General features: G+C 44.0%; 1 protein-coding gene across 2 annotated transcripts; it reads right to left on the bottom strand.

Annotated features, from left to right (window-relative positions):
* Positions 1 to 1,115: 1,115 nt before the first annotated feature.
* LOC147889142 (D111/G-patch domain-containing protein) lies at positions 1,116 to 57,615 on the bottom strand. Of its 2 annotated transcripts, none has more exons than XM_087391650.1 (8): positions 57,094 to 57,615; positions 56,720 to 56,876; positions 55,159 to 56,485; positions 47,859 to 47,950; positions 24,223 to 24,297; positions 24,047 to 24,108; positions 2,182 to 2,251; positions 1,116 to 2,094 (listed from the first exon to the last, which is right to left on the bottom strand). In XM_087391650.1, exons 1-8 carry the CDS (start codon positions 57,315 to 57,317, stop codon positions 1,498 to 1,500), a joined length of 2,604 nt encoding a protein of 867 aa, XP_087247776.1. In that variant the 5' UTR covers positions 57,318 to 57,615; the 3' UTR covers positions 1,116 to 1,497. The 2 variants fall into 2 exon arrangements, with proteins under 2 accessions (XP_087247776.1, XP_087247777.1); XM_087391651.1 differs by having other exon boundaries at positions 55,159 to 56,393; positions 56,721 to 56,876.
* Between the last annotated feature and the right edge of the window lie 3,333 nt (positions 57,616 to 60,948).

Below are 60,948 nucleotides of genomic sequence, written 5' to 3'. Positions count from 1 at the left end.
CCCAAGAGGAACCCTTGAGGGGTGTTGAGGAGTTAATCTACACTATTTATTCAATCCATTCACAAACCCGCAATTGCATATGGGACTATTTAGTCCCCCTTGCCACATATCCTTGAAGCCAAAGGGCCCCTACTTGCATTATTTATTAATGGAGAATAATATATTTCCAACAACTTAGCATAGAGATCTCATCAAATTTAGCACGTACTCCAAACTTTTGTAACCCATTTAAACCTACATAGCCCTACAAAAAGTCACTTATGAGCCAAACCATTATGTATTGAGTATGTATTCCCAACCTAGAGCATATGGGTGAGATTCTTGCATAGATCTCCTTTTGCACAAGTTCTCCAAGTGCCATAATTACATCAACTTTGGCAAGACAAAAAACATTATGTTCCTTTGGTTAGATCTTTGCATTTCCTTGATTACAACTTGCAAATTCCATACACAAAATATACTCTTCCAACATTTGAGGTAGTAGCTCATCATAGTTGTACTATAAGATGGTCCTTATTCCACATATATTTACTTTGGCCTTAATTTGATAAGTGAACGCCCTCATTAACAACGCATGTCTTCAATAAGATCCATGTTTTGTACAATCATCATTTGGCATTAACTTCAATAGAAAATAATTATGACTTATTGCAAGGCATGATGATAGAAATGGTACTTACCAAAAAGAAGTCAACTAGATCAATCATGGTTGGAGCAATAAGAAAAGGCTCCATCATGAGAGATCATTTGTCAATTATCCGTTCAATAAAATAGACCTTCAAATTTATTGTTCTCATGCATGCCAAAACACACCCAAAAAATACGCATGTAAGCACACTTAAGCTTAGACATAGCATTTTCCCTTTCATGCTTACACAGTTAACCTCGTCATTAGTATTTTCTTAGATTCATTGGTACTTTTGACCACTCTGCATTGTTTTCCACTCTTACCAGTTTTGAAATTCAAGCACAACCTAGGAGCTTAAATCTCTACTTAGCATTCAAAAGGGAGGGGGAAAAAGTGACAAGAAACAAGAACCAAGAAAAAACTGCAACATATAAACACTTTTTGCATCCGCACCACCAAATTTGGCAGATCAGGTTTAGGCAATACAAATAGGCTAAAAACATACTGGGTCAACATTAGACACAAAAAAAGCTGAGCAAGTTTGAAAATATTGTGTCCAAATGCAGAAAGAAAATCTGTTTATACCTGCAACACCAGAATTGAATGGTTCCAACCCAAGTATTAAAAGAAACGAGGCAAAACAGCTCAAACCTCTACTGCTCCCCAAACAGACATATTGATTTTTATTTTGAATCTCACAAACAACTTACAGATGTAGAGTGTGCACTGAGTGGCCCAAGAAATACTTTTGCCATGGCATATATAAGAACTGGGAGTATTTTCATGAACGGATTTCCCAAAAAATGAACACATCGTCCTGCTCCAGGTACAGCTATATACAAAGCATACATGATTGGCAGGCATCATACTCAAGCCCCCAATCCCAGTGATTTGGGCCTTTTGATGGCTTCAAGCGGCTGAACAATGCCTTGACTATCTTTACCCAACCCACATCCTTCTACAAACCCCATCTTTGCCAACATTCGCGAACCAAAACCTTTTGTGTGAGCTTCAAATTCTCCAACCAGAGAACTACCTCTTGAAGACTTTTTTCCTGACATATTTCCAACCAACAATCCAGGACTCCCTGACTCGACTGTAGTACCACCTGAATACATCATGGGAACAGAAGTAACACCTTCCATTACATCAGTATCGCTTTTAGAATCTAAAATGCCACTAGATACAAACGACAAAGGTTGGTTTGCAAAGCTTGCAACTCTCTTGCTGCTTTTTCCTGCAGATTTCTTGCTCGAGGAAGATGCTTTCAAACCATTAGCCTCCACACCAAATTTTTTCTTCAAATTATTATCCTTCTCTGCACTAGATTTTGTCTTCATAGTGTGCAGTGCCTGCCAGGCTGCCCGCTTATACTTGGCTACCATGCGCCTGTGTTCTCCTGATCCCTTTGGAGTACTACCTTTCACTGGGATATCCAGAACATTATCATCATACTGCCCCAGCATCTGCAAGAGGCATAAAAACATCACTCCTGGCAGCTTTTCCAGGCACAACTTCCAAATACAAATAAATCAGAGTACATGAGGACGAACATCAAGTAGGCGCCTTCTGTCAGGACCAGATGGCATGGAAGTATGGATTGTGCGGGCCACAATAACGAACCTGCAAGAGATTCAAAAGCGATAATGTTTAGAAAAATACAGATCAGAGTTACTTCAGTGTTGATGACCAGATTCATAGATAGACATGAAATACATATCCAAGACAGTTATCCAACAATATGCCAATGTTAATTTGTGAAAGAGCCATAAAACGAACATTCACTTTTATAAAAAGGACAACCAATCCTTTCTGCACCTGTATCTTTCTACAAAGCTCACCACTTGACTGCACAAAAACGTATCCAATCAACGTAGTATCCCATATATGTCTAATCCAAAAGAAATCCATTGGAAGGCAGCCAAGAGAATTTCTCAGGTATGGCAAGCCTCAAGGGGACCCTAACTAAAGGGACTGAATAAAAAAGAAGCAATGACCTCAAATTGTCAGGGTTTGCTGCTCGTGATTGTAGGCCATTCTATGGGCTATCCATAGGTGCCACTTGTTCCTTGGTATGTGTCTTGTAGGACTAGTTACAGTCAGTTAGGACTGTTGGTACAGTAAGTTCATGTACCACCTAGTTCAACTAAAGCATTTAGCCCTAGGGTTTTGTCGTATTGGCTCCTTCTTGAGCCTCCATTTATTGTTGCAGCATTTTCAATACAGCAGCTCGTTTTTGGCTTTCTCCCACTCATTTCTGAGCTTCCATTGCTTGCCATAGCCAACAGTGGTATCAGAGCAAGTCAGGGACCTTCCCCACAACCATTGGCAGCCTCCCCGAGCTCTAGTACTCGCCTTTGGAGCTGTTTTGGCAGCCTGTTCAGCCTGTACGGAAGGGGGTGACCACACGTGTGAGCATTTATGAACTCTCCAAGCAGTTTTGTCCCAGGAAATCGACTTCCTGGTGTTGCTGCTGCATCGGCACGTGCATTTCAGTGTTTCTTTGAGCTTGCAGCTGCCGTACGGTCTGTTTTGAGCTGTTTAGGCATCTGCTGTAGCCACCATTTCACACGTGTGAATTTTAGTGGCCTCTGGAGCTCCTGTTGCAGCCTACTTTGGCTTTTGCAGCTTGTAGCTGCATTTTGAACCACATATAACAGCCGACCTTGGCTGTTGGCATCTCCTACAGCACCTACAGCAACCGACTTAGGGTTTTGGAGAATTGTATCTGCATTTCATGGTATCTACTACACCGACTTTGTACCTGGAAGCCTGCTACAGCATTTTGCAGAGAATTATAGCACCGAATTTCCATTTGGGAGCCTGCTACAGCATCTTCATTCACCGCCTTTGCTGTTTGGGACCTGCAATTCGATTCTGAAGCACATTCAGTCACCGAATTTTGCTTTTAGAGCTTGTTTGAAGCCATCTTCTCACACCTTTCTGCTGCTGCAATCATTTTGAGGTCTATATCTGCTAGTCCAGCCTCTCACAGACCTCTTATTTGCTATTTCCTCTTCCTTTCATATCTCCTAATAGGGTGACAGCTTGTGCTTGCATTTGGAGCTTTTTCTCTGCTGCATTTTTTGGGCTACATCATTTGCAGGTGCACCTTGTAGCAGCCACACATTTGCAGTGAAAAGCTTTGAAGCTTGTGCAGAAATTTGCTTTTGGTTTTGGGAAAGAGCCCTTCTCTCATTTGATTTGTTAGATTGGTGCCTTTGCCTTGCATTTTTGGCACTATGGCTAGCAGCAAAGATTATCTTTTTGGGCTGCTTGGGGCTGATGACAAGCTTGATGGCACCAATTACCCCATGTGGTCATACACGATGGGGCATGTTTTGGTTGCCAAGAATCTATGGCACATTGTCTCAGGTTCTGAGGCCAGACCTACACGTAATTCAGCTGCTAGTGCTCCACCTTCAGCCTTTGGTACTACTTCAGGTGATGGGTCTTCCAGTGATGGTTCTAATGCTACTTCTAGAGCAGTTGCATCTACTTCTACAGGTTCTTTGCCTCCTATACAGAAGCAGATTCAGTGGGATGGTCATGATGCCAAAGCACATGCCCTCATTGCTCTTTCAATCAAAAGGGTTATTATCCCTCATATCCGGTCTTGCAAGACAGCTAAGCAAGCATGGGATCAGCTTGCATCCTTATATCAGGTACGGAATGAGGCAAGGGTTGCCTATCTCCACAAGTAGTTGAAGGACTTGAAGCTTTAAGAGGGTGGTAACATGGATGCCTATCTTACTAATGTGAAGGATTTGAAAGAGCAATCGGCCAATATTGATGAGATTATGCCTGATTCTCAGCTTGTTTCTAATACCCTTGATGGGTTGCCTGATTCTTATTAGGGCTTTGCTACTACATTGAGGTTGGTTGCAGGTGGCAATGCCAACCATTATTCTTTTGATCAGCTGGTTGCTCTTCTCCTTCAGGAGGAGCAAAGTCGTGGTAATCGCAATGCTTCTATGGCCACTGATCAAGCATTTGCTGCCCAACATAAAAACAAAGGCAAAGGCAAGGTTTCCGCTGGAAAACCCCCTCATTCACATGCTGATTATTCTCATGGAGCCTCTTCTTCGCGGGATTACAAAAAGAAGAAGAGATGTAACTATTGCAGGAAACCTGGGCATGATATTTCTGAATTCAGGAAGCGGATTGCATCTGAAAAAGAGTCTGGTCTTGCAGTATCTGGTTCTCCTAGTGCAGAAGATCGACATGAGTCAGCTAATTTTGCACAAGACCAACATTGGGATTTCTTGGTTACACGTCAGTATAATCCTGAAGTTCATGATGTTCATGATGCTTGTATGACAGTTTCTGATGTTCATGATGCCTGGTACTTTAATAGTAGCAACCGCATCACTTCCTACAAGAAGTTATTCAACTCACTAGAGCATACATCTAAGGGGGGGAGTGTCACATGTGCCAATAATGCATCATATACCGTGAAAGGTATTGGTCAAGTTCCTCTTACTTCTGTTTCTGGTGGTCTTGTCACCTAGAGAATGTGCTTTACGTTCCAAGCATTCGCAAGAACCTCATTTCTATTTCAGCCATCGCTACATGTGGCTATCTAGTATCAGGTTCTTTTTTATGGTGTTCGATGTGCAGTGTATGATGCTACACATGCCTTTACCATGGTCTTCACTGGCACATTGACTAGAGGTCTTTATAGACTTGATGCTTATAGCAGATGTTTGGATGATGCTGCACTTGTCCACGCTTGCCTCCTAGCTCCCTACTCTACCCTCCTTTGCTAAGCCCCTTGCTATCCTAGCCTATACCTCTACTTCTAAACTATACCTCTCAAACTTCTCCTCTATCCTAGCCTCTCCTCTATCCTTTATCCTCTCTCCTCTCTACACTATACCTCTCCCTTGCTAATCCCCTTGCTAACCTAGCCTCTCCTCTATCCTCGTAGGTCTTTGCAGGACCCATTTTCTCGATGACCCACGTCGCCAGGGCACGACTCACACAAGGCCGAAGCGCTATGGCCCAACTAGAGAGACAGTGCTTCCAGGCACACATTCAGGATCCTCCAACAAAAAGTTGGCTCTTCGACACTCTAGTATGACCGATCGCCATGTATGCAATGCCCTTCTGGGCGAGTGACATTCCAGCATTAGATTGGATAAAGTTTGAGAGGCTATAGATCTCAATGGGATCCAGGATGATACGGAGTAAGCCCTCAGTTCCACATGAGATCATACAGGCAGAGTTTGCCATGACGCCACTATATGTCGATGCTATCTTCCAAACAGTGACTTTCATTCACAGGGTATGGGCTTTGCCTCATTGGAGACTACCAAGGGTAGCTTTGGAATCATCCTGACGCCGAGCAGGTGAGGAAGCAACCACCTAGTATGCACGCACAGACACATGGCTAACTAGCCATGGCATTCAGATGGACAGACTACCCCCATTTCAGTATAGCATGGATGCCCCTCCTGAGCGACTTTCACGCGATGAGATTAACCATATCATACGGTTAGACCTCCTCCAGCTCACCACATCCCAGACTTGGTTGAGGGACCAGCTGCTCCCCACCAAGATGCAGTTCTATCGTGATCACTTCCTCAGAGTCTCTAATGACGGTTTCATTATCCGACCACCTTATCTAGAGGACAGAGGAGTCTCACATGCACTCCGGATCGCCATTGGCCAGATGCGAGTTTCCTCCCATCAGCTTAGGATTGAGGCGGGCCGAGCTACAGGTCTACCCAGAGAACACAGGATCTGCACACTATGCGACATGGATACCATTGAGACTTAGGAGCACTTCCTATGTAGCTGCCCGGTTTAATATTGAGATACGAGGGCGATATCGTTGCCTTTATCAGGAGGGAACTAGCTTCGGCCCGCTCTCTCGGTTGATACACTTCCAGGACCAGGTCTGTGTATGGTTGTACTTGATGGAGATGCGCCGACACCAAGAGGAACTACTGAGACATGCCAGAGCACTATCAACGCCGGACAGACTACAGGATACAGAGCCAGACCCAGCTCAGAGACAGGTTACAGACTTCTATGCCTTCGAGACAACTCCTAGACACAGTGGAGTTGAGGATGAGGAGATTGTCGACATGAGAGCAGCCTGGATCAGCAGTCGATCACACCAGACTCTTCGGAATACTAAAGCGCACACCATTGAGGTTCGTCCCATCACAGCACTACTTGTAGGGGACCGCCAGAGCCAAAGACGAGGGATCACAATCGACGTAGCCCGACGGGTACTGAGATCGAGGCGACCGCGGCCATAACCTAGACGCTCGACAGCTCGACAGTTACAGATACGCGACATCTTCATGGCCCAGCGGAGAGACCTGACCTGACTTGATCTAGACACTTGAACACAACACTCCTGACTCTTGATTCAGATTCTAATTTTGTCTCTATTCTATTCTATTTAGATACTAGATTAGTACTTGGCAGGGGCTTTAGCTCACCCCTTGCCCCAGCCCACAGAGGCCTGTATGAGATCTTTTTTGATGTTGTATCACTCTGTCCCATTGAGCCACGAGGTCTTCCGAGGACGTTAATATATCTTTCTTTCTTTCTTTCTATCCTCTCCAACCTCTACTTGCCTCTACAACCTCGCTCCTCTCCAACCTCTACTTGCCTCTCCCGCTAGCCCCTGCGCTCAGCCTCTCTGCCTTAGCCTCCCTCACCCGCTCAACCTCTCTCTCTCTCTCTCTCTCTCTCTCTCTCTCTCTCTCTCTCTCTCAGCGTCGCCTAGCTCCTGCAACAGGTCTCGCAACAGCAGGGGGGTCATCGCTGAGCTGAGCCCTTGGCTCAGTCCGGGTTGTTAGCTTCAACAAAGGATTGCACGGGTCTTTTCCAGCATGGAGTTTCCCAAGACGAAGCTCTTTCCGTCGACCTCAACTAACAAGAAGCCATCCTACGCTGCCATGGCATCGACACCTTCTCCTTATGCCTTGACTTTTCACAGATTTCAAAGCAAACTTGATCCACATGAGCGGATCTACTTCTTACAACAAGAACTCAGAGATGCAAAGCTCCGCATTGCTTCCCTCGAGAAGACAGTTTCAAAAATGAAGAATGAAGGCAAACAGGAGGTAATCCAAGAAGTCCTACAGCTATGCAATACTGCAACTCCTACACCACAGCTTGTAGCCAAGGTTCAAGAAATGGTCACACTCAGCTCAAATCCATAGGACAAGAAATTACAGCAACAATACATAACAAGATCGACAAATGTGATGTTAAGAGAGCAGCAAGCCATAGCAATTAACAATAAGATTTTACGTATTGGGGAATTGCAAGATAGTTGCCTTAGCTATTTTGAAATGGAAGAGGAAGAGGAATGTATTGATGAGGAAAAGATTCTCCGACCCAAGAAGGCAGTGCCACAAATCGGCTGGGATGAAAATGACATAAGTCTTATAAGTCACTTGAAAAGGAAACCAAGCGCAGATTTATTTCAAAGAAAGGATTCTAAGAACCAAGATCCTTAGACAAACCAACAAGCTCAAGGGTACAAGGATTTGGATATCTGAAGAGCTCACTCCAACCCAACTCAAACAAAGGGCAAATGAACTTATCAAAGTGAAAGAAGCAAGGAAAGAAGGTATATGGGCGGTTTATCGAGACGGGCAAGCACTCATTAGAGATTTCAAACCTAAACCCAAAAACTCTCAGTCTTAAACTGATGTTATTTAGACCACCTTTAATATAGTACTTGAATGTAGTTATGCTATAATAATTTGGGGCTGAGCTGCTATACTCCCCCATAGACTCTCAGTCTCTAACTAATGTTGATGATTTTGGTGTGCATTTTGTCCCATAGACCCGTGAGGTCTCCTGTGGGTGCTAATATTCCTTTCTTTCTTTCTTTCTCCTCTCAAACCTCTCCTCTATCCTCTTAGCTCTATCCTCTCCAAGTTCCAACCTCTCGAGTCTCTTGTCTCTCCTCTCTATCCCATGGCCTTGAAACGTGCCGCTGCAAGCACAAGGCGGGATGTGTGGCAAGATACCATTTTTATTAAGAGATATGGCACATCTAGCACAAGGAGGTCAGTGTGCAAGTTTTGTGGTGACACATTGACAAGATCTGTCCCTCAAGTTCGACGCATTTCTTATGGGAGGGAAGCCAGGATAAGGATCCGTGTCATGCCATTCCACAGGGGATCTTCTTGGCATATGGAGGTACCTTTACCAAATTTGTTGAGATTCGACACCTCCATCCTGTGGGTCACAGATCAGATTCTTCAAGCGAAGGTGTCGATTGAGCAGCAAAAGTTGGGCCTTGAGGCAACCGCCACATCATCCCAATCATATGCCGGGGATATGGAGGGTTCGGGTATGTCTCTCTATCTCATAGGAGGGTTCAACAGGAGAGAGGCCCATCTACATCGACATCACATGCACATGGGAGTGTCTCTGCTGAGGCTCTACATGGCATCACTCCATCGACATCTATGTCAGTTGGGCTGTCCACTATGACATCAGCTCCTCCACGCTAAGAGGACACATGGTCCAGCAGCAACCACTCCGAGAGATACTCCTATACAAGCTGTGCTTGGACACCACGCCTGAAGGAGGAGGCTGAAATTGCAGAGGTTCGGTTCTTCTATGCTTGCAATATTCCCTTCCATGTTGCAAGGACTCCTGCCTACAAGAAGTTTTACCATGCACTAGTAGCCACTTGTAGAGCAAGAGCATCATCCCTTACACCCGCTACTTATGAGACTCTCCGCACCACACGTTTGAAGAAGCAAGTGGGATTAATTCAGAAAGACATGGAGGGACTCAAGGTAGCCTGGAGTCAGTATGGATGCACCATTGTCTCTGACGGATGGAGTGACACAAAGAGGAGACACATGATTAATATTTTGGTCACTTCTTGTGTGGGCAGCATCTTCTTGAGGGTGGTTGATGCTTCACATGCCGGCCTGCACATCACCGGAGAGTGGATATGGGGTCACACTGAGGTAGCCATCAAGGAGGTTGGTGAAGATAATGTGGTGCAAGTCATCACCCACAATGGCTCCAACTGCAGGAGAATGGGAAGTCTCCTTGCAATGAGAAAAATCATTTCTGGAATCTTGTGGATTTGCCACCAAGCAAGAATGCCATAGGTAACAAATGGGTTTTCAAACTAAAAAGGCTGTGCTCAGAAGAAGGGCATTGATTATGAGGACACATTTGCTCCTACTTCCAGGATGACCACTATCAGATCATTTACTGATATGGCTCCACATTTTGATTGGAATGTTCATCAGTAGGATATAAACACAGCTTTTCTTAATGGAGACTTGTTGGAAGAGGTTTACCTGGTCCCCCATCGTCCTTCTAGGCCTCACCACTCCCCGCCCCCCCACCTCTTGAGCCCACCTCGCAAGCTCAGGTTCCTTCAACATCCCCCTCCCTCTCCTGCCCAAGCTTCTTCGAGCTTGTGTCGACCAAATCCAAGCCCAGTGCCCTCCCCAGACTCGGTCCCACTACTTAAACTTACACGATAGCCACTCCCATGTGAGTTCTCGCACCTAGGGCCTCGAAACTACAAAGAGATACGGGAGGATTACACTATGGCTGTCCTGGAGATCTTAGTACTGATCTTGCAGCCCGTAAAGGGGGCGATCGTTGGAGCAGTGGGGAGCTCCGCCCGAATATTCTAGGGTTTCAACTTTATGGTCACAGGAGATGAGTAGTGGATTCTAGTTGTCTTTGACCTCAAGTCAAGGTCCGGATGGTGGAGATGATGGACAGGTCCGGAATTGTGGTAGCCATGGTCATAGCGCCACCTTTTAGGTTACTTTCTTCAGTGAGAAATGTGGTTGTAACTACATGATCCATTTAGAGAAGAGCAAGGAGCTCAGCTGGGTGTCGCATTGGCCATTGAACCAGTGTGCAAATACATAGTCAAATAACCTCCTGGCTTTGAAATTTCGGGTAATGCACATAAAGTTTGCAAGCTGAATAAAGCTTTGTATGGGCTGAAACAAGCCCCACGTGCATGGTACTCCAAGATTGATGCCTTTCTGACCAGCAAGGGGCTTCATAACAGCCCCCAAATGAAAGTACCCTCTACATCAAGAAGGATGGGGGGGATATTTTGGTCATCATTCTTTATGTAGATGGCATGCTACTCACAGGGTCACAAGAAGAAAAAATTGCAGATTTGGGGATCCAGTTTATACAAGAGAGACGTGGCATTATTATGTCTCATCAATCCAAGTATGTGCAAAAACTCTTGGATCGGTTCAAAATGCAAGATTGCAAGCCTACAGCCACTCCCATGGAGCTAGGGCTGAAGCTTACTTTGTATGATGCTAGGGAATCAGTACATGCCACACTCTACAGCCAGCTGTTGGATGCCTCATTTACTTATACAATACACGGCCTGATATTCAGTTTACAGTATCTCAGGTGAGTAGGTATATGCACAGCCCAAAGACAGCACATTGGCAAGCTGTAAAACGCATCTTCCGTTACTCGCAAGGTACAAAGTCTTATGGCTTGATGTTTCCTAGGGGGGGTGACTTGCAGATGCATGCTTACAGTGACTCAGATTGGGCTTGAGATTATGACACTAGGCAGTCCACAAGTGGTAATTGTTTCTTTTTGGGACATGCTTGCATTTCTTGGCTCTGGAAGAAAGAATCTACTGTGGCTACTTCCTCATGGAAGCTGAGTACAGGGCAGCTTTATTGTGTGTCATTGCGCCGCTTATTGCTGATCTTCACCTATCATTGGAGGGTCCTTCTCCAATTCTCACTAATAGTCAAAGTGCTATAGCAGTTGCAAAGAATCATGTGTTCCATGCTCGCACGAAGCACATTGAGGTTCATTATCAATATGTCAGAGAGAAGTTGCATGCAAGGGAGATCAGAATGATCTATGTCTCCACACATGACAATGTTGCGAACATCTTCACCAAAGCTCTTCCACGTGAGAAGTTTGAGGCATTTCGCAATGCCCTGAACTTATCTCCTTTTGGTGATTGATCTTTTCCTTGTACATCATCACATTGGCACTGCAGAGGGGTGTTGGAATTATTGCCATAATTCCTTTGTGTAGTCAATAAGTGAGTTAGGGACGAGCACTTTTCCCTTTCTTAGAGGTTTTTCCCCCTAGCTACGGTTAGTGGATAGGTTTAGGTTTTGTCACTTGGACAAAACCTTCACCTCTTGTATGTTTTGCAATCTCTTCTATCAATACGTTTATGGTTTGCTCTCCATCTCTCTTTTTGTTCAAACTTGGTACTTCATGTGTTTCTTGGTTCAGCAAGAAGCAGAGTACAATTGCTACTTCTAGCTGTGAAGCAAAGTACATAGCAGCTTTTTACAGCTACAGTGAGTGTGTTTGGCTTCGGAAGTTACTTGCAGATCTCAAACTGCTCCTACTGTCATCTTCACTGATAGTCAGAGTGCTTTGGCTGTTGCAAAGAATTTTGTTTTCAATGCTCGCACAAAGCATATTGAGGCTCACTATCACTATGTCAGAGAGAGATTATCAACAGGAGATATTCAGTTGTCTTGTGTTCCTACTGAAGACAACTTGGCAGATCTTTTTACGAAGGCTCTACCTCGACCTAAGATTGAGGATTTTCGGCAAGCTTTAAACTTAGTTCCTTTTGTGACTTGATCTGTTGTACTCTGTACAGTCATAGGTTGCTATATCCCAACAGGATGAACATGTGCAACCATGACATTAGATATCCAGGTATCCTGAGCCATGTCCAAGGTGCTTCAGCCCATACCATGGAGGGGGGTTTGTAGGCCATTCTATGGGCTATCCATAGGTGCCACTTGTTCCTTGGTATGTGCCTTGTAGGACTAGTTACAGTCAGTTAGGACTATTGGTACAGTTAGTTCAAGTACCACCTAGTTCAGTTAGGGCATTTAGCCCTAGGATTTTGTCATATTAGCTCCCTCTCGAGCCTCCATTTATTGTTGCAGCATTTTCAATACAGCAGCTCGTTTTTTGCTTTCTCCCCCTCATTTCTTAGCTTCCATTGCTTGCCATAGCCAACAATGATTGGATAGGATGCTCATATGACAGAAGATCTACTTTTGATATTGCTTCACATTAGACCTGCGAGCGAAATACTATTGTTATATCCTCCACGGAAGCGAATATAGAGCATCCACTAATACAACCTGTGAGGCTATTTGGTTGAGAAGGATCTTAAATGATATTATACATATTCAAAAAGATCCAACTTTGTTATTTGATAGATGATCAAAGTTATTGGGTAAGAATCATGTATTTCATGCTTGGACAAAGCAGATTGAGATCTCACCTCGTCCCTTACTTAGCTAGGCCTTGTTATGTATAAGATTCATTGTGTGTTTGCACAAAATTGCCGCACTTTCAATTGCATGTTTTCATTCTAGGCAGTGTTGTTGGTATGTCCATTGCAGCAATTCATGCAAGTGTCCTATCCTAAATAGGTTTGTGTGTGGAGGGCACTTCAATGTAGAGGGCCTGCACCACAATTTTCTGTCAATTGCGACTGAAGAGAAGGTTAGGGTGTGAGAAAATGATGCTCAAATGAAGACATGAAGAAGGCTTTCATTCATTCATCAAGCATATAATGACAAGTGAAGTACAAGGCTTTATACAGGCTACTCACACACACTCTAGCACCTAGTGCATATGGGATAAGTCCCATGATGACACGTGGCACTCACACAAGACTCAATCACATAGACTAGTACTAGATCACACCTAGTACTACACACTAACACATCACATCACCACACTCTTTGACTATGATATCTCCAACACCCCCCTTCAGAGCAAAGAGATGTGAAACCCAACACGCAAAAGTAGACCGATCCCCCCTCCACCGCAATACTGCAAAGAGCAAGTCCAACTATCCAACACCTCCCGTGTGATAGTGACTTCTCAGTCAGCTTGTGACCAGCAAGGGAAAACCATCACTCGTCATCCCCCCTTACTCTGAACTGGGTGGTCGATACCATCAACCAAAGTAAAAGACAATACATTCATTTTTGGGGGACAACCCAAGGCAGAGGACCTCTTATTGACTCCAAAGACATTCAATTGAGACGGACAACTCAAGGCTGAGAACCTTTATTTGACTCAACACAAACACACATAACATCACTGATCATCATCTACCACCTCAAAGAGGGATAATATAGCAGATAGAGCTTGTTCCTTAGGTCCAGTAGATGTGGCGTATATATTCTCGAGCTTGTCCAGTGTCTCCTTGGCTGAAGTAGTGAGGTCAAGATGATGAAGAAGTTTGTTAGCCAGCCTCAAATCAATACGCGCTAGTGCCTTCTCGTTCTTGTCATCCCAAGCTGATTGGTCTTCACCATGAGGATGAGGCTCCATGTGGGCAAACTGAGGTAAGAAATTTGCAGCACCAGATGAAGAACCAGAAAGTATAATGGATGGTCTAGGACTCCCAAAATGCAATAGTAGACTCCACGTGTGCAAGTGGGCAGCTATAGGTGGCTGTAGGTGCTCCAAATACAAACCCTAATCAAAACACAGCAAGAAAATGCTCCGAAATGCAGAACTGAACCAGAAATGGAGCCCTTGTGGTCAAGACAACAGCTCCAAATGCTGCAGTAGGTCTGAAATGAGCAAGACGGCTCCGTAGGACAGTCCGAAATGATGTAGCACTGTTTGAAGTGCTGCAGCAGGTGTGTAGGTGTTCCAAAGCACAACAGCAGGTCCAAAATGTATAAGGCAGGTCCAAAATGTATAACAGCTCCAAATGCTTCAAAACAGCTCTGTTGAAGGCGGCTATGCAGCAGCAGGGCAGAAGCGGGTCGAAATTGCCTTCAAAGGCCTCGAAATGCTGCCAAAAATATTCTCAGGTGTTCGACTCTGCTGCAGCAGCCTAGGAACCCTAGGTTGAGCGATGAAGAGCTTCAAAACGTCTTAAAAGGTCCGCACGTGCAGGCATGCCTTGAACAGTGTGCCAACCAGCAAGCTAGGAGGCCGCCAAGGGAGGTAGAGCACTCAAGGACAGCTCCAAGAGATCCGAATGGTGGCGGCAGGCTGTGAAGACTCTAAGCTGATGCAAACGGGTGCGAGGAGGAGGTGAATAGAGGCAGAAATGGAGCAGGGCTGACGCGGCTGCAGGCTGCAAGAAGAAGGGCTGAAGCAGAATTACGGTTAGGACTAGGGTAACGTAACAGCTATGGAAGGTGGCTCTGATACCATGTTAGAAACATGGTGAAGGGGGAGAGAGAGAGAGAGAGAGAGAGAGAGTTAGGGTGTGAGGAAATGATGCTCAAATGAAGACATGAAGAAGGCTTTCATTCATTCATCAAGTATATAATGACAAGTGAAGTACAGGCCTTTGTATAGGCTACTCACACACACTCTAGCACCTAGTGCATATGGGATAAGTCCCATGATGACACGTGGCACTCACACAAGACTCACTCACATAGACTAGTACTAGATCACCTAGTACTACACACTAACAAATCACATCACCACACTCTTTTTGACTATGATATCTCCAACACTTAATATCTTCATAAGGCGGCTAGAATGCATCCAATCGTACAAATTGAATTTTTGAAAACTCAACAAAAATCAATAAGAGAGAAAGAAAGGTGTATTAACGCCTTCAGGAGACCTCGTGGGTCTATGAGATAGATACAAGATATATGTAACCCATACAAGCCACTGTGGGCTGAAGCAAAGGGCTCACTAAGGCCCTTGCTGAGTGCTAACTGCTAAGAATGCAAAAAGCTAGTACAAAATATAGTAGGAAAAAAAGAGCAATCAAGTACTGCTCAAAACCAGAGCTCCGACATGTGAAGGCTCTATATAACCCGGCTCCCTGATGGCCCTCTGATGTGATGCAAAGAGCTCACGTATCGGTCTTTGTTGATCTGTCTCCCACGGTGGCGGGGGGACGCGCTCTCTTGGATCTCAGTATCCGATGGGCTACATCGAGAGTAATGCCTCGTCTTTGGCGGTCCCCTCTGAGGAGAGCTGAGATAGGTCAAACCTCAATCGTGCATGCTCTGGTCGACCCACGTGTCGTGTGGTCTCCACGTCTCTCATCCAACCACATCCTGGTGATGGGTCTCACTGCTGATCCATAGTGCTCTCGTCCCAGTGTGGAGTGTTGTCTCCGGAAGCCTGCCTACCCAAGAGCCCGCTGTCCATGGTCCTCTGTATAACTACTGATCGCCTTCTCCAGTATCGATCCATAAATCTTACCCAGAGTGTGGCCAATCATGAGAGTGCGGTAGTTCCCAGTATCCATGGGGTCCCTTGCCTTTTGTATCGGTACAATGGTGGTAGTGCTCCAAGTAGGTGGGAATCTGTGACATACAACATGGTTGAACAGCTGCGCTAGAACCGGGACCAAGACCTCCTGACCATGTGCGAAGTGCTCTATACGTAGCCCCTCATGGTCTGGTGCTCTCAGATTGTGCAGACGAAGGAGGGCATTCCTCACGTTCTACGCAATGAACAACTGACAAGTAGTGGATCTGAGCATAGATGACATATCTGGTGGCATCTGACCTGGGATGTTGTATAAGGAGCCTGCATATCTATGCCAAATCTCTGGGTCCGTGATGGGAATGGGCCATTTTCCCTCTGATAGGAGTCCCCAGCCAATAGTCGGGTCTCCCCCTCGAAAGAATCCGACCAACCTCATCAATCTTGCAAGTGAGAAAAGTCCGCTTCTTACGTCGTGTTATCCGACGTGAGATGTGATGCACCTCAGATGAGGTCAAGTGTCCCAGGTCCTGCTCGCGTGTGAGGTGAGCTCTCATCTCCTTACACTCGTCATCGTACCAGGGGTTCTAAGGCATCTTTCCAGCCGGGGCATGTGTGGATCAAGTTGTAGGGAAAGATATGATGGCAGCCTCATGTACCATTGATGCCAAAGTGGCTGAAACCTGAGCAAGATTTACCTCTGCTCCATGTAGGGTTGGAAGCACTCCAGCTAAGTGACTCACGTAAACTGGATCGAGAGTCCGATCAAAGTGAACCTGGATCCGAGTGGGCGCATGGAGGACTCTCTCTGTGACTGACCTGGTAGTGGAAATACAAAATGTCAATTATGAGTGATAAGCACCAAGTGGGAGAGGGGGTCGTGAATCTGAGATGCGAAGGCAAGGGAGCCCATCAGGTAGTCCACTGTGCTTGTCCCCCCTCTATGTGGGAAACAAGTGAGTCCACTAGATGATGGCCATTGTATATGATCATATCATATACTGCTCCCATCACAAGTAGGTGCCACCCATACCATGTCACGTGTGAAGCATCTGCTGAGTGTCTCACTATCTCGAGCTCAGCTACATCTAACTCTGGTACTATGAGGGAATCGGATGCAAATGTCCCCTGCGCGTGCATGAAGTCACCAAGGAGGAGGGTGTCACCCTATCTAGAGAACTCTGTGATATCATGTATACTCTCATACGGGCTGTTCCATTCTGTGGCTGAGAGGGGGAAGAGTAGAGGAAGGGAGCAAGAGAGTGAGAGTGAGAGAGACACACTAGTGCGGGTGTGAAGTGATAGTGAGCCACACCACAAACTCACTTATGTTTTATTAGGATTAGGTTTACCCTATGACTGTCTTAAGACAGTCATAGGTGTCCTATCTTTAATTCTTTCATTAAGGGTAGGCAATGTGCCTTTACCCCAACAACCTCCCACCGAAAGGCCAATGTGCCTAAAGGGGAGAAAAGAATAAAAATACAGCAATATACAGTTACTGTATACAAGACCATAAAGTAAGAATGGTCTCATCCTAATCCCATGATGTGGCGGCAATGTGCAAACCGCTCTGTAGGCAAGCTCTTAGTGAGCAAATCTGCAGGATTATCATCAGTATGTACTTTCACAAGCTCAAGACGCTTGTCTTCCAGTACCTCCCTGATGAAATGATATTTCACTTCTATGTGCTTGGTCTTCTGATGAAAGACCGGATTCTTTGCCAACATGATAGCACTCTGACTATCACAATGCAAAACTGGCATATCTCCTGTAATGCCCAAATCTCCCACCAGCCGAGTAAGCCATATTGCTTCCTTGCAAGCCTCAGTGGCTGCAACATATTCAGCTTCTGTGGTTGACAGTGCAACGCATTTCTGCAACCGAGACACCCATGATATAGCACCTCCTGCAAATGTGAAAATATAACCGGTAGTAGACTTCCGGTTATCTGCATTCCCTGCATAGTCTGAATCTGTAAAACCATGCACCAATGCATCCTGCCTACCATAGCATATGCACAAGTCTTTGGTACCTTTGAGGTACCTCAAGACACCTTTCATTGCTTCCCAATGCCGCTTGCCTGGATTTGCCATATACCTGCTGATGACTCCCACCGCAAAAGCAATATCCGGACGAGTGGCAACCATGGCATACATCAAAGATCCAACTGCAGATGCATACGGAACCTTGGCCATTTCAGCCTTATCATCATCTGATCTGGGGCTGTCCTTACTGCTGAGTTTTAAATGTGGAGGCAACGGGGTACTAATGGACTTCCCCCCCTCCATTTTAAACCTCTGCAGTACTTTGTCAATATACTCTTTCTGTGACAGAAACAAAAGTCCCTTGGACCTGTCACGAGTAATACGCATGCCAAGAATATGATTTGCATCACCCAAGTCTTTCATGTCAAAAGACTTATGCAGTTGTTTCTTCAAAGCACTAATCTCATGCTGAGATTTACTGGCAATAAGCATGTCATCCACATATAGAATGAGTAGCATCAAACTGCCATCCTTTGCCCGTTTGGTGTATAAGCAATGATCGGTCTCACACCGATGATACCCTTGGGACTGCATGAAGGCATCAAACTTTTTGTACCATTCCCTTGGCGCCTGCTTGAGTCCATACAAGCTCCTCTTGAGCTTACACACAAGCTGTTCTTTCCCTTTAACAGCATATCCCTCTGGCTGACTCATATAGATCTCATCATGAAGATCTCCGTGAAGAAAAGCTGTCTTCACATCCATCTGACATAAATCCATGTCATCATGAGCAACAAGAGCTAACACTGCTCTCAAAGTACAGGTGAAAAAATCTCATCAAAGTCAATGCCCTTCTCCTGCTTAAATCCCTTGGCAACCAATCTGGCCTTATACCGAGGTAAAGCATTTGAATCCACTTTGACTTTGTAAACCCACTTGCATGGCAAAACCTTTCTGCCTGCAGATAACTGCACCAAGTCCCATGTATCATTCTGAAGTAGGGAGTCCATTTCTGACTGCATGGCTTTCTCCCACTTCTTTTTCTCTGTTCTTCCCATAGCTTCCTTGAAGCTGGAAGGCTCACCACAATCTGTCAGCATGATAAAATCAGCCACATTATTGGTTCCTGGAACAAACCTGGCAGGAGGCCGTTGTGCACGGGTGCTCCTCCTCACAAAATGTTCCGGATTAGGCTGCTGTCCAGCCTGTTCTTCATGCATGACGGGTGGCTGTACCACCATATCTGGCTGTTCTACAGCCCCATCTGTTGGCACATCTAGTGGTGCATCATTGGCAAAATTATCTGGCTGATTTTCAGCCTGTATACCCTCTTGAACAGGGTGATCTGCAGCAGGCTGCTGCTGCATATAAATGGGCATTCTTTGCTGTCCAACATCATCATAAATAACCCTCCTGTATTCCACAGGTTGCACGGGTTCCTTGTGTACACTATCTTCTTTAAAGATGACATCATTGCTGCGTATAATCTTCCGTTTAACGGGATCCCATAACCTGTACCCCATTTCACCTTCGTCACCATATCCCATAAAGATGCATCTGATAGACTTTGGATCCAGTTTGGTGCGTAGATCTTTGCGTACATGAGCAAAGCACTCGCAGCCAAATACCCGTAAGTGCTTATATGAGAGTGGCTTGCCAGACCACACCTCCTCTGGCACTTTCAACTCCAAAGCCTTATTTGGTGACCTGTTAATAATGTGAACTGCTGTTTGCACGGCTTCTGCCCAAAAGCCATGGGGTAATGCAGCATAAGACAACATACATCGAACCTTCTCCTGAATAGTTCGATTCATCCGCTCACTTGCACCATTTTGAGATGCATTATGAGGGGCTGTGAGTTCCTGTTTGATGCCCTTAGCTTGGCAAAACTGCACAAAAGCATGTGACACATACTCACCCCCATTATCGGATCTGAGGCATTTCAGCCTACGACCTGTTCGATTCTCAACCTGAGCGACAAACCTCTTGAAAGCATCTAGGGCATCTCCCTTATGCTTCAAGAAATAGACCCACACCTTACGTGTGGCATCATCAATGAAAGTAATAAAATATTTGGCACCCCCTAGTGATAACTGTGGCATCTCACACAAATCAGTGTGCACTAGATCAAGTGGTGCTCTATTCTGGGGAGATCTCCTCTTATGAGGAGTCACAGAATGCTTGCCAAAAATACAATGATCACAAGTAGGCAAATCTGAAAAAGAGAGAGGCGGCAGATAACCCAAACGTGACAGTTCTTGCATTCCTTTAACAGACATGTGTCCCAACCGGCTATGCCACAATGAAACCTTTGGCAGCTCGGTTATGGCAACAACATGATTACCCACACTGGAAACATAAAGAGGGTACAAGGTGTCACTCTTAAAACCCTCAGCCACTACTGTCTGGCCATCAGTAATCACCCATTTGGAATCCCCAAATGTGGTGTGGTAACCACTGTCATCTAATAAGCCAGTGCTAATCAGATTTTTCTTGATTTGCGGCACATGGCGAACACCATCAAGCATAAATGACTGTCCATCAGGAAATACTATCTGTATACTGCCAATCCCTGCAATCTGACATGCATAGTTGTTCCCAAGATGAACAACTCCATGAGTACCTGTGTAGGAAGTAAACCACTCCCTATGAGGTGTAACATGAAAAGAGGCACCTGAATCCAAGAGCCAGGTGTGCATGTCATGGCCATCAATAACCAAAGCATGTGCTATTACAGCAGAAGAGCATAAAACATCATGTATGTCACTGTCACTGTCCTCCGCTGCAACATTCACTGCATCCAAGTCATCTGCCTTGGCCTTGCCTTTGCCTTTGCTTGCATTTCTTGCATCATTTGTTTCAGCCTTCTTGGCTTTCTGATCCCGTATGAACTTGAAGCACTTCGACTTCACATGTCCCTTCTTGCCACAATAAAAGCATTCAATGTCCTTTTTGCCACGGGACTGACTACGGGATTTGGACTTACTAGCAGATCTCCCCTTCTGCTGAGTCCTGCCTCTGTCCTGTACCTGCAAAGCACTTGAAGACTTGCTGCCCGCATTATTCTTCCTGCTCATCTCCTCCATAAGGAGAGAGCTCTCTACATCAGCATAAATAAGAGTGGCATTTGAGTTTGACAGGGTGGTCTTGAAAGTGTCCCAACTCTCAGGGAGGATACACAGCAAGAAAGTAGCCTTGAACTCCTCATCAAGGTTCAACCCCTGTGCAATCAGCTGTGTAAAGATAGCATTGAACTCACTCAAGTGTGAGGTCATAGCTGTACCTTCCTTCATGCGAAGATCAACCAGCTTCTTCAGCCAATAAACCTTACTGGCTGAGCTCTTTTGGGCATATAATTCTTCTAGTCTTTGCCATAGACCATAAGAGGTCTTTTCAGCCTGTACATTGAACACAAGAGTGTCTGAAATAGTGAGCATGATAGCTGCCCTCGCGGACAAATCAAGCTCTTCCCAGTCATCAGCTGCCATATCAGATGGCTTGACACCCTTTACCCTTATGGGCTTAGCAATCTTCTTTAACAGAAGTACATTCAAGCACTGTTCTGCCCATAATGCATAGTTATGTGCTCCTTCCAGTTTCTTTATGTTCAGAATTGAAGAATCACCTCCTCCTGATGCCATATCAGATGAGGAAAAGTACCTGACTCCCTGGAAGTAAAAAGACTGAATAAAAGTTCTGATTTCTCAGAAAAGCCTGCTCTATTCAAGAGCCAGAAGCACTCTCAATGGTGCTGTTTTTACTGTCAGTAAAATCTGCAGCAAAACAGTAAATGTCCCTGCAAATACTGTACCTTCTGACAAACTGTTCTGAGCTCAAAAAAGGCATAAAAACAGTGATTTCAGACTGCTGTTGCTGCTCAACAAGTGCTTAACAGTGCACAATCATCTGACAAAACCACCAACACTGCTGTAAACACTGCTGTACTGACTGTACTGATCACTTCTCCCACCTCAGATGAGGTATGGCATTGAGTTAAATTGCAGAAACCACTTGACAAACACCCCAAAAACAGTAAATGACCCTTCAGCCTGTCACAAAACCTGCAACAGTAAATGGGATAAATCCCAAGCAATCACCCTTAGACCAAGGGGAGAAAATGCATCTGAAGATCTCTGTCGGTAACCCAAGTGCTATCAAACAAAGTCTGGGCAAAAGCCCCTTGATCTGACACCTGAATCAAGTGGAGAACACCTCAACACTGAGGTAGCATGCAATATGAAATCTCTCTGACACTTGTACCTGACAATGTGTAATGCATAGGCTGCCCCTGTGTACTCAGTAACAACACAACTCACAACGTACAGACACCAAGAAGAAAATCTTTTGAGCACTGTCAACGATGGGCAGTTAGGGACCGAGTAAACTCGATGCGCCCTGACCAAGCGTGGCTCAACTGAGATTTTCAAAGTGCGTACAAAGAATGTGACCTGCAACAAATGTCACCAAATGCACTGCGGAAATAAAGCAAATGTGTGCTCCCTGGCTACACACTGCCTCAAGGCATATACTGCAAACACATCCAGGCAAAAGCCCTTTGATAAGATCACCCAAAACTGAGAATTTCACTCAGTAAATGCATAGAAGCTCCTGCTGTACTTCTGTCCTTGCAGCAGCACGCTTCCCCCCAAAAAAAAAGTTGAGACTTTGCAGCAAAAAACAACCAAGTCCTGCTGTTTCTGTACCCTGCTGTTTCGACGCCAACCCAGTGTACCTGCAGATGGACTGTCGTCCGTACCCTGCTGTGAAGGACTGTCGTCCGTACCTTTGTACGGCTGTCGGTACGACTGTACGGACAGTCCGTACAGATGATGTCGAATAACTGCCCTGCGCCCTCAAAAGGCCTAGCAGCTAGTAGCAGCTGCTGGCTGCTTGCTGGATGCGGTGCCTCGAGCTGCAGCTAGCAGCTCTTGTGCACGGATACCCTCGACCAGCGACCAGCTCCGCCCGTGACGAAAAGCCTGCAGATCTGCCGTACGAATGCGATACACCTAGAGGTGACCCGCGAAAATGCACCGCGCAGAAGTCCTGCAGCCCGCGACCGTCGCGGTGCCTCGAGCTGCAGCTAGCAGCTCTTGTGCACGGATACCCTCGACCAGCGACCAGCTCTGATACCAGTTGAGAGGGGGAAGAGTAGAGGAAGGGAGCAAGAGAGTGAGAGTGAGAGAGACACACTAGTGCGGGTGTGAAGTGATAGTGAGCCACACCACAAACTCACTTATGTTTTATTAGGATTAGGTTTACCCTATGACTGTCTTAAGACAGTCATAGGTGTCCTATCTTTAATTCTTTCATTAAGGGTAGGCAATGTGCCTTTATCCCAACAGTGGCAACCTCACGTGCATAAGATGATGTATCCGGAGGAAAGTAGCACACCGCAATGAAGATCGATCGTGCCTCTGGTATCTGAACTCGAATCCACATGTGCTGTGCATGTTCCTCTTTCCTAACCACTGAAAGGATTGGCCTAAGAGCTGATTTGAAGAGGACAGCCACACCCCCAGAGCCTCGTACTCCACTATGCCTCCTCAGTTCCCTCCATGGGCAGACTCCCATGTGTATCTTGTCGCGGTGGGCAGCCCTCTCTCCAGGCTCTCATGTGTCTCAGTATAGAAACTATGTCCCTGTCAGTGTATGTCTCCAAAAAACCTCTTGGGTCGGACCAAAGAGTGCCATTGCAGTTCCAAACCGCCATTTTCAAGCCCCTTGTGCCCTCTTCCCCTGGGTCTGACACCGTCATGTGATGTCTATTTATCCTTCTTCTCTTCCTTCCTTTTCTCCCCTGTCTGCTCTCTTTGTGATAATCACTTTTACATCCCTGTAGGCAGCCCATTTACCTATGCCTCTTGCTGCCATAACTTGAACCATTCCCTCTCTCCGATGTTCCTGCTGCAGCAGTGTGAGGTCATCATCTAAGTATATTCTGGTCCCCTTCAAGGTTGCCCTCATGCTCATGAGGGTAGACCTGTCCACAGTTGAGGGAAAGAAGAGACAAAGAGAAGATGGACTTTAAAAGAGGCATAAACAGTCCAAACCCATTTCATAGTGCCAAACTATCCTCAAACCAGTGCAAAGCTAGCCAAAGCTAGTTTCCCTGTTAATACATATTACAACCAAGCTTTATAAATACCAACTAATACCATGGCAACTCACAACTTAAGTAGTCGTGAGCCCTCGGTCATCAAAGGCACATTTGGTTCAAAGGCCATACCTTCTTTTACCAGATCCTTGAATAGTACTTTTCAAGCGATAAATAGAAGCCAATTTTTGGACCTATACACACAAGGAGACAAACTTGCTCATAAAAATGATTGAAAGACTGAAGAGAACACAATTCCTAAAAATTAATGTTCTCAACTAGTATAACAAAGCAGTAGTAATATTTACCTGCAAACAATCTTTGTTGGCCATGGGTTCGAAGGCAAACAAATCCACGTCTTTGAGCACAATGTCTTCTAGCATCTGTTAAGATCCATCTTAACAATTTGAGTTGCCTTTCCATCCAAACGTATGTTTTATTTCTACATCATGCTTGATTAATCTCAGATCCATTATGCAAGACTTCAATTTAGTAGTCCCAAGACAATTGACTGTGGACTTCTAAACCAAACCCAATTTTCATAATAAAACCCTTCAGCAACAAGCAAAAAACATAACATATACAAACAACAAATAGCAATTAGCCAAATCCATAACGTACGCAAATATTGAGCCATCAAACATGGCATCTCTCTTGTTCTTGCATAATTATTCTCTAAAAGTTTTTTGAAATGAAACCGGCCTGAAGGCCAACAAGAGGGCAGCATTAGACAACTAACCAGCCATCACTTTCACATTAAAATATTCAGCAAATCACTCAAACACAAATTGGGAGCTAGAGTGCTCCCTCTGCTCAATAAATGGCCCCAAAACCTTGGCGCCCCTTTCGGTATTTATTTAATATTTAGAAGACCTGAAAAATCAGATTACACAATGGAATCAACTACTCCTGCCTCTAGAGCTTTCCACAGCCCATTATGTTTCATTGTCCAAGGCATAACCTTTGCAAGAATGGCAAATAGGCACTCATTTCTATCCCACATGGCTTGCACTAAACCTGGAATTGTTCCTAGCAACCCATAGTGGATCACACAATTTGCCTCAAGTGCCCTCTTAACCACTTATCTGCTCAGAGAGAAGAAAGAAGCATAAACTTCCAGCTAGCATCCTTGAAAGCTTGGGCAAATAGAAGGGCTACCCACAGAGTGTTCTCTTGTACAACAACAGCATTCAATTGATTGGACAGCTCTTCTGAAAACAGTCCACAAACAGGCCAAGATACCTTGTGTGTCCACTAACTCTTCAGAGTAACTCACAGTTTACTTTGTGTGACTTGACCAGCTACCAGAGCTAATTCACTCCAACGTGAGCAGGCCCTTGTGCATTTGCAGCCCATTCTATGGCTGTACACAACCTGTAAACAGCCCATACAACAGCCAATCTCAGCCTGACAGCATCTGTGAGGGATCCTTGTAGCAGCTGTAGGAAGTCCATATAAGATCCATACCCAGCAGCGATGTCTTCCGTACCTAAGCAAGGAGCACTCTGTACAAATGGCCGTACATGATCTGTCCATACATATGTGCACCAGCGGAATGCGCAGCTATGTGAATAGTCCATACGAGGGCTGTATTCAGCCTATAGCAATCCGTACAGCCGTATTAACCCACACAGCCCTTGTGCAAGAGCCCGTACACGTCCGATATCCGTACACACAGGCCCAGGTCGTTTCGTCGTAAGGAATCCTTCATCTCTCACTCTTCCGTCGGCACCTTTTTTCCCAGGTGCTTCTAGCAGCCCGTAACCATGCACGTAAGCTTGGTAATTCCATTGAGGCATGGAGATGCCACATGGCATCTCACTCTTCATTTCCCCCCTATTGCCCCCTTGTGGGGAAATTTTAAGACCAAGCCAATGAATTTGCCTCATCTTTGGACCTATTCACTAGTTCACCCCCAAGGCACCAATACCTAGGAAGAATTTTGCGCACCCACATCCCATAGCCCTGCCTACTTAGTCTTGTGCACATGCAAGTACAAAATTCTTGCCTTCGTGACATACCCCTCTCTTGAAACATGGCAAGCAACCTCGATTGCATCTTGATGTTACAAGGATATGCAATAACTGAAATACATGTGAATATACCATCATAGAAGCATGTATTACAAACTAACATAGCATTTATGATTGTTCAGAGCCTAGGATAGCAATCCATATACACTGTGAAAACTATCTCATAGTGACTAGTACACTGATCATAGAAGTCCAAGGCAGATATACTATCAGTAAGCAGTACCTTGGGTGAACATACAATGTCACCAAGCGACCTCTGGATATCTAAGCCTGTTTGTATAAAAAGCAACAGAGGTATTACTCCTCTCTTAAGCGTCGGGCAACAGGGATACTACCCCTCTCTTTACCATCAAGCAATGCTCCATACCTACACGTACTCTGCTGAGCTTGAAGAAGCCACAGCCGAAGTTGGCTCAAGCTGAAACGCTTCCAGGTAGAGCTGTAACAAGTGAGGTATCTGCCAGATCCTCCTCTTCCAGCCACTTTGTGTAGAAAAGGGGGTAGGGAAATTAGAGGAAGAGAAGAGGAGAGCAGAAGGGAGGAAGAATGAGGGAGAGACGGAAGGAGAAGAAACATACTTTTGGTTTCCCCAAGAGGTAGGCCACATGCGGACAATGGATTTCGACAAAGAGCACATGTTGGTACAACCTCGCTACTGATTAGGCAAGGGTCAGGAATCCATGCTTGAGATGGAAAATGCCCCTGGAACCCAAAGAGGGATAGTGTAGGTGTGACTGTCATCGTGTTTGTTGTCTTGTGATGCAAATTCTCCTTTGGAAAAAACAGGTTGATGTATCAAGATGATGCTGCCCATAGATGAGAGACTATTGGTAGTGGCAGTCCTTAACAGTGGAGAACGCTCCTGTATGCTTTCTTTTTCAGCTTTGAGCAAATAGGTGGCTAACCCGGCACTAGTGGCAGCTATGGGGAACTGTGTGGCCAAGTGTGGTTACTAGTAACAGGTCCGTGCTGTGTGAAAGCTTTCTGGATTAGGAATGGAGGCCAATCGCTAGAATTGGTGAGAGCATTGGACAACAGAGGTTGTGCAAGGATCGATAATGACTAATAGGATGTGGAAAGCCCTAGATGCAAGAAGGAATGTATCCTTTATGTAGCCTAGAATTCAGGGCCTCTCATTTAATTAAAGAAATACCAAAAGCGGCGCCAAGGGTAAAATTCAACTAAACATGAAATTATCCGCCCGAGAGTATCGGGATATTTGCTTGCCGGTGACCGAAGCTTCTGCAGAGGGAAAAGCGGGAAAAGCTCGCCGGTTCGGTTCTTCAGCGGTTCAACTGACGCTGTTTTTGTATACCACATTTTACGGTCCGGGCGCCAAACAATATATGAGAGTTTAGAACAGGTTTGGGGCCAATTTTGTGTCTCTATCTTGGTGTAGGGGCATTCTAGCTCCCAATCTGCCAGTTGTATATTTGTTGAATTGTTGATATAATAGTGTTGGCTGGTTATTTGTAGTCTACTGCCCTTTAATTTATTTCAGGCCGGTTTCATGGTTCCGTTGCCGGGACTTGAACCCAGGTCGCACGGGTGAGAGCCGAGTAGAATGTTGCAGGACACTGAAAGAAATTTAGTATAGGAGAAAGAGTTGCTGACTATGGCTCAGGCTCTTTCTTCATGGGAGCATTACTTGCTAGGGGCTGATTTCACGGTGCAGACAGATCACCAGACCTTGAGATATTTCCCTCACTCATACTAGGTTGTCATATGCGTTGAGTCCTGAGTTGGATGCAATGAAGGACTAGTATGCAGAGGATGGGGATTCTGCAAGGCTCTATGATCAGTTGTCTGATGGACAGCAACATTTGAACCATACTTTCATGGATGCATTCCTTAAGATGCATGGTCTTCTTTGGTGTTACAAGTAGTTTAGGCCTAGTGTGCAGAGCAGTGATGTAATGATGCTCTAGTGAAAGCAGTTGAGACTTTCTTTGGCCAGCTTTGTGAGAAGAGATGGATGCTTTTGTAAGGGATTTGTAACGTATGCTAGCAGATCAGAGATAAAGCTTACTAATTGAAGCTACCAGATCTTTGGACGATCCATAATGCTTGAAATGTGAGTCTTCTTAAACCTTTCCAGGTAGATGTGCCACAAAATATGCCTTTTGTGTGTAGCCAGAGGCTGAGGAACTTGATGAGATCTTAGTTCCAGAGCAGGTATTGACACATAAGGGAAGGAAAGTTAAACGTAAAGTTTCCCGTCGCTCTCTAGTAAAAGCTTCGGAGTCATTCACCATTGTATGTGAAGTGGCTAGAAGAGGGTGATCTGGTAGATACACGTCAGTTGTTGTAGCTTTACCTGGAAGTTTTTTTAAGATTGAGCCAACTTTGGTTGTGGCTCCTTCAGATTCAGCAGAGCGTAAGTCTGGAGCATTTCCTAATGCTCAAGAGAGGGGTAGTACCTCTGTCTCTTTGTTACAGACAGGCTCTGATATCTAGAGGTAGCTTGGTGACAATGTATGTTTCACCCGTGGTACTGCTTGCTGACAATCTATATGCCTTGGGACTTCAGTTCTAGGCTCATTGCAAGCTTTTTAGGACAGATTTGGATGCCTATTGTTTGCAATGATGAAAGCAGGGCACAGTAGGGCTGATGCATGGGTTAATGATGCCAAAGCTTTTAGCAGGTCTCTTGTTTCATGTAGAAACATACTTTTGGTTTCCCCAAGAGCTAGGTCACATGCAAATAGTGGCTTTTGGCGGAGAGCACATGTTTGGTACAGCCTCACTGCTGATTAGGCAAGGGTCAAGAATCCATGCTTGAGATAGAAAATGCCCCGTAACTCATAGGGGTGAGAGACTATTGGTAGTAGCAGTCCTCAATAGTGGAGAAAGCTCCTATATGCTTTCTTTGACAGATAGGTGGCTAATTGGGCACTAGTGGCAGCTATGGGGAACTGTGTCGCCAAGTGTGGTTACTATTAACAATTCCAGGCTATGTGTAAGCTTTCTGGATTAGAAATGGAGGACTATTGCCAGGATTGATGAGAGCAGAGAATAACAGAGGTTATGCAATGATCGATAATGCCTATTGGGATGTGGAATGCCCCAGATGTAAGAAGGAATGTATCCTTTATGTAGCCTGGAATTCAAGGCCTCTCACTTAATTAAAGAAATACCAAAAGGGGCTACCAAGGTTTGGGGCTAATTTTGTGTCTTTATCTTGGTATAGAGGCATGCTAGCTCCCAATCTGCGAGTTGTATATCTGCTGAATTGTTGATATAACAGTGTTGGCTGGTTATTTGTAGTCTAGCGCCCTTTCATTTATTGAAGGCCAGTTTCAGCAAACCTTACAATTTAGGTTTAATTAATCTCTTGGTTAGTGTAATTGGGGTTACGTTTGTTTAGGTGAGTGGGGTTAGGTTAGCAGGCCCACCTTAGGCTTAGAGTTGGTCTAGTTAGGTTAGTTGGGTTGGTTAGGTCCAGCTAACCCGGGTTTGGAGTTAGTCATGTTTAGGTTAGAATAACCACCAATCCTAACTGTCCTAGAGTTCTTAGGTTAGGATTGTCCTAGGCGACTTAGGATTCAAAGAACTCATGGTCGCTACCTTCGTATCCTCACTCATATTTTTTTTCCAAAGAATATCCTCGCTCACATTAGAGCAGGACTTGGGTGAATTCTATGCCTTATCACAGACCAGAATGGTCCAAGAGTATGTGCATCGTTTTTGGTGGCTCTCTTTGTTTGTGCAGGACATGGGCAAATTGCTGAGTTTAATGCACGGACTGCACCGTCCTTTGGTTGCAGATGTGACGGCACACAACCCTCAGACCATTGAGCAAGCTGCCCAACTCGCAGAGGTCCTTGAGCCTAAGTATGCAAGCAGATATAAGGATGCAATGGGAAACACTCATGGGACTGCATATGATTCTGAAAAGAAGCCTAAATGGGCTGATTGGCATGATGAGAAATTTGCAGCAGCGTATTTCCTACAGTATCAAGTGGCAAGATGCCATATGCCAAGCTCTACAGATATCTTGATGCCAAGCCAGGAGGCAATGCAAATGCAAGGAATGGAAAATCAGAGATCTCAAACAACATACAAGGGAAATTATGGACAACAGGTGTGGTGAGAAGTGGACCCCTAAGCATCGAGATGTTTGCAAGATGTGCAACACTGATGCAACCAAACTCAGCATGACCATTGAGCTATCTGACGATGAGGAATTGGTAGATGCTACAGACTCCCTAGATGCCTCTCATGATGACATGGAGGGAGCACATGAGCTAAAAGAAGTTCTAGACACTGGAGCCACAAAGCATGCAGAATTTTCATAAATCCTGGTGGTGCTACTGAGTCTAGCATGCTAGTGACACATTTGACATGTGCTCCTAGATCAAAAGAAAATCCACTGAAAGATCAACCATTGCCCTCGGTAGCTCCTATCGAAGTATCAAGTACTGCGGCTACTAATGTACACAATTGTGAAGCCCATGCACATTCCAACTCACTAAAGTCCAGCTCATAGAGAAGAGGCCTGAGAAAACATGGCTCTCTTATGAGTACGAGCCTGCACTACCATATCTAACCTTTGGGACTTCGAAGGGGGCTTGGAGGGGGAGTAGAGCATGACAGGTTCCACGCCTTTCTTGAGGCCCACTGCATAATGAATGAAATGTCGACTCCCAAATTGGTTGCACACTAGAGAAGAGTGTCACCAGGGCATGAGTTTTGCACTTACATGTGGGCAGACCCTGGAGAACTAAGGGGCAGGGCCTTGGGATGTGGGTGTGTAAGATGTCCCCCTAGGGATGAATGACTTGGGGGTGAATTGGTGATTAGGTCCAAAGAGGGGGCGAAATACCCTTAGGACTTAAGTTGCCGATTGGTTTGGTCCCACTAGAAGGGGCAAGGGGCAAATGAGCTTTTAAGTTGGTCACTGGCTTGACCCCATAGCACCTAGGGGCAAATTAAAGGCCTTGGGGGCAATCCAAAACGTGGGCTGCCACATGGGATGCCCATGCAAACCAAAAAGGAAATGAAAACCTTGGAAGAACGGGGGCTGGCCAACGGGCATAGGAGAAGGTGTGAGCTTGGAGAGTTTGGGGAAAGGATTACGTGCAGAAGCTAAGGCGTGGTCTGGCCATAACGCGGGTGGAAGGAAGAGCTCGTTGGATGTAATTACGTACGGACGATCCTGAGCAAGCATTTGCTGAAGTACGGCCTATGTAAGGGCAGCGTAAAACCAACTGTACGATGTACAGGTACGTTTAGGCGCGTGTGTAGTCTCCTCACCAAGGACCGAGTGTACAAATCTGTACGGAACAGCAACGTACGGAGAGCTGTACGGTCGCCTTGAGCTTGCGAACGTACGGCCTGCTACACGGATTTTGTACAGATGATGCAGAAGAATCTGTACGGGCTGACTACATTTACCTTGGGCTGAGTGCACAGCCATTTAAGCTAAGGATGCTTGGACAGCTAACTGTGTGGCGGTGTGTATAGGAAGCTCTCCGGGTGATGTGCATTGGCTGTAGACACCATCTACATCCTCACCCTCAAATGGTAACATTACCCATAGAAAGTAATGTTGTTGAGCCCATATGATTATAGAGTGTGGGCTCTATATTAAACATATCACCAACCTTGAGCTGTTGGAGTAATGCCTTTATAAACATACATTGTCTCTCTGCATCTACAACTGTGGTCATAGCAGCTTCATATCTTTCCTCCATTGGCATATTAAATATAAGAAATTATCAGAGAGAAGGAACAAATAAAGAAAGAAAATCCAGAAAAGTGCTAATGAGACCTACATAGTTCTTTAAAGTGTTTTCAAAGTGGGGTGAATCACTTTCAAAAAGTACTTTGTAGCACATTAAGTACTTTGCAGCACATTGAATAAGTACTCTAAATTGAGTCTAAAGCACTTTCATGTACTTTGAAGTTCTTTAAAGTACTTTAAAGCACTTTCAATTAATTTGAGGTGCATGAAAGCACCTCGAAAGCACTTTCAAGTACTTTGAAGTGCATTAATGTGATTTCCAACACATTGAAAAGGTAAAGAATATTGAAATGTCTAGAATTAGGGAAAATCATTTCAGACAATGAAAGAGTTTCTCATGACGATGCTAGTTTCAATGAGGGATGCAGACATGCGCGTGATGAGCTTGAGTCAAGCTCCGAGCTGGTAAAGAGTTCACTAATGCTTTTTAGTGATGCCATTGGGCAGTGAGCTGTGTCTTTGGAGAGACTTACGAGGCAGGGTGATACACAGTGAATGCTTGCAAAATAAGTTCATGCTTTTAGAGATCCTGGGCAGGTTGACTATGCTTTTACTCATTGCTTGGGTACTCCAGTGAGATAGTGGACACTTGTGGCAGTTTGGAGAGTTGTGTGATCCCGTATGGGCTGCCAGCAACAGCTCCCAAGTTTTATGTAGGTGTTTGCACTGAAATGGATACCTATTGTCTTTGGGGAGTGAGAGCAGAGCCCAGCAGGGCTAATGTTCGGGATATTGATGCCTACTCAGAGTAGGAAGAGCATTGAATGCAAGTGGGATTGAACTCGTTGTGTAAATTTTTTGCTGGAATTTTTTGTTGGACTCTCCAATTAATAAAGAAATACTGAAAGGGGCGCCAAGGCTTTGGGGCCAGTTTGTGTCCTTGTATTTGAGCAGAGCACTCTAGCTCCCCCAATCTATGTTTGAAGTTTTTGCTGAATATTTTAGTGTGAAGGCTTTTGGCTGGTTAGTTGTTTTACCACCCTCTTGTTGGCTTTGAAGCTGGTTTCAAAGAGACCAATGCGTAACCTGTGAGTGGTGAATCTCTGATCCCAAGCGAGTAACTCCCATCACAAAACCTATGCTCGCTCTCTCTGAGGAAAAACCAAGCTGAAAAGTAGCAGAATCACCATGGTTGAGCCAAATGTCGATTCCCTGAGGGCCTATCCACTCCTCCATCATGTGATATATCTAGTCCTTCATCATCCAATCAATCCGAGTGGGGTCCACTCCTCCTTCCAAGAGAAGGCTAAGTTGAACCCCCAAAAGGGGCGAGTGAGAGAGGCTGCCACTCCAATCGAGCCCCCTTTGCGGGGCTGCGAAATCATAATTGTCATCTCCAGGGCAAGGGGATGTAGGCTATCTCATGGGCTATCCATAGATGCCACTCATACCTTGGTATGAGCCTTGTAGGCCTAGTTATAGTCAGTTAGGATTATTGGTACAGTTAGTTTATGTACCATCTAGGTCAGATAGGACACTTAGTCTAGTTAGGGCAGTTAGCCCTAGGGTTTTGTTATATTGGCTCTCCCTTGAGCCTCCACACTTCAGTTTTGCAGCAATCCATTACAGCATCTCGTTTTTCTCCATTGTGCTTCCATTTTTGAGCTTCCATTGCTTCCAACACCCAACAGTGGTATCAGAGCAGGTCGGGAATCCATTCCCTCAGCCATTGACAGCTTTCCCAAGCTGTTTGGCAGCCTCTGGAACCTTCATTCTTCCTGGTCTTGCTAGTTTTCACACTCCCACGAGTGTTTGAGACCTTTCCAAGCACTTCTATCGCGAAAGATCTCATTCTGACACGAGAAGATCGCATTTTGAAGCAGCTACCGCGAAGGAGACGCATTTTGGAGCAAATTGGAGCACTTTTTTGCAGCAAACCTAACTGTACGGAACTATACGGACACCGCAGGCTGCATTTATTGCTGGTCAGTTCACACGTGTGGTCCGTACACACTGTACCGACCTGCTGCGCCACTGTACGGACCTGCTGTGCTGCTGTACGGACCTGTTGCATCGATTCTCGGGCCAGCTGGAGACTGTACGGACTGTTTCCTGTGCATTTATTGTTGTATGGGTTCCTTACAGTGCATTTAAAGCTGTACGGACCTGCTGCATCTGCATTTATTGCAGTACAAACTGCGTCAGCCTGCATTTATTGCAGTACGGAGCTGCCTCAGGGTACGTGCCAGCTACATTGAAGGTTTCTCAGCATTTCGGAGCTACCTCGAGCTGCGTGCCAGCTTTCGGAGCTACCTCGAGCTGCGTGCCAGCATTTTGGAGCTGCCTCGAGCTGCATGCCGATGTTTGGAGCCATTTGGAGCTGCTGAATTGATCCGGAGACTTCTCTTTGAGCCCGTCCCTCCTCATTTGGCATCCCTCTGCCTCGGGCTTCGAGTTTCCCTCCATTGGATCTCTTTCTCTCCATTGCTACATGCTCTCCTCCTCTTAATACATGATGGGACATGTTTTGGTTGCCAAGAATCTATGGCATATTGTTTCAGGTTCTGAGGCCAAGCCTACACGCATTGTTACTGGTGCTACACCTACAGCCTCTGCTTCTTCAGGTGATGGTTCTAATGCTAGAGCTAGGACTCCTGCACCTCTTGCTCCAGGTCCTTTGCCTCCTTCACAGGAGCAAATATAGTGGGATGGTCGTGATGCCAAAGCACATGCCTTGATTGCTCTTTCAGTGAAACGGGTTATTATCCCTCATATTTGATCTTGCAAGACAGTTAAGCAAGCATGGGATCAGCTTGCATCTTTGTATCAGGTGCGGAATGAGGCGAGCGTTGCCTATCTCCGCAAGCAGTTCAAAGATTTGAAGCTTGATGAGGGTGGTAACATGGATGCCTATCTCACTAATGTGAAGGATTTGAAAGAGCAGTTGGCCAACATTGATGAGATTATGCCTGATTCTCAGCTGGTTTCTAATACCCTTGATGGGTTGCCTGATTCATATCAAGGCTTTGCTACTACATTGAGGTTGGTTGCAAGGGGTGATGCCAATCATTTCTCATTTGACCAGCTGGTTGCTCTTCTTCTTCTTCAGGAGGAGTAAAGTCGTGTGATGTGAAGAAACAGCCTTCTCAAGAATGCAAATGTGTGCAATGCATGCAGAATTTGAATGCAAATTGGCCCTCCAATGGGGAAGAGTGCCCTCGTGAGAGTACTTGGTTCTATTTCGACCTACATGCAAGGTGAGAGAGAGATGGCAGATGAATGCAATGTGAATGAAAAATGCTACGTGAGATTCACAATGAAAGGGTGATACCCTTTCATTAATGTCCCTTGAGATCACTCAAGTTCCATCTTTCCATTTACACCTACCCTTAGCCTATGACCCATGCATCTACCATTCAATGCACCTTAATGCACCCTTCCCTTCCTATTGCCCCTAGGACCTAGACACGTGTGTGCACATTTTTATTTAGAGAATAAGTATCACAAGTCCAAATTTGATGCCGTTTGAAGCAGTGGCTCCAACTCGACTAGTCCTATCTACCCAGATGATCCACCGCCATAACAAATCGGCCAATGTCCATCAAAAATACAAATACATGTTACACCATTGGCGTATAATATATAATAATATTTTCAATGTCTACTAATCACGGATTAGTGATTTCTCTTGTCACGACACTCCCTCCTACTGGAATGGGCAGAAGTCCTCTTCTCAATCCTCTCTTATCTCTTTCTCTTGTGTACGCTTCTCTTTTACTTCTACATTTGCATCTCCTCTTCATGATCTGCAAATATTCTTCTCTTGGCAGTACACGATCTCTTCTGAATCAGAACTTAAATCCCATCTTCAAGTTCTGGTTCCTCTTGATGCTGAATATTCAAGATGCAGAAGTACCACTGCAGTGCCTCTTCAATATCTCTTCATACTCAGAATTCTCTTCTGAATACCAAGCTGCTGAAATCTCTTTATAGTAACCTGTTCAATAAGCTGAAACGTATTCTCAACACACTGGTCAGTATTCAAAAAAAAGTTCTCACACCCAAATGTGTTATTGAACTAGGTAGACCTTGGCTATAGATGATTTTGCGATGGAGAGCTACTGAGTCTATAGAAACTATAAACCTTCAATCTCTTTTTCCAACTCTTCTATTTCAGCCCTCTTCATCCTATAAGACGCTCTACACGGAGGAGAAAAATATTTATTCTCTATCCATACTCTATAATGAATATACCTACTCTCTATTCAGTTCACACATCCATACACCAGTGTTGGCTGAATAAATAGCATTTACTCTTGGTTCTATGTTCACCGTAGAGTCCTGGGATGAGGAGTTAGAAGCCTCACCCTCCTGCTTAGATGCTTTGCCTTTTCCTTTTACACAATTTGTTTTAGCAATTTTGGCTAATAGAGTAGGACAATGGATGCCCTGGCTTATGTTTCTTACATCCGAAACATTTACCCTCCTTAATTATCTTTTTCTTCTCATCATCAGTCATGGAAGGAAATGGTATCCATCTAGGACGTGATTGGTTGTTAACATTTTGTACAATGGCTTTCTCATTTCCTTTGTTGAAGGGTTTACAAGGATTCACTTTCCTCTCAGCAATCTCAGCCAATTTAGTGAGGTCTTTCAAGGTGGTTGGGTTGAGCATTTCAACCTCATACCTCACTTTCGGAGTTAGGGCTGCTAAATACATCTTCCTTTTATCATCCTCACTCTTCTCAGGTAACTCTAAAGAGAGTTTCCAGAACCTAGCTGTAAATTCAGCGTTACTCTCGTTTTCGAATTGCCTCAACCTTTCCCAGCAGAAGGTCAATTCTTCTTCATGCCTCGAAGGCATGAAAGTGGCCTTAAGCTACTCTACAAATTTGGACCATCGAAGAATAGGCTCTTTTCCCATTTGTGATAAGGACCACCACATCAAAGCATCCTTCTGTAGATGCAATGTGGCAAGAGCAAGCTTCTCATGGTCGGTCTTATCTTGATGAACAAAATATAGCTCAAAATGACGAATCCAATTGAGGATTTTTATCCGCCTCTCTTGCTCCATCATACTTTCGCAACTCTATTCTCTCTCGGGATTGGAATTTAGCTCTCTTTGAGGGGAAACTTAAATCGTCATCCCCAAAATTCAGCACTCTCTTAGTCCCTAATTTTGTCATAATGGATTGTTCAATCATATGGCTAAGCTGAGAAACCAGCTTATCAACGAGAGACTCCTCTCTCCCTCTTGCACTTGGATTATAATCCATGTGTATGGGATTTTGAGTTTAAGGCGTAAACTCAGCGCCTTGCTCTTGGATGAACTCGTTTCTCCCTTCATTTCTGAAGGAAAACTCCCTATCAAGAGATTCTTGAAGGAAAGATGAAGGTAATTCTATACGTGGGTTATCATACTCAATATGTGTGTAACTCTCATCTACATTATCCTCTTCAAAAGGAGGTGATGGTGTTCTCTCCCTATGTCCTTCTAGTAGTGGAGGAAAAAGGACAAGTTCATTATTAAATATCCCTCCTCCTTCCATTCTTTCCTTTTAGTAATACAAGAGAAAATGGCTTGCTGTAATTTCAGAAAGGGGGTTTATTTTACAGCAAAAGTCAAGTGTTGTAGAGTTGGTGGTACTTATCCGACTCCCGCTTCGCTTGTGTCGAAAAACTACTTCATTTGACCTCTTCTTCCTTCTCTTTTAGCCTTTCTTCCTTGTTTTTATGCTGTAAACTGGTATACTCCGTTTGGGCTACTTGTTTTGAGTGGATTGGAGCTCTAGACCATTATAGAGGGTACTTGATGGGCGGATCACCCCCTTAAAATCTTGTTCCAATCCGACTTTCCGTTGGGGAGAACACGGGGTTCTCTTTTCCCCACGGTTTAAGGGTTTTAAGGGTCTCATGACCTCAAGAGTTCACAATTGTCACAGGTTGCTGGGTTCCGCTCCTCCCTCCAACCAGTAACAAATCAGAATTTGAACGGCGACCCCGTCACAATCGATGCTGCCAGGGTGTGCGAACGCCCCGTCCTCCGGGTCTCATGCCTCTGCTTGCAGCCTTCTATTGCGAGCCCTTTTCCTGCCGTGTTCCCTCTGTCATGTTGCAACAACTCCCGCTTCTCGCGTGCGTCAACCAGCCCGCTGTTACGCACGGTAATCTGCAGACCGTCGTCACGCGCCTTCCCTTGCTCTCTCGCCCTCTGTCCCGCGCACTCTTGCTGTCCCAGTAGTGGATAGTCGAAGCTCTGATACCAAATGTGAAGAAACAACCTTCTCAAGAATGCAAATGTGTGCAATGCATGCAGAATTTGAATGCCAATTGGCCCTCCAATGGGGAAGAGCGCCCTCTTGAGAGTACTTGGTTCTATTTCGACCTACATGCAAGGTGGGAGAGAGATGGCAGATGAATGCAATGTGAATGAAAAATGCTACGTGAGATTCACAATGAAAGGGTGATACCCTTTCATTAATGTCCCTTGAGATCACTCAAGTTCCATCTTCCCATTTACACCTACCCCTAGACTATGACCCATGCACCTACCATTCAATGCATCTTAATGCACCCTTCCCTTCCTATTGCCCCTAGGACCTAGACACATGTGTGCACATTTTTATTAATAGATTAAGTATCACATGTCCAAATTCAATGCCATCTGAAGCAGTGGCTCCAGCTCGACTAGTCCTATCTACTCAAATGATCCACCACCATAACAAATCGGTCGGTGTCCATCATAAATACAAATACATGTTACACCATTGGCGTATAATATATAATAATGTTTTCAATGTCTACTAATCACGAATTAGTGATTTCTCTTGTCATGACATGGGAATCGCAATGCTTCTATGGCTAGTGATCAAGCATTTGCTGCCCATCACAAACACAAAGGTAAAGGCAAGGTTTCAGCTGGAAAACCCTCTCATTCCCATGATGATCATTCACATGGTGCCTCTTCTTCAGGGATAACAAAAAGAAGAAGAGATGTAATTATTGCAGGAAACGTGGGCATGATATTTCTAAATGCAGAAAGCGCATAGCATCTGAAAAGAAGAAGAAAGAGTCTCGTCTTGCAGTTTATGGTTCTTCTAGTGCTGAAGATCGACATGAGTCCGCTAATTTTGCACAAGACCAGCATTGGGCTTTCTTTGTTACATGTCAATATAATCCTGATGTTCATGATGCTTGTATGGCAGTTTCAGATGTTCATGATGTACGATCGTTAGATGATAGAGAGAGAGAGCAAGGTGCAAAGAGTCAATAGAGTCTTAGAAAGAGTACAAAGTACTTGTACCTAGACCTAGGACTAAGTGTCCTAGGACAAAGTGTCCTATGTGGCCTAAAAGGCACTAAAACTATAAGTGCCTATATTTATGCCTACAAGGCATGTGCCATGGCCTATAGGGCATCACTAGAACCACTAGAAGATGGCCTACAAACTCCCCTCCATGGGATGGGCTGAAGTATTCTGGAAACGTCTCAAAATACCAAGTATTTTCTAGTCATGGTGGCACATCTTCATCCAAAAGGATATAGCCACCTATGAATATACAAGGGATGTCAGATCATGTAACAAAGGGAACCAAGTATAAAGCCTGTCAGAAGACTTCAAACTTAGGACGAGGAAGTGCCTTTGTAAACATATCTGCTATGTTGTCCTCTGTGGAAAGATAGGACAACTCTATGTCTCCTGCTGACAACCGCTCCCGAACATAATGATAGTGAACTTCAATATGCTTGGTACGTGCATGAAACACTAGGGTACGCGCAATGGCCAAAGCACTCTGGATGTCAGTGTAGACAATAGTGGAGGATGTCTGGCGAATACCAAGATCTGTAAGTAACTGTCGAAGCCAAACACACTCTACTGTAGCAGTGAAAGCTACCCTGTACTCAGCCTCACAGCTAGATGTGGCGCCTGTTGGTTGCTTCTTGCTAAGCCAAGAGATACATGAATTGCCAAGCAAAAAACAATTGCCGGTATGTGACACTCTGGTGTCGGAACATCCTACCCAGTCACTATCCGTGTAAGCATGGATGGTAAGTGAACCCTGATCACCATAGAAGAGGGCTAAATCCTGAGTGCCTCTGGGATATCTGAAGACTCTCTTCACTGCCTGCCAATGCTGTGAACTGGGCATGTGCATGAATCTGCTGAGCTAAGATACTACATACTGTAAGTCAGGTTTGGTGTGACATAAATAAATAAGGCATCCAACAGCCTGCTGATAAAGAGTGATATCACATGGTGGGCTCCCATCATGAGCTGAGAATTTGAAGCCAGGGTCCACTGGAGTAGAAACCGGCTTGCAATCCTCAAGCTGAAAACGATCAAGGAGCTGTCCAATATACTTGGACTGTGACATCATGATACCCCCCTCAACATGAGCAAACTCAATGCCCAAATAATAGTGGAGCTGTCCCATGTCTGACATTTCAAAAAACTGCTGCGAATCAGCCTTGAAAGCTGCAATATGCTGAGTATCTGGGCCCATGATGAGCATATCATCCACATATAAAATCAGCACTAAAAAATCAGATCCACTCCCACGGATATAAAGAGTGGGTTCTGTAGGACTATTCTGAAAACCAAGGGATAGTAAGTGTGCATGAATTTTGGCATACCATGCCCTGGGTGCCTGCTTCAAACCATAAAGGGCTTTTCTAAGCCGGCATACCTTGTTTTCAGAATTAACAACCTCAAAGCTAGGAGGTTGTGTGACATAGACTTCTTCTTGCAAATCCCCATGAAGAAAAGCAGTTTTGATGTCAAGCTGGTGCACTTGCCAATGATGATGGGCTGCAATGGCAATGACACATCTAATGGCAATAATCCTTGATGTGGGAGCAAAGGTCTCCTCAAAGTCAATGCCTTGTTTCTTCCTCTGATGAAGGCAGAGGTAACCAAGAGTCAAAGGCATCAAACATATCAACATTTCGCTTAGCTTTGCAGTCCACAAGAGGAGAAGTAAAATGTTCAGCAAAGATAACATCTCTACTGACAATAATCTTCCCAGTATTTGGTTGGTATAACCGATACCCTCTGCTCTCCTGGCTGTAACTAATAAATATGCATTTGATTGCCTTGTCATCAAGCTTATGTCTCAGCTGAGATGGTACATGAACATATGCAAGAGACCCAAAAACTCTCATGTGTGAAAGTGAAGGCTTCCTGCCTTTCCATGCTTCATAAGGTGTAACAGTCTTCAATGCCCTTGTAGGTGATCTATTCAGCACATAGTTGGCACACATCACTACATAAAGCCAAAATTTATTGGGCAAAGACTTGGCCTTAAGCATGCATCTGGCCATCTCCATTGTGGACCTGTTTTTCCTTTCAGAAATAGGATTCTGCTGAGGAGTGTAAGGAGTAGTACATGAGTGAACAATGCCCCGTGAAAAGGAAATGCATCAAACTCCTTAAACATATACTCTCCCCCCCTATCTGTGTTGAGGGTGACAAGCTTGCATCCTGATTCATTCTCAACCATATTCAGCCACCTCTGAAAGCATGAGAAAACTTCATATTTGTCTTTTAAAGGATATACCCAGCAATATCTTGTGAAATCATCAATGAGAGTCATAAAATATTTGTACCCCCCAATGGCATTTGTCCTCGTTGGGCCACAGACATCACTCTGTACTAGCTGCAATTTCCTTTGTGAGAGTTTTGAACAATTCTTTTGAAAAGGAAACCGATGCATCTTACCCAAAAGACAACCCTCACACACATGTTTGGAAACTGTGTGAGTTTGAGGTACATCATTTGCCATCTGCTGTGAGTGTAGCTTTGCAAGAGCTCTATAATTGAGATGACCCATTCTCTCATGCCAAAGATGAGTTTCAGCAAGCTGTGAATCTGAAATAGCAAATGCTTTAATAGAAAGTGCAGCTGAGTGATGATCAAGGTGATAAAGCCCCTTTTGCAAAATGCCAGTGAGAACTATGGCATTGTCATCACGAAGATCATAAACTAAACATCTGTAGCCATCAAAAATCACTCTGAAACCTGAGGTGGCAATTGCTGAAATTGAAATCAAGTTGACTTCAATTCCAGACACAAAAAGAACATTAGTCAAAGTGACAAGATGGCTTGAAATGGATGTGAGCTGCACATCTCCAATTCCTTTTACAGCATAGGAAGCATTATTAGCACATGTGACAGTCCCCCAAAATGAAACAACTGTCTACAAGATGTAACATGCTTGGAGGCACCACTATCAAAATACCAAGACTGAGCGTCATTAGTAGTAAAGAGTGCATCAACTTTGGAGGGATAAAATGAGCAATGGACAGCCCATGCCCAATCATCCTGAAGAGCATGTGCATGTGAAGCATCTGCTGGCTCATGGGATTCAATAGCATGTGAGGCATTAACTGTCAATCCTGCTTTCTTTTTCTCCGAAGCGATGCGCTTCCTGCATTCTGAAATGTCATGTCCAAGCTTGCAACAATAGTTGCATCTTTTCTTCTTTGACTTATCTGCTGTATTTTTAGAAGCATGGGAGGAATTACAGCTGCTATGCGCAGATTTAGGCTTGCCCATAGGCTTGGAAGCCTTGCCTCTTCCTGTCTGCTGAGAAGCAAATGCATGAAAAGGAATTATGGCTTGTCTATTAGCTCGACTTTGCTCTTCCTGCAAAAGCAAAGTAACTAGTTGATCAAAAAATTAGTCATCTCGATTACCCATGGCCACTAATCGAAGGGTTGTAGCAAACCCTTGATATGTATCTGGCAGTCCATTCAATGTGGTAGCATCCATAGAGTCACCTTCATCCATACTGACTTCCTGTAATTGCCTTCTCAAATATGCAACACGTGCCTCATTGCGAATCTGATAGAGAGAAGCCAATTTGTCCCAAGCATCCTTTGCTCTTCTGCAAGATCGGATGTGTGGAATAATGATTCTCTTGCATGATAAAGCAATACATGAATGTGCATTTGCATCTCTGGCATCCCATCTTGACTGTTCCTGAGTTGGAAGAGCAGCAGCAGCAGTGCTAGAAGATGAGGCATCAGGAGGAGTACCCCCTGCAGAGGGACCAGCAGTAGAGGCAACCACTATAGCATTGGCTGGCCTCATATCAACCCCAGAAACAATATTCCACAAATGCTTTGCAACAAGAATATGTTTCATGAGATAAGACCACATTGGATAGTTGATGCCATCCAACTTATCATCTTCACGAAGAACGCCAAATAGATCTTGATTGTTCCCAGCCATAGCAAATGTGATACCCTGAAAGAGACCTGAAAACCCAAAAGCCTCAAGGCTATCACTGCAAAGAGCTGGCTGTCCAAAAATGAAAGCAAGTATCTGCAAATTTCCAACCCAAATCAAAGGGCAAATGCAGATCTGACCCAACTGTGACTGTGGTAGGCAATGTTCACTGCAAAAACAGCAAATCTGGCAAAAGCCCCAAATTTAATAAGGGCAAATAGGCCAAAAAGAGGGCAAATGTAAAAAAGCCCCAAATTTTGCTGAGATTTTGCAAATGTGAGCCAATGTATTGTAATCTAACCCAATGTCCTGCAAAAGTGACTCAATGTCCTGCAAAAGTGACTCAATGTCCTGCAATCTGACCCAATGTACTGCAAATTGCATACCAAATCCCAAAGAAAATAGCCTCAAGGCTTGCAACTGCAAAATTAGGACTGCTGTCCACAAATTGTCTGCAAAAGTGCGCCAAATCCCAGAGCAAGTACAACGTGGGTACTGAACTGATGTGCGGAACAGTGCATTAGCACGGAATCCAATGTACGGCTATAAGGATGCAAGTACTACGTAGTGCAATGTACGGCTGTACGGTGTACAGTGAACGGAAGCACAGTACGGATAGATATGCTGACTGTACTGAATACATGTACGGAGAGCAGTACAGTACCCTGTACGGACAAGTACGTAGTGCAGGTACTGATCTGTACATTTGCTCAAGTACGTAGCTGTACGGTGTACGAAATACAGGTACCAAACTGTACGGTGTACAATGTACGACGATGCATATTCAAACCTGTACGGCTGTACGACGAAGCAAGTACGGTTGTACGATGAGGCAAGTACGGAGCAGGCTGTGAGTACGATCGTCCGTACTGTACGACTATACTGATGAAGGAGGCTGGTGCGAGTCCGGGGACAGGAGACGAATCTGATCGTGGCTCTGATACCACTGTAAGATCGTTAGATGATAGAGAGAGAGCAAGGTGCAAAGGGTCAATAGAGTCTTAGCCGTCACGTCAATCTTGAGTAATAGAAAAGAAAGAGTACAAAGTACTTGTACCTAGACCTAGGACTAGGTGTCCTAGGTGTCACATAGGACTAAGTGTCCTATGTGGCCTAAAAGGCACTAAAACTATAAGTGCCTATATTTATGCCTACAAGGCACATGCCATGGCCTATAGGGCATCACTAGAACCACCAGAAGATGGCCTACTCATGATGCATGGTTCTTTGATAGTGGTGCTAGCAAGCACATCACTTTCTGCAGAAAGTTATTCAGCTCATTGGAGCATACATCTAAGAGGGGCAGTGTCACATGTGCCAATAATGCATCATATACTGTGAAAGGTATTGGGCAAGTTGCTCTTACTTCTGTCTCTGGTGGTATTGTCACTCTAGAGCATGTGCTTTATGTTCCAGGCATTTGTAAGAACCTCATTTCTATTTCAGCCATTGCTACATGTGGCTTTCATGTTCTTTTTGATGGTGTGAGGTGTGCAGTGTATGATGCTATAAATGCCTTTACCATGGTTTTGACTGGCACATTGTCTAGCAGTCTTTATAGACTTGATGCTTATGATAGATGTTTGGATGAAGATACTGCACTTGCCGATGCACATGCCTTTGCTCTTGATTCTACCATGGCAGATACTCATTTGTGGCATGAGAGGTTTGGACACCTCAATTTTGGAGCCCTGGTGAAGTTATATAAGGAAGATATGGTTGTGGATCTTCCCAAAATGCATATGCCTACCAAACATGTTTGTGAACCATGCTTGCTTGGTAAGATGTACTGTGCTGCGTTTCCCAAGGATGGGAGAGATGGTGCTTCACGCAAGCTTTATCTGGTTCATAGTGATGTTTGTGGACCCATGAGGGTTGTAGCTCTTGGGGGTTCCTACTATTTTGTTACTTTTATTTATGATTCACCAGATACACTTGGATTTTCGCATTAGACAGGGGGGGTGAATACATGTCGAAGGAGTTTGCTGTTTTTTTTGCTTCCCGTGGCATCAATCATCGATGCACGGTGCCTTATACTCCTTAACAGAATCCCGTGGCTGAGCGGAAGACTAGATCAATGATGGAAATGACCCGATGCATGTTGAAAGGCAAACATTTGCCTAATAAGTTGTGGTTGGATGCAGTCATGTGTGCAAATTACATCTTAAATAGATGTCCTACAAAGGCATTGCAGACTATCACACGTTATGAGACTTGGACGGGTTGTAAGCCTCACATTTCCCACATGAGGACTTTTGGATGCTTAGCTTATGCTCATTTGCCTTCACAGAAATGCACCAAGTTGGATGATAAAGCTGTCAAGTGCATTTTTCTTGGGTATAGTTCAGAGAGCAAGGGCTATAAGCTATATCAGCCCCGCACCGGCAAGTGTTTTGTCAGTCGGGATGTTATGTTTGATGAATCTTCCACTATGCCTTTGCTGGACTGTCAAAAAACAGCCCATTGTTGACGCCCCTGACATATTTGACAGCTTGATGCCTTTGTTTCCATCCGATGCTCAGGATGATGTTCCATCTGAGGTTGTACCTCCTCCATCTATTGGTCATTTGCAGCCACATGTGCAGCCAGAAATTCAGCCTGATATGCCTATCATTGATCAGGATCATTTGCACAGGGCTCTTGACCAGGAAAGAGCAGAAATTCAAAAGCCCAAAAAGGTACCCCATTGGCTCCTTGACACATGAAAAGACACCAAACAAGATACTCCTCTGCCAGCCCGTATGAGAGCAGCTATCCGGAAAGAGCGTGCTAGTTTTATTTCTTATGCAAACAAGAGCCCTTATGTCATCAAGATGCCTTTCAAAATGATTGTTGGATGAAGGCCATGCAAGCTGAATTGGATTCTATCCATCAGAATAACACTTGGGAGTTGTGTAATTTGCCTTATGGCAAGAATGTCATTGGAACTAATTGGGTTTACAAAATCAAACGGAAAGCTAATGGTTCAGTGGACCGTTACAAAGCCCGTCTTGTTGCTAAGGGCTATGCTCAGCAGCATGGCATTGACTTTGAGGAGACTTTTGCTCCCACTTCCAGGATCACTACCATTCGCATTGTTATTGCCTTTGCTGACCACTTTCATTGGCAGATACATCAGCTTGATATTAAGACAACTTTCCTTCATGGGCATTTGCAGGAAGAGGTCTATGTTTCCCAACCTCCTGGCTTTGAGGTTGAAGGTTCTAAAAGCAAGGTATGCCGCTTGAAAAAAGCCCTCTATGGATTGAAGCGGGCACCTCGGGCTTGGTATTCAAGAATTCATTCTCATTTACTCACACTTGGCTTTCAGAACAGCCCTACAGAGGCTACCCTTTACATCCGCAAGCGTGGGACAGATTTGCTGATTTTAGTCCTTTATGTGAATGACATGCCTATGACTGGGACACATGCTCAGCAAATTGCAGATTTTAAAATTGATTTGCAGCAAACATTTGCTATGTATGATCTTGGTCTTCTGCACTACTATCTGGGCATTCAATTTGCTAGCAGTGAGGGGGGCATTTTGATGTCACAATCCAAGTACATTGGACAGCTTTTGCAGTGTTTCAGTTTGAGGATTGCAAGCCAGTATTCACATCATTAGAGACTGGTTTTCACTTCTCTTTTGATGATGGCAGCAGTACATGTGATGTCACTCTCTATTAGCAGGCAGTTGGTTGTTTGATTTACCTATGCCATACGAGACCTGATCTACAGTATGCTGTCTCACAGTTGAGCAGATATATGCACAGCCCATCTATGCACCATTGGCATGCCGTGAAGCGTGTTTTCAGATATCTCAAAGGCACTCAGCATTTAGGCCTTCTTTATGGGGCTGATACTTCACTTGTCATGCATGGATTCACTAATAGTGATTGGACTGGTTGTTCTGACACTCGTGTGTCACATAGCGGCAACTGTTTATGCTTGGTACTTCATGTGTTTCTTGGTTCAGCGAGAAGCACGGTACAGTTGCTACTTCTAGCTATGAAGCTGAGTACAGAGCAGCTTTTACAGCTACAGTGAAGTGTGTTTGGCTTCGGAAGCTACTTGCAAATCTTTGTGCATGTCAGACTACTCCTACCATCATCTTCACTGATAGTCAAAGTGCTTTGGTTGTTGCACGGAATCCAGTTTTCCATGCTCGCACAAAGCACATTGAGGTTCACTATTACTATGTCAGAGAGCGATTATCAACAGGTGATATTGAGTTGTCTTATGTTCCCAAAACTTGGCAGAGCTTTTTACAAAGGCTCTACCTCGACCTAAGTTTGAGTCTTTTCGGCAAGCTTTAAACTTAGTTCCTTTTGTAACTTAATCTGTTGTACACTATACAGTCATAGGTTGCTATATCCCTAGGGGACGAACATGTGCAACCATGACACTAGATATTTAGGTATCCTGAGCCATGTCCAAGATACTTCAACCCATACCATGGAGGGGGGTTTGTAGGCCATCACATGGGCTATCCATAGATGCCACTTATACCTTGGTATGAGCCTTGTAGGCCTAGTTATAGTCAGTTAGGACTATTGGTACAGTTAGTTTATGTACCATCTAGGTCAATTAGGACACTTAGTCCAGTAAGGGCAATTAGCCCTAGGGTTTTGTTATGTTGGCTCTCCCTTGAGCCTCCACACTTCAATTTTGCAGCAATCTATTACAGCATCTCATTTTTCTCCTTTGTGCTTCCATTTTTTAGCTTCCATTGCTTCCAACACCCAACAGCACCCCCTATCACCCCCTAGCTTAATAGCTTTTCCCCTCTATTAATCTCTTTTTTCCTTTATTACTGTAAACTTACTAAAAGTTTGGCTCCAAGAGAGGGTCAAAGCAAAAAAGTGAAAGGCACCCTACCACCCAGCCATGAAAAAGAAAGTTGAAGAGGGTATCAAGAGGTTTCTAAATTCCAACCTAACCTAACACACATGACTGCCACTCGTAGAAAACTGCAAACCAAAAACACAAAGTGATAGAGCAGAAGAGTCATCGTACCCCATTGATGGAAAGATAGTCGAACCCACGGAGCAAAGCTCTTTGCCGCCTCTTTGCAAGTAACATCTCATTCCGCTGCCATTTTTTACTGCCTGCCATAGATAGGTCAAGATAAATGAATTGAAGGAACTCCCATAATGTATATAAAGTAAGAACTCTTCAAAAAGAAAAGGAGACAGAAGGGGCACGAAGGGTTGAAACAAAATTGTTGATGTCCACGGTAAGGAATGGCAAAAAACATAATTTCTTTTATTGCATGCAAATTAGGTACTAAGGCTATCATTATAAATCACTTACCTTCTTTCATCGCCTTTCCAACAACTTTCAATTGTTTTGATTTGTGTAGTCATGCATTGATATCCACCAGCGATTACTTTATAGTTCTATGAAAATTTCATTCTTTTAATTTGTCTCTAATCATGCATTGATATCCAGCCAAAATCACTCTACAATTCTTCTCCATCATCTATCCAATTGACAAGATATTCTTCTTTATAACATAGAGTAAATAATTCCTTTCTTGCCACCATTTATCTCAATCCAAATGTGATAAGCCTTATTCATGTACAAGAACCACACTGCCTCCTTACAGACACGAATAAGAGCTTTACTGAATTGGTTGTCTGCTACAGTACAGACAACAAACACTTGACCTCTCGTGAAGCTTAAGATGATTGAGCACGATTATTGCTGTACCTTTGGCCAAAACAGATAGAGTATTGTTCTATTTTTTCCAAACTAGCCTACAATGCCTCCACCCACGTCATAAATTACAGCTACAAAATATGATAGTCTCACTCACCCCTCGGCATGAGACTCAAAGAGAGAAAAGAAGGAAAGCTCAGTCTCAAAAGTAACCATGCACCTCCCAATATATTCCAAAATCGCCTATATTGTTAGCATACATTCAGTTCACCTTAGGTTAGAAGCTCAGAAAGCAGCCCCTACCACCAAGATAACAGCTTGTCACTTAAAAGTTCATGACTTTCACACTTAAGCTCAAGCATCAACAACCAAAATGCAAAAGCAGGCCCACTACGGTCTGACCATGCAAGAGGACTAGGTAGTCAATTGTACGGCATACTAGGTCAGGCCCCAAGCTCAGCCCCTATGGTCCCGATTTGGCCTTATATAAATTGGCGCCTGGCAGTCCCAAACAGCCCACAGCTAAGCACATGTTCACCCCTACTCTTATGTCAGTCTAGCATGTACAACGTCTCACATTTGTGCATTGACTACCTACTCCGGCACCCCCTCTCAATGACTTGGATGTGGGCCATTGCCCATCCGTCTAACATGGTGCCCCATCCGCCCTCCAAGAAGTGCCTTTGTGAACACGTCACAGGCATTCCCTGCAATAAAAGTTTAGTCTACCTCAACCTATCTCTCCCAATATCAGTCCCCCTAATGAATCTGTATTTAACCTTGATGTGCTTCATATCATAGCATAGAACACATGGCTATGCAGCAGTAGTTGTCATCATCTCATCCTCTTGATAGATGTTTGTGCCCTCCACAATCCACCTAAGCCACACACTCACCAATTATGCGTGCCGTTCTACTCAACTTCTATCAAAGAAAGGGTGATTATCAATTGCTTCTTATTGTATCAAGAGATGGATCCAAACCCAAATCTATCGTAGATAGTCCAGTATCCCAATCATGAGCCCCGTCTAAATCACCCTACCCAGTCAAGGTGGTACCTACTTGATAAGTTAACCAATACCACCTAACTACTTGAGCACCCTAACGATATACATACATATATACATACATACATCCACACACACACACACACACACACACACACACACACACACACATATATATATCCACGAGATGGATCCAAACCCAACTCTATCCTAGATAGTCCAGTATCTCAATCATGAGCCCCGTTTAAATCACCCTACCCAATCAAGGTGGTACCTACTTGATAAGTTAGCCCATACCACCTGACTACTTGAGCTCCCTAACGACATACATACATACATACATACAAACATGTGTATGTATGTATGTATGTATACACACATACATACACACACACACACACACACACACACACATATATATGTGTATATTTGTGTATATATGTGTGTGTGTGTGTGTGTGTGTGTGTGTGTGTGTGTACATATACATATATATACATGTATATGAGTGTGTGTATATACATATACATATATATACATGTATATGTATACACACACACATATACATACATACATACATACATACATACATGTATGTATGTATGTATGTATCTCTATATCTATTTGTATATATATATGTATATGTACACACACACACACACATATATATATATGTGTGTATATATATATATATATATATATACACATATATATCTACATGTATATATACATGTATATATGTGTATATATATATATATATATATATAAACCAACTAACAACTATTGGTCATCAATTGAGATGTATCCTTATTGGTTAGCTTAGCTCCAACCTCCATTGAGGGCATCCAAACAGTTTTTCAATCAAAATCCCTATATACAGCTTCGCACAAGAAAGAAGGATCCACATGCTAGACCTCCCTCTATGCCAAGGAATTCATGAGGAAGTCCTAAACCTCTCATGTTGAACTGTTTCCTGAGTAGACTATTCACTAATTGAATCTTCTATGTGTTCTCACTGCCAAGGATTATCAATTTGTCCACACAGAGTATGATGATATGCTCATGTCCCCCTTTGAAAGGAGAGGATGCACGCTAATATTTTTAGATTCACACAGGGGGTAGAGTCAAAAAATGCTTTTTCTCTACTCTTGGTTCTTGGCATGGCAAAGAAAGTGATGGGAAGAGACTAGTGGATCCCCAAATTGATGGAGACTCGGGTTCAGATGATGATGATGATGATCCTATACATGTAATTGAACCGGTTGGTTTTATGGCTTCTGCCTAAAGGACCTATCACTCTAGTGGAGTTACAACTCATATGGATAAGGATTCAGCACATGGTAAGACTCCTAATAATAACACTGAAGAGTTGTGTCAAAAATTCCATGAATATAAGTTACTACCAGCAGACCTTAGGGCAGCAATGACATTCCAGCAATATATACAAACAGTTAAATCTATTGAACCAAGAGGACCTGTTCATCAAGACAAAGACATGAAATACAAGATTATACTTCCTAAAATCAAAGGTGATTCTACCTCTCCTGAGGAATTGGAGGAATGGCTCAGCAAGATGGATGACTACTTCCTTCTATATCCAAAGGGTGATCAAGGTAAAATCACATTTGTTGTTCTCATCTTGAAGATTATGCCCACTCTTGGTGGAGGCATCTACAGCAAGAAGAGTTAACTTTTAATGCTTGGGATGAATTCAAGGCTGAAATGCTTAAAACTTTTATATCTCCTTTTACTAGAGATCAATATATTTGTAAGTGGTATGATCTTACTCAGCAAGGATCATTGAAAATTTATATCAAACAGTTTTGGAAATCGGCTCTGTTTGTTCATGGTATTGATGAAAGAGTTAGAATGCTCAAGTTCATCCATGGTCTACACCCTAGTATTGCTTCAGATGTTGCAGCTCAAAAGCCCAATTCTCTTAAAGAGGCCATGCAGTTGGCAGAGCTTTATGAACCCAAATACAATTGGAAGGAGAAGACTTTGGGTATTGGTCACTTTGGAACTAAGCCTATGGTCAAAGGGGTTTCCAATGATGAAAACAAACCTCCTGCACCTGCTACAACTTCTTCTATTTCTAGGTTCCCCACAGTGTACAGCAGTGGCATGGAACAACCTAAGGCTTACAAGGCTACAGATGTAAAGCCATCCTTTAAACCCACTCCAAAGGATGATCTGGGTGATAAAAGAAACAAGTTAGTTAAGCAGTTATCTCAAGCAATTATTGATGACAGGAAGAAGAAGAATTTGTGCTACCTTTGTGGTGAGAAGTGGACCCCTGAACATAGGAATGTGTGCAAAGCAAAAACAGGAGCAAAGTTGAGCTTGATTCTAGAGATTGATGAGGATTTATCTCCTAATACTTCTGCAGCAGAATCTGAATTTCATGAATATCAGGATTGTGTGAATGAAGGCCTTGATGATGAGGAGGATCATAGTTCCAAAAAGAGGACTACTTTTCCCTTTGATCCAAGTGGTTTATCCATGTTTGACACCATGCTTATGGATGATAGTTTGCCAAGGTGCCCAAATAGATCTAGACAATGGAACATTGAAGTTGTTGAAGGTTATGAGGATGAGATCAGAAATTCTGATGGAAATGATGCTGTTGATGATGATGAAGTGTATTGGGATACACAATCAGTTGTGTACAGCATATCTCCTGATGTTAATATGTAATGCGTACAGTGTATTCGTTGGAAGAATCTGGAGAACCTGAAAGGGGATGCTTTATCCAACTTCAAACTTTTTGTGTCCATAAGAGAGAACTCACAAGCACCAAATCTGGAGTAATAGACAACAATAGGACAGTCAAAATATCTCAAAGTAAAATGCACAAAAAGCCAAACACTTCTTACAGATAGCTCCCACAGAGATCCCAAATCCCCACAGCAGTGTGCTGCCCTGGATGCTCTATGGTAAAGCACACTTCTGCTGCCCATGCACTCCTCGGGTTGCATGCTCCTCATTGAGCTTCAGTGACCTTCTGTAGGCTGATTGTAGGTATGCCAGATGATGCTCTCTAATCAGCAAGGGCTTCTCCTTGACTGAACTACCTAATGTCTCCACAATAGGGCCTTTCATAGGGCTAGGTAGCCCTCTGACCTGGTGTTCCCTGATCGGTGAGGGCTTCTCCTTGACTGAACCAACTACTGCCCCCACGCCTTTTATAGGCTACGTAGCCCTCTGACTCGCTGAACCAGTCAGCCAACCAGCCAACCCAGTTTGTGCTGTTGCTGCCCAACATTACCACGTGGCATCCTCCCAGTGGTGCGCTTCTATCTGCAACACCGCAACCTGCTCTGCAGTTCTGCCAACCTGTCTGGTCCCTTGCAGGCTCTGCACAGATTGTGCCATCTGGTCCTCTACCAGCCTTACAGGTTAGCCCTGATTCACAACTGCTGCCCACCTTAGATAGTGGACTGCCCCTTGTGGCATCTGCTTCTCATGCCCACATAATAGACTCTCTTGTCCCCATTCCTACACTGGTACCATGTCCCTATGGGGGTCCCCCCTCTCAGCCCGCTGCCCCTCCTCTTTGCTCTCCTCTTCAGCATCTCCTCCTTGCTCTCCTCATCCCTTGCCCTCTCCTCTCCTCCTTGCTCTCCTCTCCAACCTCTCCTTCTTACTCTCCTCTCCTCCTTGCTTTCTTCTCCTTGCTCTCCTCGGCCCTTGCCCTCTCCTCTCCTCTTCAGGTGGGACAATGGACCTATTATTCCAACAAGCATCGCTAGTAACTCCAAGGCAACTTAGGGTGGGCATTCGCCAATCTTTCGGGTTACAGATTCACATAGCTTTAGCTCTATCGTAAGCCATTTTTTTACTATCCTGGGCATGCTTCAACATCTGATGCATGTCCTGGAGAAAGCCTTTGGCCGCTTGTACACTACCTTATAAATTATGGTGCTCTAAACTAAATTCCATACATCAACGTGAATGGACAATAGCCAGTCACTAAATTCTTTGAGCTATTATAGGTAAACTCTATTATTGAAAGATACTCTTCCCAATTTGTTTGCCTTTTACTTACATATGCGGTCACTAACAATACGGGCTTGCATCAAACACAACATGAAAAAACAATCTCACTTTTTTTCTAAATGGAACGAAATCTTGGTCAAACTATCTACTGTGATCTACATAGAGGGACTTCTATGTCTTCCACGTAAATCAACAACAAAATCCATAGAGATCCTGTGGATGAAGCAAGCCACCTAGCTTAAGATGCTTTTGGCACTCAAGAACATACCCATGGACACCCTTATTCATACTATATACCTAGATGAATTCAGGAACATTCCCAAACTCATCCTCTAAAAACACAACATAGTGCAGTTTCAATCTCACGATAGTCACTCATAAGATTGAAAACCATAACTCCATCACGCATAGCAGGGACTAGCTACTATGACATCCCCACTGACGTCATCAGCGCCCAACAATGGGTGTAGACCATAGTATAAAAGTATGCTCTCACACATACAAATCCACACACCCACACATACTTCAGCATCCATCTATCCATTTATTCATACTAGGCCATAAGAACGCTCTCTTCAGAAAAGACGCACTGTTTCTCAGACGAGAAGAAGTCTTTAGACGTTCTGAATGTCCCACACTCAGACTATAATGAGACTCGTATAAAAGTTCGCACCAACAATCTTTATTACTCAGGCAACGAGCGCCACCTTTAAAAGAGTAGATAACCATCACTACTATGACTCTGGCAGTTGTCTCCTGGCATTGTGTGTGCCAACCATACTCTTTGGCAAGTATTGCCCTGCAAAGTGTCCAAGAGGGTTCACCACTATAACATGGAGCTGTCTAAATTACCAACGTCAACTTTTAATCATGCATTCGTATGCATCTATCCAAGAAGTCCAAAGGTTCAGAACCGTCCAGATTTCAGAACCTCTCAATCCTGGGCAACACATGGTGGTAAGTTTTACTGCCGATAAATACGGTAAACCCAATGTTCTTAGAAACATAGATCTCCATGCAAGAGACAGCACACAAGCATTCATAATTTACACTGGCTTCCCTTATTAAATAAACATGATCTGGGTTTCTGCAATCAAAAGTCCTATGCAAAATCTAGAGATACAAATACATGAAAGACAGATCCCTAAAAATTAAAGGTGCTTACTTATCACACTATATGTCAATCCACAGTGTGTATTTTCACACACAACTTGATCTTGTGATCCAGTCCGCATGTGCCTATAAAAAATACGGTAAACCCAATGTTCTTAGAAACATAGATCTCCATGCAAGAGACAGCACACAAGCATTCATAATTTACACTGGCTTCCCTTATTAAATAAACGTGATCTGGGTTTCTGCAATCAAAAGTCCTATGCAAAATCTAGAGATACAAATACATGAAAGACAGATCCCTAAAAATTAAAGGTGCTTACTTATCACACTATATGTCAATCCACAGTGTGTATTTTCACACACAACTTGATCTTGTGATCCAGTCCGCATGTGCCTATAAAATCCTTCCTACACATATATTTGATTAAGTGCACTGAAAACAATCAAATTCCCAGGGCAAGTGTATAGCACAAACAATCGTGGGATGAAATTTTCAAAAGGCCTTTCTAGTCAGTCCCAACTCCTTCCCTTCTTACCGGAGATACGGTTCTTCGACTTTAATTTTACAGAGCCCTGCTGCTGTAGGTGAGGGGTGTTCAACTCCATAACTTGCTTCTTAACTTTCCTGGGTGCTATTTGATCAACAATCATGTTTTGAGAGGAGCGTTCACCAATGCTGGCTTCCTCATCTTCCATGCTCCCATCAAGCTTAAGATGATCCAAGTTCACTTCTTCGTTTGCTTCACTTTCCCCTTCAAAGTCACTTTCTGAGTGCTCTTGGAAAAGTAGCCTTTCTTGCAGAAGTTCTGCATCAAGATCAGATGCTTCTTCAGTCTCAAATTCACTGCTTTGACTCGAGATTCCGTCGCCTAGGTTACCACATATGGCCATGTTTTCCACGGGCACCTGATGAAGACCTGCAGTCTGAAGAAGCCAATCCATGTTGGAAAATTCACTTCCCCCATTTGCCATGTAATCTCTAAAAATATCTTCTTCAATATCAGAACTGCTGTAGTTGCTGCACTCGTTTGACTCATCAGACACAGACTCGATTCTATTATCAGATCCCACAATCTTCTGAAACCTTGATCTGTACTTTTTATTTTGATTCCTTCGGCGGAATGGCACAAGAGGCAATTGACTATCTTCTCCTGATTGGATGTCATCCGAACCTAGCTCGAGTTCCAAACGCCCATCTTCTTGCTCGCACCACTGCTCAGTGTGATTTGTATATATTCGAACACCACCAATACATAAGAATCCCCTGCTAACGCTTCCTGATGGATTTCTGGCTTTCTTGTGCCTCCCAGTAGTTCTCGGCTCCTGAATTTGCTTCAATGGCGCTTTACTATTGCTTTGTTTTTTACGATTTGGTGGCATGGTTCTTCCAGAAGGCTTCAGCACTGCAGCTGCTGACTGCGATGGGCCTTTTTGAGTAACATCTGCTGCGTTCCCTATCACCACATTCTCAGAAACCTCCGTGGTGAGCACATGTTTCGCCACATTTCGGATGCCTCCTTTGCACCCTTCAGACAAGACACTCTGAATGCATGGTTCTACAGAAATTTCAACATGTCCGTTCTCATCCCTTGCCTGATTGGTATGTCCTAGACCCGATGAGATATCATCGCCTGGCTGTAAATTTACAGGTGTGCAGATCTCATCATGCATACTATTATCGACAATGTCTTTCAGGTCCTCCATAACTGCATTTGCAGCTTCGCAACATGGGCCTTGAGTGGGATGACCACCCAGGTCGAGCTCTGATTCTGCCAGGTAAGTCAGGGGACGTCTGTCAAGAAAAACTGTTGCTTTTCCTTCGGATATAGGCAAAACAATTTGTGGAGTCCCAAGATACATACCCTGGAGAACCCATGCCAGGCACAATATATTAGCAAAAACAAGATGACTAAGATGTTTCGAGAAGGTTACGTTTAGGAAACGCAAGGAGCACAATACCCACCGAAAATGTTCGGAGGCTACCAAAAAGTCCTTCATTTTCAAACCATTTATACAATGTAAAGTAGCAAAGATTCTTGATTTGACTTCTCCTGCCAGCTGCTCAGACTAACTAGAAGAAATATCCTTCAAACTCACTTCTTTGATGATACGATTCTCATTTAAGCGCTGCGCATCTGGATACAAGTAAGGAACTGCAGTGCTCGCCTTAGTGCTCCGTCTCACGCTGGATCTACGAGCGGCATCTTTCGGGTATATCACAACCCCTTGCAGTCGGGGACTGCCACCATCGTGTCTCTCTGCACAATTTAATTCGAAGAATAAAATTATCCTCGCCATTATCACAGCGACGACATATGTACAATTCCATGCCTCGACAAAGAGAATGTTAAATTGGGGACTTATTTTGCACAGGAATTCCTCTCAGACTCCTGGCCATAAGCAGCTCCCACCTCTCTTTTGCCCACACGGAAAGCCAGGCTGCTAGATTTTTACATAGGTCACGCAAATACTTGCCCGAAGGATGAAATTGAGAATGCCAGTCATCAAGCACATGTCCACGAACAAACATTTGAGAACGCAGTTGATTCCGCCGGGATCCTTTGGATCTGTTCTCTCCTCTGCCCCCGGACTCTCGAGTTTCTGGTTCTTCCCATCCTCCCCCAGCGCCACGCCCTCTGCCAAGCCCACCTCGACCTCCTCTTGGCGCCCGTCTTTGCTTGCTAGTTCGAAGCATTCTAGGAATGGATTGATACACAAGGATGAAATTATGTGAAATCCTTGTCGATGCACGCGTGCTATCTCAAAGCAGAGAGCTTTGAAGGTGCGAGGGACTTTATATGACGGAACGAATATCCGAGCACAAACTCTGGTGGTTTGGGACCTGGGTGGGTGGTCTGTGGCTAATCCCCTCAACAAGACCCCTTATTGGCTATCAGCATAGGCCATCGGCTATGTGCCCCTCGTAGTTGGCCATGTCGGTTGTTCGCAGCTCCTTCTTGCATCTCCAAACGTCAAACGAGGTGAATGAGATTCAATCGCCTGCCCGAAATCCAAAAAGAAAAAAACAAGACTAATTGGATGCGCAATGGAGATAGTGCGCAAAAAAGGGGGTAGAGACTGCGGGAGATGATGAATTGACACCTGAGAGAGAGAGAGAGAGAGAGGGAATTCCTTGAGCAAGCGTAAGTTGGACCAATCATAACAAATCAAAGATTTTCTAATTACGCTTCTTAGAAGTGTGAATCTCCAATAAGGACCTGCAAGCTGGAAAATATGGAGTTGATTATCGTGGGAATGTCCTCTATGAGATGATTGCTCGCTTGCATTCATGTTAGTATTTGTGCCATCTTAAGTATGGTTTAGGTAGTTTACATGAGATATCCCTTCCTATTTATTAGCGTTGCCTCCTTAGAAATCGTGATATAGTAGAGGATTAAACTCTTTTGTGAATTTCCACTTGTAATTTTTACAGTAGGCAGCCTAGGGGGAAGTTTGGATTTTTTGAATTATCATTGAGCCACGTGTCATAAATATAGATCACTGATGTGAATTGATTTGAAACCATGAAAAATATATGAAAGCTTTTTAAGATATTAAAGCATTTGAAGCTTCACGAATATAAAAGCTTTTCCAGATATAAAGCTTTTGAAGCTTTTCACATAAATGAAGTTAAAAAGCATTCCAATGCTTTTTAATATAACAAAAATATATATAAATGATGTTAAACAACCCCTAGTAGTGGCACCAAGCTTCTACAACATTTGGTTGGTGGCATCTGAGGTAAGGTGTCATTAATATGTCTAATTCTTATTTCTCGGCACCAAGCTTCTGCAACATTTGGTTGGTGGCATCTACGGTAAGGTGTTGTTAACTTGTTTAATTCTTATTTGTCGGCACCAAGCTTCTACAACATTTGGTTGGTGGCATCTGAGGTAAGGTGTTGTTAACTTGTCAAATTCTTATTTGTTGTAGAATTTACATGCACATTGACGGACTTCCTAGAGAACAATGTAATAGAATCTTTCAAGGTCAATAGACAGCTTCACTCTGTTGATTGTCTGATGTCCATGCAAACATCACTAAGTGCTTACCAAAATTTCTTGTGTTGAATGTGATCCTTGTAGGCCAAAGCCTCAGCAGAAGTACATCTCATGTGCCATGAAATCGTATCAAAAAATATCTTTGTAGCCTTTTTGCTTCTACTTTCATGCCCACCAACAATCAAACCTTCTTGAGTACACTCTTCCAACCGATGTGCACTTCTTTCCCCAGTGTCGAGCTGTGAATGACAATAAATTTGGATTTAGTGGCAAATCCTTAACTTTGCCAACGTCTTACGTTTCATGTTGCAAGCTTTTTGTGGATCTCCTCGAGCAAAAAGTTGCGACAGCGATTTTCGGTGGTGCTCCTACTTCCACCTGCATCAATGTAACTTAAGCACATCTATACTTTTGCAACAAGAGCAATTGAAACTGTTGTAATGAATGTAGAGGAAAGAGTGTTTGTTGACGCTCTTTGTTGACGCTCTTTGTTGTCGTTGTGAGTGCCATGAAAACACTTTCCAAGTCTTTTAGCTATAGTCATCATGATTTTATGCATCGGGTGTATGACGACTTCCATGCTGATCGGAGCTTATGATCGTGGCTTTGTCATCTTATCTTGTCGAGCACAATATTCCTCCATAATCGATGGGGTAGCCCACCAATCACACGTTTGACTATGGAACATTTAGAATCCTCTGATCTAGGGAGATGAGATAGGATTGATTCGACTGTGATCATAAGCTACGATCAAAGCGTGGCAGTCATCAAAGCACAATATTCCTCCATAGTTGATGGGGTATCCTAGCAACCACACCTTTGACTGTATAACATTTAGAATCCTCTGATCAAGGGAGATGAGATAATTCTATGTGAAAGTTGGACACCATTATATGCCTTTGCCTGCCATTCTACTAAGGCTTGGAAGTTGGAGTTATTCACATCAGCTCTGCAGTTATAGAAGACAGTTTTTAATGAAGTGCCATTCAAAAATAGACCAATTTAACATGTTCTATAATCTCTATCTCGATTAGCAAACTATGAGGCTTTTCGGGTGCTTGGTGTTGGGATACAGTGTGGATCTATTAGTGTGGATCTATTTTACTATGATCATTCTTTACCAACAAGCATAACAAACGTCGGAAGTACCAATCGCTCAGCACACAGGTGAAGCATTCTGCATGTATAAGTCCTTGTAGGAAAATCAACTCATTGAGGAATTAAGGAAGGAAGCAAGTACTCTTTTTGCTTTAGTCTAGATGTGGATACGTGTCCATTAACGTGAAGAAAAACATTCCTTTACTAATAGAATAGCTGCAAAGGTTGGAAGCAGCGAAGAAAGCAATGGAAAAGTTTGGGCATCCAGTTGCCTTTGAGGGAAGGCAATAGCTACTGTGCCATTTCAAAATACAAAATTCTAATACTAATCTCAAGAGCAAGAAGAGCAAGACAGCACCAGGTGGGTTCTTTGATTGATCGTTATAGCAGTAATAAGTACCTATTGACTTACCTCCTAGAGCAATGGATGCTAATCTCTACATCTAAGTCCAATATCTCGACATCTTTAGTTATGCTTTTCATCTTGTACAATGGAATAGAGCTAATCTCGTTCCCCAGATATCCCATGAGGCCACACTACATGCGACACTTTTAAATGGTGAGCATGCCATCGAATATCTCCTCTAACCCAAAGTGATAGAAAATATACCAATCATCTGCTCGCTACGATTAGTCCACATGCCACAAGCTCCTATGTCGCTCCTCTTATCTTTGATCTTTACCACGTCCATTCCATACAGGCCTAGTCAAAATAGATGGCACTTCTACTCATCGCAAGTAGTCCACATGAAAGTCACAGGCTCCTACATCGCTCCTATCTTCGATCTTTAGCACGTGCATTCCATATGGGCCTAGTCAGAATAGATGGCTCTTCAAATTTCACTTGCTTTTGTTTGAACATTGCTTTGTAATCTTTCAATATGGTCCGACACCTTGTCCAATTCTTTTTTCTTTTGGGCAAAAGAAAATTGATTGATATTATTCACATATCATTTTTACATCATTATAATTAGCAAGATGAACAAAAGAAAAGCTTTCCAAGGGCTTTAAGCAACATCATTAGAGGTTCCAGAGTCTAGCAAAGATCTGTAGGTCCAGCAAAACAATAGCAAGTAGTAGTTAGTCCTCTTCCTCCTTGACTTTCGTGGTAATAGGGGTCTTGTGTAGCTTGAGTGACACGTCATCATCAACCATGGAAGGGCCTCTGGCAATTCTTAGGGCAAGTGCCTTAATAGTATGAGAAGATGGAGGGTAAGCCTCCAAGTT

This window comes from Dipteris shenzhenensis, chromosome 20, assembly GCF_047967505.1.
Source record: "Dipteris shenzhenensis isolate YYH24624 ecotype China chromosome 20, Dip_SZ_1.0, whole genome shotgun sequence".
NCBI lineage: Eukaryota > Viridiplantae > Streptophyta > Polypodiopsida > Gleicheniales > Dipteridaceae > Dipteris > Dipteris shenzhenensis.
This window is presented reverse-complemented; position numbering and strand designations above follow the sequence as displayed.

Bases quoted from the DNA above. Each gene is read 5' to 3' on its own strand.
- LOC147889142 (XM_087391650.1), bottom strand. From the start codon at position 57,317: ATGCTTCGAACTAGCAAGCAAAGACGGGCGCCAAGAGGAGGTCGAGGT. The intron at 56,877-57,093 runs GTATTTGCGTGA...TTGTGCAGAGAG, and splicing joins CAATTTCATCCTTCGGGCAA to ACACGATGGTGGCAGTCCCC. The intron at 2,095-2,181 runs GTTCGTCCTCAT...TGCCTCTTGCAG, and splicing joins ACAGAAGGCGCCTACTTGAT to ATGCTGGGGCAGTATGATGA.